We start from the raw sequence: 72,089 nt of genomic DNA on the forward strand, positions 1-72,089 counted from the left end.
TTTCGAATATCGTTTTTAAAGGTTTGTGATCAGTTCTCAGGGTGAATTATTGACCTAATAGAAAATGTTTCAGCTTCTCAATGCCCCAATGACAGGCTAAGGCCTCCTTCTCCAAAACCGAATAATTCAGTTCAGCACCCTTTAACATACGGGAAGCAAGCATCACCATCGCCTCGGTACAATCAGCTCCCACCTGGGACATCACAAACCCTATACTCATTTCGTTGGCATCCACGGAATGAACAGTCCTCTTTCTGGTGTCATACAGAGCTAATGGCTTTGCCATGTCAATTTTCATTTTAATTTCATCAAACTCTCGCTGACATTCTCTGTCCCATTCAAATTCCACTCCCTTCCTCAATAATGCCCTCAATTTAGTCAATCCATCTGCATAGTTTTCCACAAAGTGATGATAAAATTCTATCGTCCCTAAAAACGATCTCAATTCAGCCTTATTCTCAGTAGTTACATCCTTTTAATACCATCTACCAAATCTGGCCGTCCTCAGATATCTCATAACCCAAGTACTCTAACGCTCGGGTAGAAAAAACACACATCTCGCAGCATCATGCCATGCTCCTTGAAGATCCTCAACACCATCTCCAGCTTTTTCTCCAATTCCTCTTACGCCCTTTAGCAGCTTATCCATTACTTTTTGGAAAACCGATGAGGCTGATATCAGCACAAAGGGCATGCAGCGAAACGGATAACTCCCTTCATATGTGATGAAGGCTGTGAGTTTACGTGATTCAACATCCAAATTAAGCTGGTGATATGCGCTTGCCATATCTAACTTGGCAAAAAAACTTTGCATTCCCAATCCGACTCAATAATTCACCCATATTTGGGAGTGGATGGCGGTTGGCTATCGCACACTTATTCAGTTCCCTCAAGTCTACACAAACCCTTAAATCATCACTCGACTTTTTAACCACTACTACTGGGGAAATCCACTCTACAGCTTTAGCTGATTCGATAATGCCCGCCTTTTCTAGTTTCTTCTGCTCCTCCCTTACCGCATCGCGCATAGTTATTGGCAAGGGTCTGAGTTTAGCACACACAGGCGTGCTCCCATCTTTCAATACAATCTTGTGCACCATGCCCTTGAGACACCCCACACCATTGTTAAAGACTAAAGATTCTCCCCTTTCTTTGCAACATAAATCTTACCACGTGTCATCCTCCCTTTAAATCTGAAATGAGCCGTACAACATCCCAACAACTCTATTTTGCCCCCTTTATTGTAGCCTCCGGGATTCTTATCAGACGGGCCCACATCTTCAATTCGACCACCCAAAATGTTTTCATAAGTAGCTTGTGACATCAATGTGATCTTTGAACATGAATCCGCCAACATTCTCACATGCCGTCCATTCACCTCAACCCAAGCAGATGGGTGTTCACACTCGTCAACCTCGGCACACTTCACCAAATTCACTGTAACAATCTCATTCTCAGACTCTTCACCTTCATCTGACGACCCTATATCGCATTCCTCAACAAACATGGTCCACTTTCTCCCACCAATACGGTAGTTCTTGCAGCAGTTTTCAAAGTGCCCCCACCTTTTACATAAACTGCAGTTAGCTCGTCTCCCAGGGCATATGGGAGAGGTTGATAAATGACGTGCACTTCCACACCTGAAGCACAATCGTTCATCCCTCTTTGGACCTCTCTGCACACCATCTTTCTGGGTCACTTTACTACCCATCTGACCCCCCCTCCACCCTTACCCTGGATAACATCATTCCGCTTCACAGATTTACTTTTCTGTTTCTTTTTTTCCCTTACACCATCTTTCTTTTTGTCACCCACTCTCAGCACCTCAGTTACTTGGGAGGGCTCTGTTTCTTTATTAGTTAATTTCGCCACACATTGCAAAGTATGTTCTATCCTCTTAGCAATACCTATGACCTCCTCCAAACTGGAGTTGTCTTTCAACCACACCTCCTCACGGATCTTGTCATTGGAGCAGTGCAACATAAATTGTTCCCTTATATGCTCATCCAAGCCCCCACCAAATTTGCAATTTAAGGACAGGTTTCTCAGCGCTTAATTTATTCCCTTCATGTTGGAATCTCATTCCGAAGTGGTATCGCTCAAGCACAGTGCTTATCTTTGACTTAAAATGTTTGTCAAGTTTCGCTAGCACTCCGTCAAAATCATTTCCTCCAGCTTCCACATCTAGTTCTGCAGTGTCTGTCAGCGTCTCATAGATCCTCTGTCCTTCATAGCCTAGGAAATGCATAAACATTGATACTTGCCAGACATTGGGGTCGGGGGTCTCAAGGCTCGGGTGAGTACTCCTTACTAGTCACATCCCATCCTCGTCACCAGTGTTGGGACAGTGACCACGCCACATATGTTTGATTTGTAGTTTATTATGTATACTGAAGATAGATGCATGAGACCCCCAACCAACACTGCAGCTTACATCCAACTGTTGAATCTCAAGCAACAACATTCTCCTGGGGATTCCAAAATCTGGAACCTTGTGACATCACACCCTTGTACCTGATGGAAAGTCATATAGCAATACTGACCATCAGCATAGCAAATACAAATCCCCCACTCCGATCCACCTCACAAATGGAGGCCGCCATCCTCCCTCGCCTGGGAACAATGTAAGTGTGGTACTTGCCCTCACTCCTCACTCCTCCCCTCATCCACAGAATTTCTCCACCCCCCCACTTACCTTCTTTTCAGTCCATTTCAGGAGCGGACGCGCTGTAAACACTTCTGTCCCACGCACGTCCGCTCCCAATCTGTGACAGGCCGTCATGGCAAGGAAGAAGGGACTATGTGTAGTCCCTTCTGTCCTTTCAATGGCGGCCAATTTTTTGTATACTTTTATTAATGGGTGTTGTGGGAAGAGAGAAGGGACTACATGTAGTTCCTTCTCCCGTTTCCATGGTGGCCATTTTTTGTTTACTTTTTTCAATGGCTGCCAGGGAAAGCGAAAAGGGACTTAATTTTCCCTTCCGCGGCAGACTTTTTTTTTTACATTGTTTGGTTCTGTTCTGTTCCCAAACGCGGTGCATTTCAGAGCAGAAACAAAAATGCTTTTTGCACCCCGATCTTACAGGCCGGGGTACTAATAGCAATAAGCCCCTTGCAGGGGGAGGGCATTACCACTACAGGTAATGCCCCGGGGCCTTCATTAAAAATCTCGCTTCGCTCAGTCCTGTAACTATGAGCCCAGGGCATTACCTGAAGTCGTAATGCACTCCATGCGAGGGGCTATTGCTTAAGTAATCATTTATGCAATTTTAGAATATTGTAACATGCAACCAATGAGATGCTGGATAGTCTATTACAGGTGGGTTATAGTCTTAAATCCAGAAGTCCCATAATAAGCCAAGATCTTTTAATTATCTTATTATTTCTTCTCCTTTACAGATCCGAGGAGGCCCTACTAAATCCAGAGGTAAAGTAAACTAGGGAATATGCGGATGAAAAGTTGAGTAGTCGCTTTATACCAAGCTAATGCCAAGTGTGTGCTTTCGAAACATGTACACTTTTATAAGCCTAGCTTCTCAAAACTGTCCGCCAAATCTTGGTGTTCCCGCAAGATTTTAAAATCTCAGGGGAGCCATCTCCCTGAACTATGACATGACAGAAGATCACTTAAGAGTTGTAGTTTTGTTATTCAGTTGATTGATTGATTGATTAATTGATTCAATTTTTAATTTTTTTTCAAAGTTCTTAGACAAACAACTGGAAAGGAACAAATAATGACCAAACGACAAGTAGAGAAATGAAATCCGCAGAAGTCAAAAGGGCACGCAAATATCAGGCCATTAATAGCAGCTAATCAGGAGTTTTATTAAACAGAATGGTCCTAACTGTAATTGTTTATTGAGAATCCACCCTCAACATGGGAGTTCTTTGCCGCCCCACTTAAGTGGTTACTAAACAAAATGTTTAACAGATAGTTTTTTAGCCCTATCTCAGATACATATCATGCCCCTTGGATCCCTCGCCCCTGAGCTAACAATGAGCCAAGAATCAGGTGGACGGGAAATATATTAGTATTTATTTAAATTCAAAGTGATAGAAATTAGTATGAAAATGTCAAACACCACTTTATCCATGTCACAACACAATCAACTTCTCTCAGCATAAATAAATCACAAAAGTGAGTTAAAAAACACGATCACAATTCTTCACTTTCTGAAAAATTTCACTTCACAAAATAATTACACTGATCAATAACAAAGCCATGTATGTAATGTTATGTGATTTTGATTTTTCTGCCGGCTTAAAAGGCTAGCAGTACGATTTCAAGATTGGTAATCATGATTTCACCCACACTTTTGGTTTGAAATAAACACAAGGTGATTTATTGGTTTGTCTTTCAGACCACCCCTCCCTGCTTTGGTCTATGCTGGGAAGTCAGACAGAAAAACTTGAAAGCTTTGGGGAATTTTGGTTTCAGAAACCCCTCACTGAAAGGCCTGTGATGGTGGAGCTGGTTAAAAAGGTTGGGCTGATTTCAGAACATAGTCACCCCTCTTCCTTAAAGAAGTTGGGGTCAGCTGAACAACATGGATTACCCAATTAATATATAAGCTACAGCCTTCAGCACACACTGGGAAGTGAGCTTTGTTAATTTCGAATTTTAACAAAATGCACCCTGTAGTGTTCCGCAAAATGGGGAATTAATGAAATTAATATTTCTGGTTAATCAGGCTAAGAATCTACACCCCTGCCCTAGATAAAGGGAAACGATTCAAGGCAAGCAGATCCTCCACTTTTTGGTTTCCCAGGGCTCAGTTCTATTTACATAGTAAACCTCTGTTTAAGGTCCAGGAAAGCCAGCTGCATCTCAGGATACTCTGGAAAGATAAGGCAGGGGTCTGGTCACTCCACTCTCAAAGATGGCCTCCCGCTTTCCACCATAGGACCCAGTCAGCTTTGAGGCCTTCCTAGGAATAGACAGCTCCACCCAGATACACTCTCATCAATCACCTCTGGTGTCTTCTTACAGCTGTCACTTGGTATGTTTCAGCAGCTTTCCTGGTGGTTTGTCTCCTGTCTGTCTGTTCCTCTGCTTTTTCTCTGTGTGTCCCTGTCCTAGGGCAGTCCCCCTTATTTACGACACCACCAATTTTACAATCTTGGGAAAGTACCCTGCAATAATCCCTTCCACTAGGATTGGACATTTACCATTCTCTCTCCCTCAAAGCCAGCCTCCAACTCAGGATTGGTTTAGGGGTATGGAGTAACATATGGCAAATCCCATTAGTCATCGCCCCTTTGTTCTCCTTTCAACTTTTTGGCAAAAACTAGTTATGTATCACAACTTCATAATTTTACTAGCAACTGCTATGTTAAACACATTTTCTGTTTCAGCTAATCATGGGTAATTAAATAAGCCGACCACCAAATCCGTATCTGTAGCATGTCAATTTGGCATCTTTCTGCCATTTACATAAAAAGCACAGCAGTTATAAATATATAAGTTATTAAGCATATCCCTAATTTCATTTTCCACCCGTTTACCAAATTTCACATTTAGAACATGTTCAGATCAGCCAGAAACACATCTTAGATAGCCATTAGAGTTCCAGGAGTCGCACGTGGATGAATTTTATATTCCCAAAATCACCTGGAAATTACATAAAAAATGGTACATAGCTGGTACATAGCTGAAATCCATCCACCTTTTGATGGATAAGGAAAAGGCCTAAATGATAATAGTCCTTTTAAATTAATTGTGAATCTTCATGTGGTACAAATGGCCCTGACTCCTGTCTTCTGGCCATTTGTTTTCACTGGGTCTGCCTGTGCACACAGTTTTTTTTTTATCAATCTCCTTTGTGTTGGAAGCATGCTCTTTGAAGTGGGTGCCCCATTCTCACACATATTAGTCATGCTCCAGCCAATGGTGACTTTTTCTTGAAGTCAATGCTTACAGAGGCAGCAGGTCTGGAGAACATTGCATTTCGACACATTTAGCAGGACAATTTATTGTGGTTATATGGGATATGTGACATCCAGGATGAGAGTGGCAGTTTTCCTTGTGAAGTTTTGCCCACAGCCAGCAAAATGGTCTGCTTTGGACTGACAATTTTCATGAAGACAGGGTGGCTCTTCAAATGTCACTGAAGATTTGGTAGGTGAAACATAATATGCATTGCTTTTGGTCAACCCGCATATCATAACCTATATGTCATGTTTTGTTTTCCTGACATTTGTCTGTGAGCAATGATATTTTTTCACTTTTACATTTTAAAACTGTTTTTATTTGCACACACATGTGCACACCATTTTTGTTTTCAATGTTTAAACTATCCAGTTTTCCATGTGATAGGGATCTTTAATTCCTCCTTGTTTTTATATTAAAATGCTGCTTATCAATTGGTAATGACTGGTAGGCCCCTTTCCACATGTCTGTATAATTGTACTTGAAAAACAACTGAACTGGAGTCTTCCAGCCCTTTAAGATGAGGTAGCAATACCTTTGAGATGGCTGGGGATGCAGAAGGTATTCAAACATCAATAATCGAAACAACTCAGGTAGTTTGCAAAGGGATAACTGTTTTAATATCAATGATCTGAAACAGGGAATACAACAGACATCATGGGCGTCTCAGCGTAAGATCCCTCAATGCATCTTAAAAAAAGCATTATTTTATAGCAAAGAATTGTCATATGTGACGTGAACCTACGTATTACTAACGTCATCCTACGTGGCAAACTACAAAAACCTACTGAAGAAAGTGATTGGTTCTTAAGGAACCTCTAAGTATACAACCCATATTCGTCTACAGAAGTGAAGAATAGTGATAGGCTGCTTAACATCAGGTGGGAAAACTAAGCCCTCCCCTCAAACAGATCACTATGAACGTCACTAAATACATGACATCCCATTGGCTACACAAACTATAGGACCCTTAATCACATGGCCCCCTCCCATTGGTTGGCACTCTAACCTCCGTCACTACTTTTCCACCTACGTAGCAGCATGCAGAATATTTTTGGGTAACACACTCAGGAATTGGGGAACGCGATGAAAAAACAAGATATGCGAGTGAACCATCAGCATTGAAACAACCAATCCGTTAAAAAGGGTAAGTGCTGTACAACTTACACTCTAGGTACCCTAAACACAGTGATGTGAGAATATATGATGTAGGACAAAATCTGACCCTAGATCACTTGTTCAACAGATACTCAAGACTACCTCCAGAAAGAATAGAGATACCGGACCAATGCCCTATAGCAATAGGCAACGGAATTTGGTGAGATTGACCAGAAAGAAGATCATACGGATAATAGTAGTCATATGCTTTAGAGGTTCCTGATATATGTATTTTCCCTTGTAGGGAGTGGATGTACTGACGAGACGTCCCATCAATGTGGAATATGCCCTCTCCAGCCAAAGAAATTGAAAGACAGTTGAATGATGTGACTGTCCTTTTTGTGTTTATATAGAGTGTCCCATTAGGCACTATCTATAGTCCTGAAGAAAGCGGCAAATTGCTTTTCCCCGCAGAAACCGGTGGACATAGATTGGCTCAAGGTGATGACCTGATCCACCTGTCTCATAACAATGGTCAAATGAGCTTGGTTATAGGACATCCTTTCTTTTAGAAACATAGCGGAAACAAGACCACTGGCTCTTTTGGGTACAAGACCGCATATGCGATTTTATGATAAGTCACACTAAGTGGCAGCAACACAATTAAAGAGGATTGTTGACTCCCACATGGTGTGTACCATTTTAGAACACCAGGAAAGTAGTGAGTTAGGATAGGGCGAGCTCTCTGCTGTCTCCTCACCTAGATAGATGAAGCACCAGCGCCCAACTACCCAACTAGGGATATCCAATTCAAGGGACAGAGAGATTCTCTTTATAGGGACATGTAAGTAGTGCTAAGGACTAAAGCAGTAGGTATAATTTGTTTAAATGAAAGTGATTCTGCTCATGATGTGTAAACAGAATGCTATGTGTAAAAGACAATGTGCTTTCTGGATATCTATTTATCTTAGACTTCCCCATGCTATAGGGCATGAGTGAACATACAAAGCATTCCTCCTTTTAGGTTCTCGTTCCCACTTCTTTCATATGCTGATACCATATGTTATTCCCCAAATGTTTCCCAAAATAAGCCACAGTCCAATATTCTTTATCTTTACTCAACAGCTTCTGTGTCCTTCTTCCTTGTCATAGACCTGGTCTGCACGTGCTGTGGTTCTTCCCTGATGCTTACTTCCGGTGTGGGTGAAACGGGTTCTCTAGCATAGATCTTCAGTCCTCTGAGAAATATCCAAACGCGTATGCCTTGTAGCTTGACTTCAGACAGTAAAACGTTCTCCATTATGAAGGGGCCGTAAAAACAAGGCTCATGCCACCTTCTAGTGAAGTTGTGGATTAGGACTGCATCTGCGATGAAAAGTTTGGGAAGACATAGCTCTTTAACTCCGTTTGCTATAACATCTCCTTCTGTGTTCCGAGTTGCCTCATATACCTCCCACTTGAGCTGATCTGAATTGGCAGAGATATTTGATATCATGCATGTAAGATAATCACGTAGCTCCTTTCCTAAAAATTCTGCTGTTGCCTGGGCATCACTTCTAGTTTGAGACAGAGGTGTGAGAGGTGTCCCCATTTGCCTCCCTGTCACTATCAGCGTGGGGGGTAAGATGGTGGTCTAAATCTGGTTGATTTCTCAACGCATATAATGCCAGTTGTAGACAATGCAACCATCCCATCTTCAGGGTAAGCTTCAATTTGGCTATCCTCTCTTTAAACAAGCCATTGAGTCTCTTATAGACCCCATTTGCTTGCGTGTGAAACACCGATGAAAATGTGTGCTTTATATTAAATAACAAGCATATTTTCTCAAAGACTTGTTAACAAAATGAGGGCCATTTTCTGATCTCAGTAGCTCACATATTACCCATCTAGGAAACACTTCTCAACAAAAAATGTAGTTGAACAATTGGAGTCTGGGTGTCTACACGGTCCAGCTACAATCCACCTTCGAAAAAGGACATACCACTACAATCATATATCTGTATCCATTGCATACTTGCAGCATGTCGACATAGTCGATATGCAAATGCTGAAAGGGCCCACTAGGTCTTGGAATAACTCCTCTAATTGTGAGCAATGTGTGCCCAGCAGTAAACATTTGATATACGATACAATTTACTACATAAAATGCAACATGTTCTACTATATTTGGAATGAACCATTCCTCCGCTATTGTTGCAGTGAGGCTCTCTCTAGTGACGTGCGCAGGGTAGTGTAGCTGGTCCAACGCCCCCCTTAATAAGGCCACAGGCATCAATGGTTTACCAGTGCTGTTTTGTTGTCACAATGCTTCAGAGGGGTTCAAAGAACGCCCTCTCAGTGTCCACAAGTCGTTCTCATCTTGAGGTGCTTCCCCTTGGATCTCTGCTAGCTGAGTCTTAGACAGGTATTATATAACATTCAGACACAATCATCATCACCACCATACTTTCATTCACATCAGGGGTATCAAATGACATAATAGTTTCTGAACATGCAATTTGCTGGGCTCCCTTGTCTACTTTTTGATTTCCACTCGAGAAGAAATCTGCTCTCTTAGTGTGTGCTGCACACTTAACTACTGTGATGGCTACTGGGAGTTGTAGTGCTCTAATGAGTCTGTCCAATAAGGCTGTGTCTTGCACTGCAGTTCCGTCCGCTCGGAGGTAGCCCCTCCTTTTCCAACGTGTTAGGCCTGCATGCACGGTTGATGTCACATAGGCGGACTCACTGTGGACCAGAGGTCGCCAAACAGTCGATCGCGGGCGACTAGTAGCTCGCCTGAGCCTTTTCAGTCGCCCGCGCTGTAGATACCGAAAAATAAACATTTATCCTAAGTTATATTATTTAATGGTGCTTTTTGCACCCATGTTCCGTGTTCAGGATCCAAACTCTAGTCAGACCAATTGCAGGCAGAGAGCTTGGCTACTGTGCCACTTGGAAGTGCTTATGAATCCACTGACAAATGTCAGTATCACGTTATGCTTCTGCAGGCCGCCTGTAGTACCACAGTTGGCCTTGTGCACCCCCACGACAGTCTTTCTTAAGCAAGCTGCTCTTGTGTGCCAGAGATGTTGGAGGGGCTGGGGCAGGATCAGGATCATTGTGACCACGCAATGAAAATATCACAGTAGCACTGCCGCTCGCCTGGAAATGTTCAAAATAATATTTAAAAAATGGTGCAATTTCTTTCAGGTGTTTTCTTTCCAAATTCCACACCGTACATTTCCACTTTAAATCACTTCCATGACACAAGTACACCCACTTTCAGTACATTAATCAATCCATAGACACGCTGTACAGTAGAAGCCTACCAGGGTAGTTCAGCAGGTTGCAAGACCGATGCTGAGATGTTATATATTCAAAACTACAGGTTGTTAATCGTATGACTTTTTGCAATGCATTATAAAAAAAAGTGCTATGCAATGTGTTTGGCCAGGGTATGGGTTGGGCTGGTTGCTTGCTTATATTCAGGGCTGAGGTGGGGATATTTCTACCCCTGTGAAAATCAAAAGTTGGCCCCCATGAACCCACAGTTTAATTTCCTAAAAACTGCTGTCAGGATAACAGAAGCATTTATTTGTGATTAACCAGTTTGACAAGCATAGAACATCTTTATAAATATAACTTGTGCTAAAACACAGAGGGGCACACAAATAATGATAATGATGTGTTATTTATATAGCGCCTTAATCCAAAGCGCTTTACAGAGCACATATTTACATGCAATATCACCCAACTGAAATTGGTACTCATGTATCGACCTCAGAAGGATGAAAGGCTGAGTTGGCCTTGCTGGGATTTTAACCTGCGACCTGCAGATCACGCTCAGATCACAGCAGCGAGCGCTCAACCCGCTGAGCTATCTTACTGGCAAATAACAGAGTATGTGTGGTGTCTGACAAAAAAAAACATTTCAAAGAAAACTTGTGAACGCAAGCAACATTTTTCAATTTGGAAATTACTTTTGTTTTTTTTATGTAAGTGTGAAATGCACATTTGGAAAACAATAGTGTGCCTAGCATGTAGAAAGCCTGCATAAAACGCAAAGGAAGGGGCACACAAATGACAGGATATTTGTGTGCTAGTCCAACAAATATCTGTCTTTTTGAGACCGCTACTAATAAATAAATAATGCAACAAAGAGGTTTTTGAAGTTCTTAGTATATTCGTGAAGGCATATGTTATTCCATCTGTTTATAGAGAGGAAATAATCGAGCCAAAAAAATATTAGTAAAAATTCCAAGGTTTATAAATATCCCCACCCCGATATCGCCCGCTAGTAGCTCTCCACTGTTGGCCTCCACTACAAGTAGCTCTAGCTAACGTAAAGGTTGGAGACCCCTGCTGTAGACAGTTACTTCCTGGTCTGCGTCTCTCTCGACAGTCCCAAAAATCTTTGCATGTGCTTTATCATGAGTGGCTTTGCTGTTTTCAAAATAGCCTCAGCCCTTTCAGGAGTGACTTTCTTTCATTTACACAAAATGAACAGGCCTATGTACAGCACATCCTCTTGACAGTACTGCAATTTCCCCTTGTCTACTTTATATCCTTTTTCTGCAAGAATAATCATTAGCTGGATTGAGTCACGTCTGCACTCTTCCTCTGAGGTGCTACAGACCAATATATCATCCATGTACCGTAGCACAACACCTTCGAAATCAATATCTGCAGGACTCTATTGTAAATGGATGCATACTCACAGTACCCCTGGGGTAAACAAGTGCTTTGCAGGCAGGTTTGTCTAAACGTAAATGATGTCAAATCTTGCAAGTCTTTATGCAATGGGATTGAGAAAAATGCATTTTTCAAGTCAATCACAATAAAATATCGTGCCTTACATGAATATAACATAAGATTGTCACCGGATTGGAAATTAGAGGGAACTCGGTCTCTACAATCTGGTTAATCAGGTTTGAATCCTTTATTGAACGCCACGACCCACCTTTCCCTTTTTTAAAATGCGGTACTAAACGGTGACTCTGATGTCACTAGGTTGATCTGTTCCATCATAGCAGATATAATTTTAAAAATACTTTCATCTGCCTCCCGAGACATGGGATACTGTCGAGCTTGAGATAAAATTGCTCCTGGTTTCAATGTAATCTTCACTTCTCCAGTTCCCTTTAATTGGCCTACGTCATAGGGGCCTTTTGTCCATAACAAGACTGGCACTTTTGCCATGTCGTCACCAAATGTTTCAGGATGCTTTCATGCTAGCATCATTTTCTGAGGAACCTCGCATTTAATTGCTCTCACCCAATAAGTAATATTCATCTCAAATATTACTTTGTCATCTGCTGGATGATCTCCAAACATATCCTCATCAGTGACGTCAGTTAATCTGTAACCTTCCCCTATGGAAATCACTGTCCACCATCGTCTGCTGTCATGATCATTTTGATCAAGCAAAGTCATTTCTCCTTGCATTATGGCTGCTGTAATTCTAAAGGAAAGATTGTCCATTCCTCTTCATCCATAGGTATCTTTGGCCTACACAGAAATTCATCAGGTATTCTCATAGTCCTTGCCACTAAGCCTGGCAGCCATGTTAACAGAATCCGTACCCCATAATGAAAAATGTCTGGTTCTAACGCTACTCTTTGCATGACCACTTGTCCTGCAAATGCCATAATAAATTCACTCATGTTTAAATAATGCATTGCTGGTGTTGGGCACACTATGATTTCATCAGTGAACGAAATTGTCATGTTCAACTTGGTCATTAAATCTGGACCTAACACATTGACAGGTGTCTGCTTTGAATATAACAATGGCACAGACATGTCACACTCTCCTATAGATACTGGCAATGTGTCAGTAAAAGGAACTCTGCTTGTAGCTCCTGTGAAAACTTGAGTATTCATGGCATTTCCATACATCGAAAATGTCCCCTATCGTATACATGAGCGTGTTGCACCCGTGTCTACCAAAAAACAAAAAGGATTTGCCTCCTATATTGACTTCAACCCTGGTTCCTCTTGATGATTAGGCGTCACAGATAATATCGAACACATCAAGTCTCCCAGTGAGTTGTCCTATTGTGGTTACATTCTCATCCCCGTACCTGTGAAAGGATTCCCTCCATCAACAGTGACATCCTCTATTCTAGGAGTCATTAATTGACCCGTATGTGTGCTCTGCTGTATCTGCATTGGTGACTGCTGTGACTGCCGTTGTGGTTGATTCATTAGTGTCTGCTGTACACCCCAATTCAAGGGAAGTGTCAGCAAATATACCTGTGGTTGGAACACCCCTCTTTGGTTCCCTATTGTTGAATAGCCCTCTTATCCTTCCACAGTAGGGGCTATCCCTCCGGTTACCATGTATCAAGTTACAGTTAGTCTGTAGAAGGGATTTTTGATCTATCCGATGATTATTCTTGCATAAAGTGGACCATGGGCCACTGAATCCGAGACTAAATTGTTGAGTGAGATTTCACTTTTTTTGGAGCTGCGCACTGGCCTTACTGGGGGACCCACGAACACCGTTGCAGGGAACCCTAGTGTCCTTTCTTCTTCCTCTGTTGTACGCATTTTTCTTTTCTTTTAAGCACTTTATATAATTGTTTTTTCTGTCCTTTATTTATGTTGTTACAATGTCCTTTTACAAAAATAGTACAATATTGTGTATTGTTGCTAAACAAGTACAATTAATAAATTGAATTGCTTAATTACTTTTCTACAAATAAGGGATTTGTGCCTTATTTTTCCAAACAATGTGACAGTGTTCTTATTAAGATACTAGGCTTGCCAGAACCTGCAAATTATTTGAATTAAACTTATTAAACTTATTAGACACCCCAATTCAAGGGAAGTGTAAGCAAATATACCTGTGGTTGGAACACCCCTCTTTGGTTCCCTAGTGCATGGAAGTCTGGCTGCATTCTCGGCACTTGTGTGCTGCACTGTTTGATTTTTAGCAAACCCATATCCACTGTGCTGCAAATATGCAGGCAGGTTTATAGTCCCCCCTCTTGAGAACTGCCCATTCTGCACAAATCCTTGACTTCTACATATGCAAGAAAAGTGCCCTGACATACCACATAATACAAGAGGAAGTCTCCTAATTTGCCCCTCCTGCATGTTGTGACTATCGTCCTGCGTGTTTTGGAACCCACTTTGATTGTTCTGTAAGTTTCTCTGATTATTCTGGAAGCCTCCCTGATTGTTCTGGAAGCACCTACCTCGAAAGCCTCCCTTCCCCGTGATGCAAATCCACTATTATTTTGATCAAACTATCTTTGGTTATTCACCTGAGGCAATTTCTCTGCTTGCTGTGAACCCGACTCGTCTCCACTAGTTAACATTGCCCCTTAAATGGTGTACTTTGACAGTTTCTTCTGCACTAACTTTGCCTCTTCACCTTTCCTAACATCGTCTTTCTTTCGATTCTTCTCTTGCAACAGTCTGCAATAATGCACAATGGTCAACTGTATTTCTAACCATGGCTTCGCTTCCATGCCCACCAATTTCTTGAGCTGCTTCTGCACTGACTCTGGCAGCCCTTGGCACAATATATGATAAAATACAGGTATACTCCAAGGCCCACTACTCTTGGGAATTCTAAATATAAACAAGAGGATCCTCCCCTTCCTGCATCTTTTTTGCCCATGTCTGACGTGCCCAGATACAGTACTCTAAGTGCTTTCCAGACCGCTGCCCTACAGTTACTGAACTGTGCTCAATCGTGAGCAGTGTTTATCGTGGTAACACGAGAATACCCTGCTCTTGACCAAATGTCATCAGCCCTCTCCCAAAGGATAGCAATCAGGAGACCTTTAATGTCCCCTATAGCTAACGTGTTTCCTCCTGCCATTTTCTCTGACTCATGTATCCATTTCCCAGTGCCAGAAGTTAAACTCAGGAGTTTACACCTTAAATTATCCTTATCCATCTGCGGCAAGGTATATACTGTGGCCTAGCCCCTCCCTTTTCTAAAAAAGGAAACTGTGAAACCCAAAACTCATATTCATCACCCATCGTCTGTCTATCCATAACAGGGACAATGGTTCCACTCTGCATTCTACCTGGCAGCAACCTTAACCTGCTCACATACGTTGGCGAGTCCCCCTCTCATCATGTGGTCACTCTTTAGGTTGATCTAGCCTCATCACTGATTCTGACTCCAGAGATTTGAGTTGGTCTAGATCCAACCATCTTACTTCCTTGTCTATTGAAAAACACCCATCAGGGCCACATGCGCCACCTTCCTCTTCCCCACGGAAGGTTGTTCTATCTTCGTTTGACATATCCTGTCCCCAACTCATGTGACTTCTCTCTCCTTTGTCTCTATTCAGAGTCAGTCTATCTAAAGACTGCTCCTTTGGCTCAAAACTGCATGAGGCTCCCGCTGTATCGTACAGCTGCATACTCTCGAGCCGATCGTTTTTGCCCTTTCCTTGCTGCACTTTCTTAGTCCTCATATCATGATAGACTTTATCGATAGCATCCCCAATGCTTCTTGAGTCAAACTCATCCTCTAGATTTGCTCTAGATGTACCTGGTATTGGCTCATGTGCTGGGAAGAACTTTACTATGTCTTCCCATGACACTACTGGATTAGGATCTATTACTTCTTTTTCCATACGATCAATATTGCATGCTCTTTGCCTTCTTTTCCGTTCTAGCTCATCATCAAATTCTCTTTGCTTTCTTGCTTCCTCTTTTCTCTTCATGTCCCTTCTCTCATTTGTCCTTCGTATTTCTTCATCTCTACATCTTTGCATTCTTTTATACCTTAATTTCGGTTCCTTTTCCTCCATTCTTTTCCTTTCTACTCTTTCTCGTTCTTCGATTGCCCTCTGTCTGTTGTCATATTTACCTGCTCCTCTGCTCTATCTTGCTTTTGCAGTTGCTCCTTTTGATACAACTGTTCCCATGTTTATCTATCCTTTCTTTTCATCCTATCATCTTTCAATCTTTCCTCTCTTTTTTATCCTTTATATCTTGCTCATCTAGATCTTCCCTTTGCCTTATGTCCTCGATGATCTTACCATCAGGTTTGAGCAAAATCTAACTACCCATCCATTTGTTCTGTATAAGTGCTAATTCATCAGTCTTTTCTTTTTCTCCTATCCATCTCCTTATTTCCCCTCCTATACCTAAGGATGTGCTTGGTCGTTCACTTCTGTCTTTATCGTATCTGTTCTTGTCCCTCGGCACATTTTCCAGAGCTCTAAGCTCGCTAATCTAATTTTTCTAACTTTATTTCCCTTATATGCAGCATGGAAACATGTCGTCATATGCTGCAAAACTGCCTTCGATAGTGATCTCCCTTGTGGCCATGGCATCAATATTTTGTCTTCTGTGCCCTTCACCAACTCTGCACTGTAATGTCTAAGCTTGGGTGCATGCTTGGGTAACTGCTTGCAGAGGTGTATAAGCGGAGTAATATCCTCCATTTTGACACGTCACTCTTGACTGTCAACACTCACCTTTACACTTTGTAGATTTTTCAAAAGTGCGTTTCAGAAATACATAACAATATGAGCGTGCACCAATTGTTGCAGGCTCCAAACCCTTTATATCATGTTTTTTAATTTACTCTATATTTTCACTGAACACCATTAGTTTAGTTCCAACAAATAAATAATTAATTCTCAAATCACTTGTTCCCTTTTTTTTTCTTTTTTTCGCATCAGTCAATTCCTCTATTTTTTTTTCACCAATACATATAAAACGAACAGACAAATGGACATACTCAACCAGCCACATATATCTCACAGTCTTCTCTTTAAGACCTGTCTTGCCCAAAAAATATCCCGACATGGGATGTAAGTTGCCCTCTTTAAACTCGTCTTTAACTGAGTTCGTAGTCTACGTCACCCGTCCATAGGGTTCTAGGTGCGACTTGTTCTGTGTTGTTTAAAATGCAAAAACCCTGGGTGTATCCTTTATTTTGGCTTCTCCTCACGATACCTCTTAATTGCTTGGCCTCTCCTCAAGTCAATTACTTAATATTCAATATTCACCATTTCTCAAGTTACTTTACCCCAGCCTTCCTCCGTTATTCGTTTTCTCCTTATCTTTTTCTTCACCCACTACCCATTCACCCTTTTGCCACCTCACTCAGTTTTACTCACCATTCGTGTTTTCAGCTTCTGACTCTCGGGATCGTATGCTGCCTCAGTAGCCTCTTCAACCTTCCATCTATTCAGCTTCCTGAAGATGGCGGGAAGGGGATTCAGTGGAAACTGGGGGACTCATCTCACCCTTGCTTGCAAGTCTAAAGTTTAAAAACTGATACTGCTATCTACAGGAAGCTTCACGTCCTTTCAGCCAAATGGCAAAGGAAGTGCGATATTTCCGGGACCCGAAAGCCTACTCTCTCGATGGATATCTAACCATCCTCCCAGCTACCACGTGAACTGGAGTCTTCCAGCCCTTTAAGATGAGGTAGCAATACCCTTGAGATGGATGGGGATGCAGACGTTACTCAAACATCAATAATCGAAACGACTCATAGTTGGCAAAAGGATAACTGTTTTAATATCAATTATCTAAAACAGGGAGTACAACGGACTTCAATGGACGTTTCAGCATAAGATCTCTCAATGCATCTTAAAAAAAGCATTATTTTTTAGCAGAAAATCATCACAGGTGACGTCAACCTACGTATTACTAACGTCATGCTACGTGGCAAACTACAAAAACCTAGTGAAGAAAGTGATTAGTTCTCAAGGAACCTCTAAGTATACGATCAATACTCGTCTAGAGGAGTGAAGAAAAGTGATAGGCTACTTAACATCAGGTGGGACAACTAAGCCCTCCCCTTAAACAGATCACTATGAACATCACTAAATACACAACCTCCCATTGGCTACACAAACTATGGGACCCTTAATAACGTGGCCCCCTCCCATTGGTTGGCACACTAACTTCCATCAATACTTTTCCACCTATGTTAGCAGAACGCAGACTGGGCATCCAGGTGCTGGTGAGCTAGTCTCCAACCATAGCTTCCCACCAATTAGCATATGCATCCATCATCACCTCAGTGGTCTGCTGTCAATTAGGGCTTTGAACTTGTCCTTGGGAGTGTTCTTAGCTCTGGGGAATTCTGCGGACTGAAGGCACACCCTGCCCACATGCGTAGGTGTGACCATCATGTTCGTCCAACTTCATCCTTCAACATGACTGTAGACCACAAAATCGAGCCCTAGTGTATTTAGAATAGTATTTTCTAATAGACCTCTGACGTCTTTATTGTTTTTGTCCATGCATTCTGAACAGGAGCTCTGTTCTTTCTCACAATTGGTATCCAATATCTGCACACTCCAGCCTGATAAGACCTTGGCTTCTTGGCTCATACAGTCTCGCTTTTCTGAGATTCACATTGTAATTCACTTGTTTTATAACTGTGACACACTGGAAAAGAGTTCTGCTATAGTACATAGTGGAAACATCCATTATTTGCTCACTTTTCTATGTATGTGTATATTGGTGCATGCCACAATCTATTCACTACTTAGATTCCTCAAGAATACTTCATCGGCTTGCGTTTCTTTGCATCTGTACACGTGAACACTGACTTCACATCTTCATCAGTACTGTAGCATAAGTTTCTTCATCTTGATCCCAAGATGTCACTTATCTTCGATACTTTCTTGATGCCTAATAAAATATCTGCATTCTCTAGTCTCTGCATCTCTTCCATGTACATCAGCTCGGCTCTGCATGACGTCACTATTCCTCTTTGCTATTCATCGGTCCTGTTTTTTCTGGGATTTCATTCAAATGGACATCATTCTGTCTCGTATGCAGGTATGGTTTCCTCAATGAGAACCTTACCTCCATTATTTTCCTTGTTATCAGTATTTTCACTGGTAACACACGTGTCTCACACTCTGGTTCCCAACATATAGGAAATATAGGCAAAGTGGTTTAGGTGGAGGTTTTTAGCTCCTTCTCCACACAACAACAAAGTCCAGGCTGTTTTTGTTTCAGTGTTCAAAATGCCTGCCATTCATGTGAAAATGACTTCTGTTTGGGGCCTCTAAATGCACCCCACATAATGCCCCTTTTAAAATCCGTGAGGGAAGCTAATTGCCGAAGCTTAGGTGAGAGTTTTTTCCACAGACACCGCTCCTGACAGTCAAACATGGCACCACCAAAGGATTTAAGTTTCAATCTCGGCTGAGATAATTTTGATGAATCACAGGATCATAAAAAACAACCTGGGACGAAAGTGGCGAGATGATTTGTCAAATATTGTGCTGTGATCCGGTGTTTAACTGGGAGCCAATGTAAACCTCTTCTGGCCTCTGTGACATGTTCTTTTCCAGAAAGGCCACAGACGGCTCTCACTGCCACATTTTTAGTGACTTGAAAAACCTGAATATTAGTATTAGCTGTACCCAATAATAGACTATTACAGTAGTCTAGCCATGAGTTAATCAATGCTGAAGCCAAAAGAGAGGTTTTTTTTGAGAAATGTAAGGGTGAATATGATGAAGGAGTTGCGTACTGCCTTGGACAAGGAGCATGTCTCTAACAGAGCGAGGGATGTACGGTGGTGGCTGCGTGCCTAATGTGCCACTCCCGGGGAATCTGAAACTTCTGGACCCAAGCCCAATGTCTTTGGAAGGATATCTAGCATGCTGGAATTAAAACTTCTGTAGGGCACTGCGCAAGGGGAAGAAATAAACCATTAATGGGGCAGGAACTGGCATCTCATGGGGACTTTGACGCCCGTGACAGTGGCACTGATCTGTGAAAGAGCTGAAGAACCTAACGAAATACTCTGTTGGAGGGCTTGTGAACTTTAATGGGTCACTGCACTTGTAAAACAGCCTAACAACATTAGTGGGTGGCTGAGCCCTGTGAACAAACCTGAGGAACGTATGGGGTGTCTGCGCCCTGTGTATCCACCTGAGAAGCTTAGTCATGATTGATATGATATGATAGTTTATTTATTTAGCGCCTAGACACAATGTGTTTCAAAGCGATTGTGCCCTATCAAGCAAAATGAGAGCATTACTTTAAAGGGTGCCTATGCCCTATGAAAAAACATGAAAACCTTAATTGATGGATGCACCTTTGAAAAAACAGAGAGCATTTAATGATTGAATGCACCCTTTGGAAAAAAGTCATGGCACCAAAGAGGGCAGATGCACCATGTGTAAAAACCTGAAAACCTTAAGGGTAGCTGCACTCTGTTCCAAAACCCATAGTGGGCAGACACACCTCATGAGAAAAAGATGGAACCTTAAAGGGGTGGCTATGGAGGAACATGAAAACAGTTGACACGTGTGAGCAATCAAATGTGTAATACAGCAACTGGTCAGGGTATGTCAGTCACAGTCACTACTAAAGATATCTGTTTTCAAACTGCACTGGCCACTAAAAAACCCTGTTACACTTTTCAGTGTGTCTAGCATTTTCTAGAACAACACAAGGCCTAAAAAAAAATGAGAAAGATGTTTCTGGCAAGAGCAAGTGAGATAGATCTGCCGACTTTGGTACTTATGAGAGATGTTTGCCTCTAACGTGGTGTCACGTTTAAAAGGGATAACTGCCAAATTGTAAATCCTGCTCAATTGTTGGAAAATGACTGTCGTAGTAATTTAGTTAAGAGCTAGACTTCATAATACCAATGTACAGTGCCATATTTTCCTTCAACTATTGTGCAACCCTGAGAAAGTGTATCAAAAGGTGTTTCATCAATGCTCATCTTGAACATGTTTGTTGAGTACACAAGCCTTCTTATTTATTTATTTATAGCTGAGTTCAGTTTCTAGGCACGTATCAGGGATTTGAACCTCTATTGTTCTGCATGGTCTTGTTTCGAAGACCAGCACGTTGCCCCTGTGCTATCCTCCGTTGCCAATGCATATCAATGTCATGTGTGAAATCCTGAGCACAAAACATCAAGCACAGGATTTGTACATTCGGGATGCAAATTCCAGCTGATAAAAGTGCTATTTTGAACTGAGCTCCCTTTTCTTTCCACGAAAAAAACAAGATACATGTGGAGGGCAGACCCAGAATTAAAGAAGTAAGTTTGCAGGGATTACCGCTAGGCATTTAAGTAAGAACATATGATTGGATTTATTCATGTGTCCTTAAAATGCAAATGGCATATGTAAAGATGATGTTATTACAGCAAAGATGTATTCCAGTCAATGTGAAAATGAATAGGCCAGCTGCAGGCAAACACCATTGAGTAGGCTGCTGGTCACCATCAGTCCTCCTTAAGCATCCTCATTGCCTGCGTCCACAGTAAAGGATGGGCAAACACAAGGCACAGACCTATTTGTGCCTGTTCGGGCCTGATAGGGCCAGGGGCCTGACCTGCTACCCTGCATTTCACCAGCAAACTAATCGCTACTGCTGCTACTCACCAGAAGACATCACCATGTATTTCCTCCCTCCACACCCCATTCCCACTCTCACCAGGGGCCGAACGACAAGTTCCCTGGTCAGCCCCAGGAAGCTACCCTAGATAACCCTATAAATATCGGCCTTGCCCCATCCAACACCCACAGACCACATGCCTATGGCCTCTCAGGTAAATCAATGCTCGCTCTGCAGTCGCTCACGCACCAGAGATGGCTGACCTCATCTCATACAACAACCTTGATGACATGATCATCACTGGTACGCGGAGTTGCACAGTGACACAGGTTTAATACGGTAGAAGTTTCCCTATTGAAAGTTGAGACTGGACCTGGATGGTCTGATGTACCCTCATTTGTTGTTTTGGGCAGTGGTTGCAGACTTTGCTACACATTTATATGGGCATCGATGAGAATTACACACAGTAATGCAGCAACATGAGTTAATCTCGGAACACATATTCTAGACAGAGGAAGGATCAGATTGTGAATAAATAAAATATAGAATCTCAATTAAGATTCATACACTAAGCAGTGTACCATGACTAGATAAGGCAACAAGGACCCAAGAAGGTGTGCTGTGCTTTATATGGCTATTTAAATGAAGGGCTTTTCTCAATTTGGCCTATATTCTTCTGTCCTGATGAAGGTGGTTTAGATACTAAATCCACTGAAACTGGTTGACTTCTTTTGAGGAGTGTACTAAAATGAATATGTGCCCTATTTGATTCTAGTCATTAAACAGTTTTGCACAAATGTGCATTTTATTTTGTACGCCATAATCTATATTTCTTTGCTAATCGAAGTGGGCTCCAAGTGGCTGTTGGGCTGCCCAGACTCGCTGCTGGACTTGTTGCCTTCCACTGGACTTATGTTTCTTCTACACTGATTTCTTCACAAGCGCCGTGCGCAAGAGGAAGCTCTTGGACGGCGAAACGCAGCATTGGACATTCCATCAATCATTCCCTGAATGACCCCACCCAACTCCCTCCCCCTTTACAGCCAGAAATTCCTATGTAGCGCTCGCGCATGCGCATCGCGCGCGCACATCGAAGTGGACTCCAAGTGGGTGTTGGGCTGCCCGGACTCGCTGCTGGACTTGTTGCCTTCCACTGGACTTATGTTTCTTCTACACTGATTTCTTCACAAGCGCCGTGCGCAAGAGGAAGCTCTTAGACGGTGAAACGCCGCATTGGACATTCCATCAAGTAAATGGACTTTAATGTCTTTGAAAAGCCTTTCTTGTTTCACTTTGTATACTGTTGCCGCGGCTTTGCCGCGGCTCCCTTATTAGGTCTCATATACTTCTGTTGCTCTTGTGCTCAAAGAGGTAACTGCCTTCTCTCTTTTTCTTTTTTTTGTTTTGCAGTCACTCCCTGACTGGCCCCGCCCACCTCCCTCCCCCTTTACAGCCTGAACTTCCTATATAGCCCTCGCACACGCGCATCGCGTGCGCGCATCGAGGTGGGCTCCAAGTGGCTGTTGGGCTGTTAGGCAGTGAGGCTGGGAGGGAGCACGGGTCATGTAAGTTGCTATCACTCATTAAATTCAGTGTCTTAATTTGCACGTTTGGGTTCAATGGTTTCAAGTCTGCGCAGTGGGCGCCCCTTGAAATCGTCTCCCAGTAAAATTACCAAAAAAAGCCCAAAAAATAAAAAAATGTCACTGCCTAAAGACTTTGGGAAGAGCGACGCTCCGGGGTTGTGTGAAAGCACTGGTGTAGCGGCGCATTGGGGTCCAATTACTGATCAGGACTTAATAAAACATGTGGTGGCATTCTCCTACGCGCGTGCACAGGCACTCGCAGCGGTAGTAAATGGGTCTCCCCCCTCTGAGTCTAATTTTCCCTCTAGGAAGCCTACACCCAAACCAGCCCGAAAAAGCTTCCTGAGCATGCGGATGGATACCGTACCCACACAGTTAGAACTTCATACCGAAGATGCCCCTTCCTCCCCCTCTGATAATTCCATATTAGCCCCGGTGGTACTTGCTGCCCTTGAAAAACGGGTAAGGTTATCAGTGGGGCCCTCGACACCAGTTACCTTTCCGGGGTGCAAAAGAGCTGATGTGCATATTCACTGTAAAGATGCTCTACACATGGAGGACTTAAACATCTCTACAGCACCTCTATCCAATGTACCTGAGTCTACCAACTTTCCTGTCTCTAGTTCGTGGACATCGTCCCCTACCCGGCCCTCTTCCCCCATCCGGTTTCCATCTGGTACTAATAAATTGGCAACGGATCCTTTGAATTCGCCCACTAAAAAAGTTTCGAATCACCCACTGGTTTTTGATATTCTGGAACCCACAGGGGACATGCAATCTCTTGAAGCATCCTATCCAGTTCTAAAAAGAATACTTCACTTATTGGATCGTGGACATGAATTGAGAGATTGCAAAACAGCATTGACAGAAATCTTACTAAAAATTAACAAATTAGAGGGCTTCATATTTGCAGATAGCCTTAGACAGGTGTCAGACGCCCATAAACCGTCGAAAAGGGAAGTTTCGGCAAAAAGCTCTGTGACTACTCAAACAGATGACTTAGATGTCCCAGTGAATGAATCTAACATCACGAATGCTCCCACAGTTACTTATGCATTCCCTCAATCTTTTGGCAAACTCTGATTGCCCCCAGACCTGATACCACATGCCAAATTCTTACGCATGCTCAATTATGTAGGGAAGTTGCTTCACACGCTGAAAAGTTAGAACAGCTGCTATTCTTTCTCCAACCTAGTCAGGAGGTGGAAAAAGTGGGGCTTTCTTTAACCTGCATGGAAGGGGGTCAGGTTCGTTATCCAGATAGCCCCTCAGCACTAACTAAACTATTTGAGACCACCTCCCAACCTGACTCTGCGCTTGATAATATTCCATCTGCTCCTGAGAACAGGCAATTTGCTGATGATGAAACTCTCCCGCAACTTGCAGAGCGGTCCTTTATCTCTAGGAAGGAAAAAAGATTATTCTTCTGTGCCTTTAAAAGAAAAGCAGATCGAAAAAAGGTGTCCAAAGTTTCCCAAGAGGAACTGATCCCCCATGTAAAAGTAAATGGAAAAAATAAAATAAAAATTGGGAGCAATAGTGCTGCCAAGTCCCTGCCTAAATCTGCAGTACTGAAAATCCCTGCAAATGACTTGGACCCCGATGAAACAATTTCCAACAAAAACCTAAAGAAACGGCCCCTGCAAATGACGCACACTCTCGCATTGAGGAGCTAGGACCATCCTCATCCCAGACGCAACTACCTAACTTTTTTAAACCTATAGAAAACAAAATCACTCAAAGAGGTAGGATAGATGCGACTCCATCCTGCAATAGTGAGATGGAGATGGGCATGGAGACCGCTGCTGTCACGGTCGTAGGAAACGATGAACGCCGGCAGTCCTTTCACTACGGCAATGATCGGGAGACTGTTAAGAAGTCTTCACTTGGGCAGGACACAAAGGGAGGAGGTGAGAAGCAAAAGCAGCACGACTCATCTCCAGGTCGGCCTGGGGGAGATGCTGAAGTATTGGGGGAAGTAACGAAACAGTCCACCACCATCATAGGATGGGAGATTATATCATTTAAGAATGGCATAAAGCGACTTAATCATTCAGCTCTGATGCAAGCCTTCAACCGCATCCCCGGGCTGCGTATGTTGGATACGAATGATATTCAATGGACAACATTGCCTCCAATTCAAAACCATTGTATGGTGTGCAAGGTGCAATCGGCCAATATCACCAACCTCCTCCTGCAATACACGGAGGAGCTACGTTTTATTGGACAAATGCCGTATCCGTTCGATTCAATCGATGATGCTATCTCCTTCAACGAAACGCCTTTGGCGCCTCCCCCTGCACAACTGCCAAATTTGGCCCCTGGTGATTCTCAGAGTGGGGTGAATGCAGAGGTAATTGCACAACTAGTAAGCTATCTAACACCAGCAAGGACTGGTGATGGTTAGCCGCCTTGCAAAATACTCGAAACCCAGCTATGAATAATACTCCTCATTAAGTAGCCTTTCTATCTTGTCTTGGAATTCTTGTGGGTTTACCAATCTAAAGTCATGGTTTAGTAACCCTCATCTAGGAATGGAGTGTGATATCATGTTATGCCAGGAAAATATGTGTGCCCGTGAACTCTTGCACCCCGGTTACACTGTTCTCCAAACAAAGGCGAAACGAGGCATATGTGGTCGGCCGTACGGGGGTCTGGCGATATGCATAAACACCAATCTAAATGCATTGGTGCTAGATGTTTTTAATGCAATTGCAATGATGGCCGTACTAGTTATGCTTAAGGGTTCTCGGCCAACTCCTCTTCTCTTGGTATCCCTATATCACAATCCAGCAATGATCAACCAAGCAGGTGCATTCCAGGAGCTTGACACGCAATTTGACGAAATTCTAACTCTGCATCCCACATGTGACATTGTATTAGGAGGGGATTTCAACGCCTATTGTATGAAAACTAGAGTTAACCCTGTAGCTTGTGGGGGCACTCATCAAACATGGCATAGAGGTAAATTGTGGCTAGAGTATTTAGAATCTTGGGAACTTGACATCCTCCCGTTTTGCACCAGTGATGGGTGCCATACCTGGAGAAGAGGAGATAGATCGACTTGCATTGACTATTTTGCCATATCGCGAGGGTTACAGTCGCACTCCAAGAACATCGCAATATATGATCCTGGGTATAGTGACCATTACATGATCCACTTGAATCTCCAATTGGACGTTGTGCACTTACCCATGGACCATCAACAAGGGTTTCTGGAAGGGGATCGGCCTGGCCTGTCAATTCGATGGGCCACCAAACTTTGTGACAGGGTAAATGATATGATCTCTGCACGTCTGAATTTATATTACAATTCTGGTGTCCATCATAACTCGCCTAATCGAGAGATTAACGCTATAGCTAGAATAACAACTGAAGTATTACAATCCTTGCGGGCGTATGCTCCGCACTCAGAATAGAGATCTACCCCGCAAAATTCTAATTTCATTCTTGAAGCTAAAAGATCTAAGAGGGTGGCTTTGCGACATATTCTTAAAACCGCACCAACATGGGGGATTACTTGATAGAGAAAAAAAGTGTATTAAACAGATATCGGAATAGATGCAGAGATCATAGACATTTTATTCATAACCAGGACAACCAGAAAATGTTTAGCACACGTTGCCACAGGGATAGACGATCCACTTGGGCTTTGCTCAGGGCGGGAACATCGGTACTCACCTCAGACCAGTCCTCTTCGATTTCTGCACACGCCTGGAGGACCTATTTCAAAAAAAAATTCGCCCTCCAAACAGCCTTTGTAGAAATCGAATATAAATGGACCTGTTTATCCCCTGCTTCTTTTCCGCTATGGGATATCTGTACTATTGCAGCAACGATAACTTCCCTAAAATATTCAAAAGCAGCAGGTCCAGATGGGATCCCACCCTGTGTTCTTAAACGTCATCCAGATATGTGGGCTAGGATCCTTAAGTAACTTTTTGACAATATGCTGACAACTGCTGCCCTTCATGGCTAAATTCCATCATTGTACCAATATACAAAAAAGGAGTAAGATCTCAGCCATGCAATTTTCGTCCGATAGCGCTAATTGATACTGGTGCTAAAGTGTTTGCGACCTTACTCTTGGGGGAATTACAAGCGGTTATTGGAGAGCTTAAGATCTTGTCCAAGTACCAAATTGGATTCTGCGCAAGTATGGGTACTCCGTTAAATGCTACAATTATGGCGCATCTCCTAGCCAAGCATAAAAATAGGGACTCTGGCCCACTATACATGGTTTCGATAGACCTTACCTCCGCCTTTGATTCTGTCATACGCTCACTTTTGTGGAAAAAATGGCTGCCATGAACATACCTGAGTATATTATACAATTGATATCCAAGCTCCACATGAACACCACCTATTTGGTAAGGGTGAATAACGAAGGTGCAACAACACATCCAATAAAGATCGGCCTGGGTGTTAAGCAAGGATGCAACTTAGCAGCCAAGCTTTTCAATCTCTATTTATGTGGCATTAACGACATTTGGAATAACCTGATTTCTTATCCAGCAAGGCTTGGCCATCTCAAAATACAATGGCTAGCCTTTGCGGACGATATTGTATTATTTGATCGTACACCCAAAGGTATGCAAACTAAATTAGATCTATTCGCATCTTACTGCTCTACCCATAACCTAAAGTGTAACGTGGAAGAATCTAATATAGTAGTATTCAGGAATCGCAAGAGGAAGAACATCACACGCAATTGGAGGATTGAAAACTTTCCTATAACCACAGTGCCTGAAATTCGATATCTTGGTTATACTATAACTGACTCCCACTCCTTGGCAATGTGGAGAGATGTACTACATAAGAAAGCGGCTCCCCTCTCCACTCAAATGCGGATAGTATATCTAAAGTTTTGTAAATTCTCATTGCTGCCACTACTGCAATTTTATATCTTAAAAGTGGAGTCTGTCATCCTTTTTGCTTTAGATATGTGCCTAGCGAATATCAATAGCTATCTTGATCAATTACAAGGTTGTATGTGGAAGGGAGCTTTGAGGTTGGCCAAATCCACACCAAATATTGTAATAAGGCAGGAACTTGGTATCACTGCTCTATCTGCACGCCGTAACTGGCGTTTGTTGGCTAACTTCGCCAGAATGTTATATCCACCTGCTAATTGTTTATATGAAGATCTGGGCCAACTAATGATCGTGTCTGAACGATCTTCTATCACAAATTACTAAGCACAAATGGTTCATTTATTGGACGGAATTGCACTTGTACCAGCAGACTTAGAATTTAGACCGGCTTATGTGAAACATTGTATTATAGAGAATGACTGGTGTAAAACGGTAACTGGAAAGGAGGTACTAAACGGCTACAAGGAAGCAGCTCGTTTTTCTCCTCTAGACGTCCGCACAAACCTTATATAATTCAGTTTCCCTGTAATAAAGCTAGGGAAACATATTTCCTTTTTAGATTGAACCAATCACTTACCTTAGAACGAATTAGTGGCTGGAGCACGCATTGGAAGGTTGAAGCGGAGTCAGGATGCAGGCTCTGTAATGATCGTTCTATTAAAGAAACCCTGAAACACCTAGTTATATTATGTCCATATTTTGAGTCAACACGAGCATTAACAATTGCAACTGATTGTGTATTAACTGAGGCAACCAGGGAATGGCTTTGGTTAGCCTGTATGTGGGGGACGCGAACGAGCTTTATATTAGCTCTGTGTAGACTTTTAATGACCATAAATAATGAACTTGAGAAGAGGTTTCAAATGAACAAGGGGCAGGCTAGCTGCTGATGTTAGGAACACTGCATTTCTATCACTTCTGTTTTTGTAAAGCCTACTGATCTCTTGTTATAATCTGGCATGACAGTTGTAAGTGTTTCGGCTTTTCTCATACACAAGCTTATTTAGAAGCTAGAATCGCATTATAATATCTGGAACCTGCATGGTAGTTGCAAATTTATCCTTAAGTGTTGCAATGAAGCCTGAGTACTAGTGTTTTCTTACCACTTGGACTTTCTTAACATTATGTAAATAAGAAGAATTGCGTCCACATGATGGATAGTAAATGAATTTCCTTGATTGTTACTTACATGTATATACATTGTTCTTAGAATGCAAAGGCAACTGTACACAGGAAAGGAAATTATTTAGATGGAAACTGCTTAATTGATATTAAAAAAAATGTGTTTTAACTGTATAACATGAAGAAAATATATTTTATAAAAGTTGTAAAAGTTTGTTGATCGAACTAATAAAACAACGGTTTGAAATAAAAAAAATTAAAAAAATGTCTTTGTTCTTTGAATTTGTGACAAGAATTTGTAGTAGATACTGAAAAATTGTTGGATCCATAACCGTATGCACTGCTTTGACATACAATAAAGGCTTTTAATGAATGGCATATGAACCATTTTTAAATGTTCCCTATTACAAGTGACATTTAGTAGGAATGTATTGAATTATGTCAATAAATATACAAGAATAGGGCCCATTTTTTCCTATCTTTCCTTATATAGACGGCTCACTATCGCATTTAACTCTCTCCTTCTGTTACTACTGTTCATCACTGAAAATTGGTTTACCCCAACCTCCCCTGAAGTTTCTGATGTCCTACTACACCAAGGCCACTGAATCTAACATGCCGACTTACCAGGAAGGCTGGAGGCGGATTGGCAATCATCCACATGAGCGATTGGCAATGCTGCATCATCCCCTCTCTTGAAACAAGCTTGTTTGAATCACTTGCCTGCCAGTTTCCTCTATCACACAAGGAATCCATCAAGTTCTACTTCATCAACAGACCTCCTCACAGGAGTGACTCTTTCATTGCAGACATCTCCAATTTATTCTCCTCTGCCAAATTCACACATTCTAATAATATCGTTCTTGGTAATTTTAACGTCCTTGTGTCCCAGGCTGACAACCACAATCGAAGCACGCTTAGCACACTTTTCGCACTGACTGCTTCCATAGACCTTCAACAAATTGTGCTCTCCCCCATGCACAAGAAAGGCAACGCCCTAGACTTAGTCTTCACATCATTCCTCTACATCACCTGTCCAGACCCTTTCCCACTTGACTGGTCAGACCATGCCAACATCACATTATCAGTCACCCACTCGACTATGGCCCACAAAGGATAGGCTAAACGGCCCTTAACTCAACTCTGCTCATCCGAAATCTTACCGGTCAATGCGCTAGAAGATGAATTTGCGAATTTCCCCACCACTGGAAATTCATCTGACCTCCTGAATTTATTCAGCAACTCTGCTAAGAAACTGGCAGTCACTCTAGCCTCCAACAAATGGTTAATCACTGCCTTAGAGTAACGGTTGCTCAAAAACCATAACCCTGGGGACCTCACCAAATTCAAATCTTTCTGCGCAAACTGTAGAATTCTGATTACCGAGGCCAAAGCTGCTTACTACTCCACCACCATTGCAGCAGTCTCTAACAGGAGCAAAGCCCTCTTTTAAGTAGTAACGCATTGTGCAAACCCCTGAACCCGAACTGAGGTCCCAGCAACTCAGGAAAAATTTAACTGAATCAACAAATCTTTTATTGAAAGAATTGGCAAAATCAGAGACACCATCAAATCAACCTCTCACAGCATTTGCATCCCCTGAACCCCGGCACACACACTGCCCCTCTGGACAGAATTCTATTTCTCTTCCTGTAACTTCTAAAAATGATTTCCTCCCTCAAACATACTTCTTGATCTGATGATATAATCCCGGCCTCCGTCATTAAACAATTGTCAGGCCCGGCAATCAATCTGCTCCTCAGAATTATCAATGCCTCCCTCACAGAAGGGTAATTTCCTGACACCATCAAGACTGGTCTCATACAACCTCTTTTTAAAAAAAACAACCCTAGACCCAGATGACTTGGCCAACTACAAGCCCATAGTGAAGCTGCCATTTATTGAGAAAAATCTTGGAACAATTACTCGCCAGAACAGATCAAGTCCACCTCCTATATCACTATCAGTCAGGGTTTTGCCCCAAGTGTAGCATCGAGACAGCAACCATCAAGGTGGTGGATGATGGCCTACAAATCAAGGATGAAGGAGACTCATGCCTCCTCAACCTCCTTGACCTCTCAGCTCGATTTACCACCCGTTAACCACTGCATCCTCCTCTCACTCCTTGTTGACAGGATCGGATTCTCTGCCACTGTCCTGAATTGGTTTAACTGCTACCGCTCAGGCAGACACCAGGCTGTCCAGATGAACTTGCTGGGTTCTAACATGTAGAGTCCCCCAACGCTCCATCCTCTCTCCAATCCTATTTAAGCTTTGCATAGAAACTCTGGGCACTCTCCTCAAAGATCCCAATATAGCCATCCCCCAATACGCAGACAATTTTAATTAATTTGTCTCTGCCATCACCTAACCATCATACAGACCTGGATGTCGACCGCATACCTCAAACTAAACCCATCCAAGACTAAATTCATCCTTATCAGTCCGCTCAAAAAAAACAAATTGGCCAACAATGGCTCTATGAAATGCACCTTGAAGGAATTGATCCACAACTCTCAGACTCAGCAAAATCCTAAGGTTTCACCATTAACAGCAGCCTGTCCTTCCAGAAACACATAGCCAAAAAGGCTCAAAAAGCCTAGCTCAGTATCAGTACCATTCTAAAAAATCAAACCCTTTGTCCTACCGGAAGACTTCTGGACAGTAGTGCAGGCCCTGGTGGTCTCGCACATCGATGGGGAAACGCTCTGCTTAAAGGCCTCCGAGCTGTTCAATTGGCTCCCCTAAAAGCAGTCCACCATGCAGCACAATGTCATGTTACAGAAGAATTGAAATCTGACCGAATCAGCCCCATCCTACACTAGCTTCCACTACAAGCCAGGATAATGTTCAAAACTGCATGTATCATCTAGAAATCAGTCACAGGTAGCACACAGTCGTACCTGGTGGCTAAGTTCCACATATCTGGTGACACACTTGCCTCACATAGCAAATCAAACAGCCGGGTTCAATCAAAAATCATCCGCAAAGAGAGGACGCACAAACAATCCTTCTCTTGTTGTTCACCCACCCTCTGGAACTTGATCCCGGTTGTGGGCTAATTCCAATGGGCACAGAGATGGACAGACAGACTTCACATTACTGCACTACTTTTAAAAGATGCCAGTCCAAATACCTGCTACCCACACTCTGTACAGTGCTCTGCTTCTCTCGAGCTAGGTCTGTGATTTCAACAATAAAAAAAGTTTTAAAAAAATTAAGAATATAATGTGTTCCTTTATTATGCAATGTTAGCAGTCAATTTTAAACTATATTGTTTTAAACTCAAGAATAGGAATGGAAAAGCTAGGTAATTTTATGTTGCTGTGTGTTGAACATTGAAAAGACAGGTCTGCATTAATAAATGAAGAAATCAAACCCAAGTGAGATGGCATAAAAGGAAAAGAATTGAATAACATTTTAAATTCTGTTCCCACTAGTAGCACACTGAAGAAAACAAAGGTCTCCAGTCTAGCGGCAACTGCATAGAAAATAATTACAGGGTATGGTCAGGTGAGATGGCTTTTAGGATCACCCACGAAGATGGGATTTAACATAGGCTTCCAAAGAATGTAAACACTATGGGCCGCATTGTAAGCATGGTGGTGTATTTGAGGTTTGGTGGTGATGTGGAGGAAATACCTCCAGCAAAATCCTGGAGGTAATTCCACTGCTTTACCGCAAACAAATTTACAAATCTGCAGATTTACTGCCTTTGGAATTAACCCTGGCAGACATCTGGCAAAATCCCACTGGATTCCTGTGGACTCCATATATGGGGACTAACACCATTATCCTACTACTTGTAACCGGCTGTAATTCTTCTGGACCAAGTGGTGACAACGATAAATCTTTTTGTTGGTATCCCAGTAGATTTACCACCGAAATAAAGCCAAACTTGCAATGCTGCCTTATACATTTTCATAAGGCATTCACTCATGACTCCAGGCCTTGCCTTCAAAGAATCTATTTCCCATCAACTCATCAAGTGAATCAATTTGCCTCTGAAAGGTTAGCAGAACAGTTCACTGACACTTAGATGCCTGGCACAAGCCTTCTGCCTTGGATTAGTCAAGGTTAAAAACCATTGCAGGTATGCACAGCTAAAATAAATTGTTTTGAATAGGATAACATGGAGAGGGAATATGTAGGCGACGTATCACCTCTGCCCTCTTGTGAGGAACTGCAAAAATTGCACAACTAAGAAATCCCAATGTGTTTACATTAAAAAAAAATCTCACAATGTGTAATAATAAATTAAAACTTGCTGTGCCATACAAGCTCTGTTTGATCTGATAGTTTGATATGCTGTAGATAATAGTAAGCTCTATGAGACACTTGAAACCAAATTAAATGTGATTTTGGAAATGACTTAAAAATGACAAAAATGTGTACAATCAGAAAAATGATCAGAATTTCATTATTTAGCATATCAAAATGTTTGCATGTATGTCAAAAAACTAAAAATATACATTTTATCAAGGTAACATATACAAATTAGAAATTAGAGATAAAAAACAGAATGTACTTCTTTTCAGAAAGATTAAGCATTCTTCCACCTTTCTCATCACATGGGAAACAAACCACTCCTCTGTAACAAACCACAGGTGGGATTAGAGGGGAATATAATGGGATACCCATAGGGACAGAAGGGTGGATTATGGAATATTGGGTGAGGAAGAGACAGGAGGGGAAAAAGCTGAGGATTGCAGAATGGGAAGACTGACACTTAGCAGATGTTAGACTAGTCAATGAGATCTGTACAATGAGAGAAGGAAGGCAGAGCAGCCCATAGAGGGATTACCAGCGGACACTTAGTGATTGATTCTAAAAGGCCCCATTGAATTGAGGGTTTGCTGACAGGATAATGTCTGGCTGATTGGATCCCTATATGATTTTCCCAAAACCAGAACTTACATCTAAAAAGATCAATCAACCCCAAACCCCACATTGCCCAATTTGAACACTGGGTAAATCTGGAGAGATAAAAGGACTAGGAATGCCAAGGGGGTTCAATTTAAAAGAAGTATTACAGGTATTGATAAATGTATCATCCGTGTTCTTCTATATGTTTTTGTTTATATATATACCCACAGGGGTAGGTCCAACACTGTTACCTTTGGTTACCTGTGATTTTAATTGAAATAAGCTTCACTTAAATTGGGCCGCCGTCTGAAGGATTGTTCTTAAAGCACTTTGGCTAGCTGAACATTTTTGCAAAGGAAGTGAGAATCTTTTCTCTGGTGAGATAGCAAGCCATTGTCAGCCATCATAAAACGTAGTATGTCTACGCAGAAGGACAGGGAGAACGCACATAAAGAGCAAGCAGTGTTTTTATTTTGTGAGACACAAGCATGTGTTGCTGCAGGCAAGCCGAACAATAAACCGCCAGACACCCTGTGTAATGAGGAAGTGAGACTTCTCAGAGAGCTGGAAAAGCTCCAGAAAAAGGAGATCAGTAAATGGTGGGAAGAATATTCGTTACAAAATTATATTGATGTGGGGCGCATTCCAAGAGGCTTAAGAATACCAACTACACCAACTTTTGAGGAGCAGGACGCGGCCATGCTGGAGGAGTGGGGTGAATGAAGTAACAGATGTTCTGTCACATTCCTTAACATTTTGATTAAATATGCAAACATTGATCGACTAAAAGCACTGACTAAAATAAATGAGATTGAAGAACAACTCAACAAGTCCAATCCAAGTGAAGAAGGCAAAACCATTCGAGCAAATATAGAAAAGGGACTGAAAACATCTGAGGAAGAGATAAAACAGCGTAAACAACGTAAATTTCTCCGTGACAAAGAGGACTATGAAAAGGGCAGAGTCCTCACATTTGCCAAAAGATTTGATACTTTACAGAGAACATTTTCAACAACAACATCTCAGGTTGAAAACGCAGATGTAGATGTAGATGTAGATTCCACAGAAAGTGAAAATGAACAAACCCAAAGAAAATTAATTTTTTTAGAAGAAATGAGACTCTTAGGGATGGATGGCACGGGCGGAACCAACAAAAAGACAAGAGGACAAGGACGAGGAAAGTCAACAAAGTCGCGAGGCACAAGAAAACGAGGAGGAGCAACCGCTTCAGATACCGGAGCAGTGGACAAAATAGACAGACAGACACGCTCTGGGACAAAGAATTGATGATGACACAAAATACATCAACAGATATGTCAATTGTAAATTTAACATCACATACTTTCTCGTTAGAAGAACAACAGGTGCTTGGACTTGGATTGAACTTTTGCCCTTCAACGTCATATAATTACGCTGAAACAAGAATAGATTTTGACAAATACATGCGTAAGATCCGCCTGAAAAAATTCTTCGCTGTCAATCCACCCAAAACCAAAGAGGAGGAGCCCCGATCGGGATATACTCCCCTGATAATAGAAGACACAAATGTTTTACAAGATCTCGTTCATCTAGAAACCGAGTGGCAAGACGATGAAGAAATAAGCGACCCCCAGTGGGAACTTATGAACATTAGCACTGACTGGCCTAGTAAGAGCAATTTGAGACTTAAATCACAATTTAATCCCATGATCAATCCTGGTGGAAACATAGAGGCTTTTCAACATCTGGTGATAACTGACCTCAAAAAGATAAGGAAAACCAAAACCAACATTTCTAAAAATAACTTAATTCGACGAGAGCTAGAGATCCTTTCAAGCATGAAAAAACTGGATGATTATATCATCAAACCCTCTGACAAAAGTACCAACATTGTCATTATGAACAGGTCGGATTACATTACTGAGGTCAATAGACAACTGAGGGATCAGAAATGTTATAAACTGCTGGACAAGGATCCATCATTAGAAATTAATAGTCAACTTTTTGAGTTGCTGATGAAATGGAAGGAAAAAGGTCTTTTGGAAGAAGACATGTGTAAATATTTGCATCCAAGATTTCCAATGATGCATTGATAAAATTTGTCACAAGCTTGCCGTCATATTTACAAGACACAAAGGATTTCCTAAATAAAATTGACGGCATACCTTGGGAAAAGTCATATCTACTAGCCACATTAGATGTTGTCTCCCTGTACACTTCGATCAGACATACAGATGGATTAAAGTCCTGTGAGCATTTTTCAAACACCAGATCATTGAATTATCTCGAACATGGAAAGATGATTTTAGAAATGATCAATCTCTGCTTAACAAATAGCAGCTTCTTATTTGACAATAAGTTCTACACCCAATTGCAAGGTACAGCCATGGGGACCACATTTGCTCCCTCATATGCAAATCTAATGATGGGATGGTGGGAAAAATCTGCAGTGTGGGTCCCCTCCAACAGTCACCTACCAGATAAGGTGGTCTTGTGGCTGCGTTATATAGATGACTTATTTGTAATATGGGACGGACCCGAAGACGAATGGTTGGAGTTTGTGAAGTTACTTAATATAAATGAATACAATCTCCAGTTCACCGGGAGCCACAGTAAGACCACCATTGTCTATCTGGACATACTTGTCAATGTGGACAACGACAGTTTGGTGACTGAATTGTATAGAAAACCAACTAGCTCCAACACACCACTGCATGCTAAGAGCAACCACCCCACGTCATTAAAATTGAGCATTCCTTATGGTGAATTTATCCGCATTAGACGGAATTGCTCGCAATTGGAAACTTATGATAAGGAGTGTAGACTAATGGCACAAAGATTCCAACAAAGAGGTTACCCAAAAAAAGTGTTGGAGAGAGCCTTTCATAAATTACGGCAAAAGGATTGCAAGATTTTGCTAATGCCCAAGGTTCATATTGAAAATGAAACAGAAGAACAAGAGACACGTCTCATTTTGACATACAGCAAAGCCTCCAAGAACATTCGCCAAATAATTCACAAACACTGGCATGTACTTAGGCAGGACTAGCATCTGGGACGTACCTTGGGGCCTAACATCAATATTACTGATAGGCGTTCAGCCTCTTTGGAAGATAATTTGGTATCGAGCTATATGAGCCCTACAACAGCACCTGTGACTCTAAGCTGGTTAAGTACCAACCCAAAGGGTTTTCAAAGATGCACTAAATGTAAGGCTTGCAAATTTGCAAAAATATCAAACAATACCAACATCCTGTTCTGAACAATAATGTGATCATAAAATCTAGAATCACTTGCGAAACAGAGTACGTTGTGCATGTCCTTACCTGCCCGTGCAATAAGTGGTATGTAGGGAGTACGATCGGCAAGTTAAAACTTAGAATTTTGCAACATATCAGAGCAATCAAAAATGTTGATCCAACATACCCAATGGCCCTACATTTCCAAGAAAAGCACGGAGGAAAATTCGACGGTTTTGGACTATTGGAATACATGCTATCCAAAAAACAGCAAGGGGGGAAACCGAGAACTCCTCTTGCGACAAATGGAAACCAGATACATCTTGGACTATGAGACAAATAAACCCGAGGGCCACAACCTAGATGAAGAATTATATACATTTCTAGGAACTTAATAGGGCTCAAGAGTAATCTAAGCAAAACATTGATCTGCCAAAGACGATCCCAGACTGTGGCATGCTGAGTTGGGTTCCTGTTACCTCAAATATTATGCGTATTCAAGACTTTCCTCTTTGTTTAAAATATATTGCTTTTTTATAATGTATTGCATTTGCAGGATTGCGCAAACCCACATGTAAAATGTATTTGATTGTTTTCGGTTTTTGGACTGTTTCAAACATGGGTGTTATGTTTTCTCACAATCACAATGATTAGAGGGTCTATTTACTTTTTTACCATTCTGAGATTCACAAGAATTCCAGACCTCTCTCTAGTCTTTTAGTTTTTATTCTTTCACTTCTTTTTCTTGTAAGGGCAACCAACGGATATTCTTTGTTGAAGTATCAATGCAACACAATGGAACAACAGTTATATGCACATTTTTCTATATTTTCAACCTGTCTCTTACTCCTTTTGGTCCATATTATTGATTTTAGGGTTATTTATATCATATGGGGCTTTTTTGTAAGTGAGGTTTTAGTATGTGTAGGCAATTGCCCTAATAATGATTTGGTAAAATTGTTCTTAATTCATGCTAGTAACAAATGATTCAAGTGTAAAATACATCTGTTTTTAAGGATGCACTAAGCACTTTATCATGTTCCGACATAGAATTTTGTCGTGAGGCTGCTAAATGCACTAGGCACTTTATAAACTGTAAATTGAATTTTCAGGTTATCAAATGCACATAGCACTTTAACAACATCTGTTGTATTTTGCAAATTTTGCACAGCTCGTGAATACTGGTAAAGGTATTTGCACGGGTTAAATTAAGTGCACTTGAATCGAAAAATTTAAAAGAATGTGTGCAATACGCATTTTATTTTAGATACTGCATGACATTATTTATTTATTTTTACTAGAACTTACCTCACATAAAGCGGTTTTTGATAACTATAACCGTTTGCCCTGGGTCAGCCAAGCATGTCCGAATAAGCATGTTTTGTTTTTCTTTGCTATTTAGCTTAATGAGTTCTAACACGCTCTAACCCATTCCAAGATGGCGAACTTTTATAAGAGACAAAAAAGAAAGTGTGCACGACTCTCTACACAGAAGTCATAGAGTTGATGACTGTATAAATAGTCCTTCTATTGTGTCTGTTGCCCTAAACGTGAACAAGCGGTCTGTTACCGCGAAACGCGTCGTTTTTCGTGTTTGTTTCTCCCGTCCTGGACATTTTATGAATTAAAGTATTGATTTTTGGCTGACATTACCTAGTTTCTTGCCTCAGTGTTTTGCTGTGACTATTGCAAGCAAGACTGTTTCCTGGAGTGCCTTCCGCCTTTCCTGGACCTTGGTGCAGGGTTTTCAATATATATATATATATATATATATATATATATTACACAGCCACGGTAGTGGCTGCGTAGTTATGGTTAAGTTGTTAATCCCATAGGAAGAGCACTTTTTGGGGGTTTATAATGTTGCTTTCCCTGGACGAATCCTCACCAAAGTTTGCTGCAAATAAAGTATATGGCCCATTCTGCAAAGTTTGGTGAGGTTTGGTCCAGGGGGGGATAAAGTTATAGGGGGTTACCAAAATGTCTTTTTTTCCCATAGACTGAATGGGGAAAAAACTTTGCTCATGCCTACAGCCCAAACCGCTGGACGGATTTTCATCAAATTTGCTGCAGGAGTAGCGGTTTGGTCCTGAAAGCATGCTTTTGCAAATTTACTGAAAATCTGCCCAGTAGTTTTTTTTAAAACGACCAAAAAGTAGGTCACAAAAAATTAGTGATATCTATGTCCGCTCCGGGAACACACTTCCCTGTTCGCTCCGTGGACAGGACATCCATTGGCTAAATGGCTTGCGTCATATCCGTTCGCTGATTGGGTGGAATGAAGCGTGAGGTGTGTCTCATTTTGTTGATGCACCCGCCATCTTGGATCCGCGGACAGCGCAGCGACGAATGGGGAAGAAATACAAATTTGGCAAGTGTGTTGGTGTGTAAGAGTGCTTGGGGAGCGTGGGGGAGTAAGAGATGGGTCAAATACTATATTTAGGCACTCCTGAGGTGTTCGTCATGTCCACGGTCACCACTGCTGTCTGTGGCCATAATAAATGTAATGTGGCAGCCTATACAACCAATTTAAATGTTTCATTCTATGGGTGTGAGTTTAGGAGTAAGAAATCCAAGTTTCCCAAACCCTTTTACTGTGTATTTCAAATGTTTGCAAACTCAAAAATTAATTATTTCCCTTTTTTGTTTCCTGAGATTTGGTTGTGTGTTTGTTCTATTAGGCTTTGTGTAACTTCGTCCATGTGCTTCCCTTACTTTTTCTTTGTATTCCCAATTTTCAAAATGTGAAGCACAAAAAAGGATTTCCACTCTTCTCTTTCTTTTTGAGTCTGTTGTGTTTGTGGAGGTAGGTCATAGTACCATGTGACCACACCCATAGCTGGTGTCAAGTGAGGTGTATGATTGTTGGAAGGAAGTGGATAGAAGATCAGAATAACGTAAGAGGGTTCACATATCATCAGGGGAGAAATAGAGATATGATGTAGAGGATGAAGTGGAGGAGGCTAGGCTATGTGGGGGATTGCCAGGGCATGGAGTATTTGTTCCAAAGCAAGTGGAAACTTATGTCAAATTTACAAGGAGGCCATTGGCATAATGTCATCAGGGGAGAAGGTTGTGGAAGCAGGATGCACTACAGGGTTTCCTGGATGATTTCTGAATAGAACAGACTCAAATTTGGAAAGAGTTAGAAGCAAATTCTAAGGAAAAGGGGTGACAGATAAGTATAATCAATGGGGCACCCAGGGTGAAGATAAGTAGGGCATGAATGTGGTAGACCTACAGGAGACTGAAGAGAAACAGGTGAATAAGGCAGTTATGGTACCTCAGCAGATGTCTAAGAAGAATGAGATTGACCTTCTGATACAGCCCATGTACCTCTGCTCTTTGTGCATAGCAATGCTCATTTTGCACTAGTGGACCATCCACCAGCAGTATTACCATCACCATCTGCACATCAGCTTTTTAGTTATGGTGAGAATAGCTGTTTTTTCAGTCACAGAGGGGCTGACTGATGGGACATGCAGGTGCATACATTCTGTGTTGCCAAAAGACAATAAATCTGCAGGAGCTAAACTCACAGCATTGAATGATGCAGAGAAGTGATGCATGATCCAGCACCATCTGACATTCTTGTAGGCTGTCCGCGGACATAATAAATGCAATGCAGTAGCCCAAATAACCAGTTAAAATGTTTGATTCTATGGGTGTGATTTATGGGTGTGATATGCTGCGGTGGTGCACCGAAGACTCTAGGCCCTGGCCACAACCACCGCAGCATATCACACCCACAGATCACATCCATAGAATCAAATATCTATCACATATTTACAAATCTACAGTTTGTATGCTGTTTGATTTGTATAGTTTGTATGTTAAGTTTTGGCTACATCATGTCATTAAGATTGTAGAGTTTGGGAACAAGCACTGCAGTATAACATATCCATTGAAGTAAACATTTTGTATTGTGGTGTATGGTTAGATGTTTGCTCCAATGGCTGTGTTATGGAGCAGTATTTATGAGTTCTATTATAATATACTTACTGTTTGATTTTTTGTGATTGGATATATTTTTTCATGACTTGGGTAACTGGAGCAGATATTCTTTTTCAATTTCTGTGATAAAAGAAAAGATCATGTTATTGTAGGTAGTTTATAAAGACTAATTACATTGCATAATAGACATTTCTGCTTTATTTTGACCCTCATATTTAGTAGTTTACAAACCAGTGTACTGTGCAATTTGCTCAGTTTCTGTGTTTGTTACTTAAATCATTGGGTCTGTGGGGAAAAAAATTCATGTTGGATTTAAAAAACCTTTTTTTGTTATGATACAGTACATGTCTTTCTTTGTTTTCAGTGTTTACTTGTTGTTTTTGGCTAGTGTTCTATCTGTTGGCTTGCTGCAGATTGTTAGATACCTGTTTTCAAATTGTAACTAGTAATAGTGTTTTATTTATATTCTCAAGTTGCTAATCTATCTGTTGGGTTGTTACAGGTTCTTTGGGCAGTTAGATATATGTTGGCATATTCTAACTGTTTATTTCTTGTTATATTTTAGTGGTATTGATTTATCTGTTTGGTTGTTGCCGAATTTTGGGGCAGTTAGATACCTGTTGGCGTATTTTAACTGTTTATAGTTTTCTAATTGAAGTTTTATTAATGTTTATGCACAGATTAGTTATTAGTGGTAGTGATTTATTTGTTTGGTTGTTGCAAAATCTTGGGGCAGTTAGATACCTGTTGGCATATTCTAACTGTTTATTTCTTCCTATAATTTAGTGATATTGATTTATTTGTTTGGTTTTTGCAGAATCTTGGGGCAGTTAGATACCTGTTGGCGTATTCTGTTTATAGTTTTCTAATTGAAGTTTTGTTAATGTTTATGTACAGATTAGTTATTAAATTATGGTTTTTAGAAGATTAAATAAGTGTTTATAAGAATTTCTGGTAATCTCTGCTTTAGAGTAATGGTACGATTGTTATATTCGAACCATCCAGAATTCTTTTTTAATATATGCAGTGTAGTGACCTGCATTGGTTGTGGTTCCTGTGTGGTAGATTATACCTACTTTTGTGAAGGTTTTCTTACCAAGTGATACTTGACCATGTGTGAATCCAGTCAGCTTGCAGTTGTTTTTGGTACCATCTGCATTGTAATGTAGAAGCATTAATATTATGTATTTACTATGTGTTTGTATTTGTAAGGTGGAGAGATTATCCGAATTGCAGATAGTACATAATCTGCCATGGTTTGCATTTTGTACAAGTTGTTGAAATGGAATGGATTCACAGTTAGGTATGGATACATACACAAATTGTTCATTAGGGATTTGTTCCTGTGAAATATTGTTGCACAGAGTGCATGTATGTTTCCACATGTATGAAATCTAGAAGATTTCATTTATAGGTATGTTTTTGTTTTCCAGTACGTAGTAAGTAGATTAGAAATTCTTGTGGATCTTCCTGTGAGTTTATAGTGAATTTCACTATTCCAGCACAGTAGTCCAATTCTTGTCTTATTCCATGAACACTGTATGTGTTGTCAGGATTGTTGCTTGCATTTCTATGAAGGACTAACATTTGCAAACACAATTGGTCTGTATTGTGTAAGAAAATGTTGTCAACAATTGGTGGCAATTGAAATCGAATATTTATTGCTACATTTGCATAGCAATTTACACCAGTTATATTAGGGAATTTGAATGGACCAGATAGTTCTGTGTGCAAGTCACTTCTTCGGAGTGTGTGTTGCTTCTTTGAAGAAGTACCTGAGTTACTTTGAGTAGTAGATTCTTCTTTGGTTGTAGTAATTGATGAAGTATTAGCTTCTTTGACTCTCTTTGGAGGATTTGCAGTGAGATCCTGTTGCATTTCTGTTTGAAGTAGTTTTCTTTTACAACGTTTTGCTTTTTGTGGGACAGGATAGGTTTTTAGATGGGGGGTGCATAGTGAACGTAGTCTATTGTATTCTAAAATGCAAGGAATATCAGAGTTTACTTTACTTGCATCAAAGTAGATTAGAAATAGACCGTCAAGTGTACGTAAGCGTGATAGTGCTATGTAGCTCATGCCTTCTTTAAAGACTGTGCTCCAAATATCTATTAATGTTTTATCTAGGGGAAGACCTTGTGATTTGTGAATGGTGACTCTGTATGCTAGAGTTAGAGAAAATTGTTCTCGACGTACATACATGAACTTGAAAAGAAGGAATCAAGCTGTTGAGCGTCCTATCCTTTTAACTTCTGATAATTTGTCAAAAAGAATATTGACAAACTGAATGTTGTCACGTGGGTATATTTGAAAGCCAACAACCGTACCAAGTGCTCCATTAACTAGTCCTTGCTCCACGTCAAGGTTACGCTTAAGCATTACTCTACAGTTTAAAGTGAATTTTAATATTTTCTCCAAACCAGCTGTGTTGGAGATAGAGTTTTCTAAGTTATTTAGTCTTGTTGTGGCTTGTTCACACATGGGTAGTGTCATACCATGTACGTCCAGTTTGTCTGTGGAGCAAATTTCAATTATTGGTTGCATTTCGTTTTTCAGAATTGTTTCATTAAATTTTGAACAGCTTGCAAGAGTTGGTATAAAGGACATACAATTGACATTTTTGTGTGCTAATTGTTGCATGACATCAGTAGCACATGCCTTATGGCCATAGAGTGTATGGATGTGTCTGGATTTTAATGTTTATTGTGCTTCTTGAGAGTACACCAACTCTAATACTTTTAAAATGTTGGCGTAGGTGAGGTCTGCAGACTGGCGCATGTTTTCTGTTAATTCTCTGTATTGGAAATGTTGCCAAACGTTAACATTTCCTATGCTGCCAACAGTTTTACAGCAGAATTTGTGTCCTAATGTTTTAAAAATAGGTTCACCTTTCACTGGTGTCAATTGAAGAAGATCTCCGAAAACAATAAGGTGTCTTCTTGTAATTTGAGGTGAATCAAAGCAAACATTAGATTGGAGACCATGCTCACTTCATCTATTAGTAGCATTTTATTTGTTTTAATGCGCAGTTCCATTGCAGCTTCTGTAGAAAGTTTGTAATATTCTAATTTGTTTTGGTGTTCTACTGGAAGGAGTAGTAATCAGTGTAAAGTAACACTGCCTATGTTGTAGGCAGCTAAATCTGTGGGGGCAGTTACAACAGCTGACAGTTTGTTGTTTGACACTTGTTGAAGGAACTTGCTGATGATTTTGATTAAGAATATTTTGCCTGAACCAGCTTGACCACTGACGTATAGTAGTATAGGTTTGTAATTTTGGCAGGTGGAATCTTTATTTTCACGTTGTACACCATGTGCAATTTCGTTTGTTACTTCTTGAAAAATGCTATGATGCTCATTGTTCAGTTTTGATTGCAGTACAGTTAAGTCTTCTGTATCTTCTTCATAATAACACATGGGGCCTCCACAGTGTGCGCGTGCGACTTTCTGCGCCATCCGTGTGCGCTAAAATCCATTTCCACGCACAGCGTATTCATGGATTTTAGCATCCAAAACCAGCTGTGGCGCAGAGTGGCGCAGCGACCCTGCAGCAGCGCCAGTTACGCCCCCAACCCCTCCCCGTGCACCATGCACAGAGCACAAATCCCGTACATGGGGCACAGGCCCCGAACCATGAAAACGCCAGTAAAACTCCCTGCGCACCCCTCCGAATACATGTACACCCCGGCGCGGGAACTTTCACACGCGATTGGCCCTGTGCGAGTGGGGTATGCGTGTTACTGGGGTGCGCATGAACTATCACATGCAGTTGGCCCTGTGCGAGCGGGGTACGTGTATTACTGGGGTGCGCAGGAACTTTCACACGTGATTGGCCCTGTGCGAGTGGGGTACGTGTGTTACTGGCATGCGCGGGAGGTTTCACACGTGATTCTCCCTGTGCGAGCGGGGTACATGTATTACTGGGGTGCGCAGGAAGGTTTGACACTCGATTGACCCTGTGCGAGCGGGGTACGTGTGTTACTGGGGTGCGCGGGAGGTTTCACACGCGATTGGCCCTGTGCGAGCGGGGTACGTGTATTACTGGGGTGCGCAGGAACTTTCACACGTGATTGGCCCTGTGCGAGCAGGGTACATGTGTTACTGGGGTGCGCGGGAACTTTCACACGCGATCGGCCATGTGCGAGCGGGGTACGTGTGTTACTGGGGTGTGTGGGAACTATCACATGCAAGCGGGGTACGTGTATTACTGGGGTGCGTGGGAGGTTTCACACGTGATTGGCCCTGTGCGAGCGGGGTAGGTGTATTACAGGGGTGCGCGGGAGGTTTCACACGTGATTGGCCCTGTGCGAGCGGGATACGTGTACTACTGTGGTGCGCGGGAGGTTTCAGACGTTATTGGCCCTGTGCAAGCAGGGTATGTGTATTACTGGGGTGCGCGGGAGGTTTCACACATAATTTTGCTGTCAGAGCGGGTTACGTGTATCCAGTGTGGTGCGCGGGGAGTCCTACACGTGAATTGGCAGCGTGGGTCCTCCCAGGTGTCCCCTGTACCTGCTCCACGGCCCCTGCAGGCAGCCCACACCACAGCAGACTACCCTGCACCCCTGGATATGTCCCGCAGGCAGCCCGTCCACCATGGCCATGCCCCCCAGCCAGGCCACGTGTCACGTTGCACTAGTGATCACCAACTCATGTCCCCCTGCACCCCCAATCCCCATCAGTGAGGGGCACCTGTCAGCAGGCCCCCACTCATGTCCCACTCATGTCCCCCAGCACCCCCACCCCCCATCAGTGAGGGGCACCTGCCAGCAGGCCCCCACTCATGTCCCACTCATGTCACCCAGCACCCCCAACCCCCATCAGTGAGGGGCCCCTGCCAGCAGGCCCCCACTCATGTCCCCCACCACAACCCCACACCCCCATCAGTGAGGGGCATTTGCCAGCAGGCCCCCACTCATGTCCCACTCATGTCCCCCAGCACACCCACACCCATCAATGCGGGGCACCTGCCTGCAGGCCCCCACTCATGTCCCACTCATGTCCCCCAGCACCCCCACGCCACATCAGTGAGGGGCACCTGTCAGCAGACCCCCACTCATGTCCCCCAGCACCCCCACCTCCCATCAGTGAGGGGCACCTGCCAGCAGGCCGCCACTCATGTCCCACTCATGTCCCCCAGCACCCCCAACCCCAACAGTGAGGGGCACCTGCCTGCAGGTCCCCACTCATGTCCCACTCATGTCCCCCAGCACCCCCACCCCCCATCAGTGAGGGGCACCTGCCAGCAGGCCCCCACTCATGTCCCACTCATGTCCCCAGCACCCCCACCCCCCAGCATTGAGGGGCACCTGCCAGCAGGCCCCCACTCATTTCCCCCCCAACATGTCAACATGACCCACAATCATGGCCCTCATAGTCACCAAAATCCCACGGCACACCACCCCTGCCCAAATACTAAATGTATTGAACAAAAAATGTGGTGAAAGAAAATCAAACCAAACAATGGACATAAAGAAAACAATGCAGAATGTCACATAATGATAAAAAAGGAAATCAGAATCCAAAATATATGAAATCAAAAATGTCTCCAAAGTCTCCTTCCAACAAAGCAAATCCAAACAGAAATGAAAAAGTAAAATCCATTGCTCCATGGAAAAATCAAAAAAGAAAATGCCGACAAATCCACACTCCAACTATTTACAAGGATTATATCCTGGGTCCATGAGCCCAACTGTCCAAATGAAACCTACAAAAATACTCTAACTAATGAAGAATTAGATACACAAATGTGGGGTATTGTCCAAGCGCCCCAAAAAAAAATGAAAACCAAAATGAAACCTAACACAAACTAACTAACTATTTACAATGGCAGCGGGCTAGTCCGACGGCTCACTTTTGGATGTCCCAGGCCAGGGCATCATCGAACTCCCGCTCAATGTCCTGGAGGCGGTCCTCTTCCATGGCCCCGAGGGTTTGCAGGGACGATGACATGTTGGCCTCCAACTCCCTGCGAATTGCCTCGAGGCACTCGGCCCGCCTCAGTGCCCTCCGCATGGAGTCTTCCGCCCTGACCATTGTGAGCATGCCTCTTCCGCCCGCTGCCGCTCTGCATCTAAGGCGTGGCCCAACCGCTGCCACATGGAATACACATCCAATCCTGGGCCCTCCTGCCCTCTGGCCGATGCCTGCCCCTCCGATGTTGAAGGCCCCGAGCCATCATTGCTCCCACCATGTTGCTACTGCTGCTGTGCCTGCGCCCTGGCCCTTGCTGCCTGCACATCCTTCTCCGGCTGGGGTGCAGTTGTCGTGGTGGCCACCCCTGCTGGACGTCTGACTCCCGACTGTGGCAGGGATGTGTCCTCCACCAGCCTGGCCGCTGGGTCAGAGGCAGCTTCACAGGGTACCCAGGTGATACATGGGTGGGAAGATGGCATGGAGGACGACTGGCATGTAGGGGGTTCAGGTGAGGAGGGGGTCCCAAGAAGGTCCAGCACACAGATAAATGCAGCACTGGTGACCCGTCCCAGTAGGTCAATGCGGTCAAAGAGACATCCGAGATGACGTGCAGTGTCTTCACGAAAACACCACAGGTCAACTCGCATGCCCCGTTGACGCAACGCTATCCCAGCCAGGACAGGCTCAACATGGTCCCGGATAGCCAGGTCCGCAGGAAGAGGAAGGCCAGTTGTTGTGCGCCCATCCCCTCCCTGAAAATGGGCCTGGACGTAGGCATCCCTGCTGGTGCCGGATGATGCAGTCACAGGATCAGGGACAGGATTACACACAGGCACCTCCGCGGCGGCCTGTGCTGCCTCCTGTCTCTGCACTGCACCACTGGCACCATTGGAATCCCCACCTCCAAACCCCGTGTGTGTCCCTTCCACGGCCTCCTCCTCCTCCAAAACCCCACCAACCTGGATGACTCCATGCCATCTTCCTCCGTCGGACCCTGTGGGGTCTCAGCTGCCCCTTCTGCTGCCGAGGAATCCATCTCCAACCTCCACCTTTTGGACCTACCCTTGGCAGCTGCGGCCTGGGACGTGGCACCAGACTCCTCACTCCCCGAAGAGATGACAATCTGGGAGGAGAGCCGGGCCTTGTGTCTCCGGCTGGTGGTGCGATCCCTGCCGCTTTGCTCCACAGCACCCTCACCGCCCTCTTCATCAGTTGACGCTGCAGACAGGGAGAGATAGAACATAGGCATCAGGGCACTGTACAATGGACTGATACACACATGACAGTTGTACATGAGTGGCAGTGTCAGACTTCAGACATGGCATCACACTGCCCAACACACATGTCATTTCAACTCACACACATGAGCAGTTCAACAGCAATATTGCACCAGGCAGCACCATCCATACACAAACAACAGCACCAGCAGCCGAAGGTGAGCCTGACGTCACATGAAACACAAGGAGTGCACAACACATGCACACACAGCACCAGACTTACATACATGTGTACATCTCCACCAACTGTCGCTGTGATGATATCATCATCCATGTCACATCTGGCATTCAGCCTTCTACATGTCAGTGTCACATGCATCCATGTTGCATCACAGATGCACACTTGTCAAATACACACATATGCACATGTACACAGTACAGATACATGCAGATGGAACCACCATCCATATCTGACACCACTACCATGCCAACGTACATACACAGAAATTCAAACATGTGTGCTCCCACACCTGCATTTGCCCAGCATGCTTACCAACACATACACCATCGATGTGTCTCACACCTGAGAGGACTCATATGTGGCAGCCACGCCCCTGTTCATACACATCCCTACATGGCCCTACAAAAACACATGTGCAACCTGCACACTACTGGCACACCACGACACGCACAGCGTCCAATCAGTATGCATGTACACTTACTGCTCGACTCCAGACGGGTCTGCCTCTCAAGGACCTGGACGTGGAGCGCTGGGCATATGCGTTCAGGACCCTCATTTGTTGGTCGGGCAGGTAGCCTTCAAGAGGCGCCGGGCCTTGTTGAGGGTCCTGGACCTGAAGTCCTCCCAGCGCTTCTTGACATGTTGTAAGTCGCAGACTGCCACCCCCTCCGCGTTGATGGCAGTCACGATTTCCATCCAGATCCTGGTCCGTCCTTCATAATCGGCACGTGAACTTCAAAAGAGGGCATCATACTGCCCCAGGACTTGCTCCACCAGGACACCAACATCTCTGGCAGTGAAGCTGGTGGCCCTCTGCCTCTCTGGCTGGGGGTTGCCAGTGGTGCCAGATGGTGTTGTGCTGACATGGCAACCCCAGAGGCAGGAGTGGGTGGGCAACTGGGTCCTGGGGCTGGGCTGTCGAGCGATGGTATCGAAGTCGGGAGTCTTCGGTTCCAGCAGGGGTGGTCACAGCAACTGCACCCCTGGCTGATGTGCAGGCAGCAAATAGCAGGGCACGTGGGTAGCAGGCAGTCAGGCAGCAGCAGATGGCAGGTGGGAGCGTGCTCGGGGCTCTGGGGGGCAGTAATTCGGCCTTCTGGGCAGGAGCGTGGTCTTCCGTGTGTTGTTGCGTGGCCAGCTTGATATGGAGTGATTTGGCACATGAAAAATTGCACGTCAGCGTGTAATTGGAGGAAAGGCCCTTAACGCGTAAGTGTGTCAGCACACGTACGCGATTTCATTGGACCAAAGGCCCTTAGCGCTTCTGTGACGTTACGCGCGCAGGCATTTCCCTCGTGGGCATAGTGGTTCCGCGCACGTGAAAAAACTGCACGTCCGCGTGTGAATGTGTGTAATCCGAGGAAAGGGCCTAAGCGCGTAAGTGATGTGACGCACGCGGGCGTTTCCCTCATCATGGGTTAAAGGTGAGCGGGGCCAGCAGTTCGCTGTATGTGCCTTTCGTGGAGACCGACGTGTGTTGCTGCTTCGGGTTGTTTCGCGCGCCATCACAACTTCACAGCTATCAAGGACGTATCTCTTCTTTTGGCGGGGGTATTTGCTATGTGTGTTTTTCTGCATCGTGCTAGTCAGACGGTGAGTCGCGCACGCTATTTTTTCCACTGCGGGTGCCCCTGTGTATCGCACCCGTTTTTGAGGTCATATTAGCCTGCGTGTCCGACGCGTACACGTTTTTCGTGTTACTGGGTGCGTACTGCGAGAGGTTGATTCCACGCACGTAGGCTGCAGGGTTGCGTGCACGGTTTTACTGCAGTTTTGGTGTGCCTAAGCGTTGCGTGACCCGTCACTACATCACTGGGGTCACATACAGCCTTGCAGGTGCAGGGGGGCTGTTAACATCTTGCATCCCATACCCTTCACCCCAATTGCCCAGGTCAATTGTGGTGTACACCTCCCATTGGCACTACTCCATCTGTGCTGGCACTACTACATCTGTGCCATGGTTGGGAGGCCACCAAAGGTGAGGGGCGCCTCAGCTGGGCATCCTCCTTGTGGTGGTGTGGTCAGGGACGTGGCCGGGGTGACCAGGGAGTAGGGGGACTCCAAGATGTCCAGGGTGGCCGCAGAGGGGGAAGAGGCAGGGGTGCGCCACTTGAGCATGATGTTGTGCAATGTGTCGGTGCAGTCATGCCACCATCCCCTGTGGTTCCGGGAGATGCAGCTTCTCCATCTGGCACTGGCGCCCGTGTGACCCGGCAGTCCGTTTCATCGACTGCCACGGGCCCAAGGGTAGTGGTAGCTGCAGGTGCAGCTGTGGACACCACCACCCAAGCTCAGGGTCTGCCAGCGCAGGCTGTGTTGGCACTTGAAGAGTCCTTGGAAGATTTCCAACAGGCCAGGAGGGAAACCGTAGGGGCACACAGGGCTGCCCTGACCAAGACACATGCCCCTGGGGCAGTTATGTCATCTGCTGCCCCGAACAGCCGAGTGTTGGCAAGTGCAGGGGCAGATGCACCCACCAACACCCCGGTTGCGAGTCTGCCAACCAGGAAAGTTGTGGTCAATGACCCTCCCACAGCGGATGTTGCTGCGCAGGGTCCATTAGAGGGCACCCAGCTGCCACTGACGCAAGTCAGGCCTTTGGTCGTCCCTCCACCTGCCACTTCCTTGGCTCAATCCACCGAACCCACTGGCCATACTGATCAGGGCAGCATTAGCCAGCCAGGGTCTGCGCCACAATCCAAGAGGAGGAAGGTTGCACCTGCAGCACAGGCTGGGACCCAACACACAGCCACAACCTCCTGCACGTCAAGGAAGCATGACAGGAGCCTTTCTGCAACCAGGAACTGGACTTCCTCGTGGACTACGTGCGGGACCACAGCCGTGACATGCTAGTGGGTGCTAATTGTCAGACTATGGCTGCCCACCGTGATACCCACTGGAAGCAAGTTGCAGAACATGTGAGTGCCTTTGGTTATGAGGTGCGCACGGCGCAAGAGTGCAAAAAGCGTTGGAATGACCTCAAACGCAGCACTAAGGCTAAGCGTGCCTCAAATTACAACTTAACTCTGGTGAATGGCAATGGGCCTGCACCAGAAGAGGAAGACCTCACTCCGCATGAGTCACTTGTTGCGGAGTTCATACCATCTGAATCGGTCGAAGGAGTAGGAGAGATGCCGGACTTTGATGCCCAGTCCAGTGAGTGTTGATGCGTGTTTGTTGAGGACGTGTGTGTTTTGCTTGTGTGATGTGTTGTGCATGACTGCCACTACATGTCACGTGTACATGGTTCTGATGTGCAAGTAATGCAATGCTTCCCTGATGCATGTCTGCTCTGCTGGATGGTGGACATGTGGAGCGGACAGGGACTGTCCGCCTCACCACTATTGCACCCTACTCACATGCTGGTTACCAGTATGCCCCTCCGGTCCATGTTCCAGCTCACTGGCCCTTCTGCATGTAGCGTGGGGTGACCTTCCTTTCAGCCCAGGGACAATGTCATAGCGTGACTGATGTGAATGTGTCCTCTGCCTGCATGTGGGTACTCCATGTAGGCATGCTGCCTTGCCCCTCCACCCCCTGCTCTGCACCCCGATTCCACCTTTGCACTGATCTGCTTCAATATTGCCATTTGGTACTTCCCTGTTCATGCATCCTGTGTACATGCTAACTTCCAGTGGCCAATCTGCCAGACATATGCTGTGTGGTACATCCTTAGTACTTGATGCAGGGTAGCTCACTTGTACTGTGCAGAGGTCAGATGCCCTGCAGGGACATGAGTGCCCATTCATGCTCCATGTGCATTCCACGCATGCCCCTATGTGTCCTTGACTGGATGATCACTGTAATACAAGTCCTGGGTGACATATATTGCATGGCATTTCATCAGCCTTCCCATGTCCACTGTGGCTCAGTACTGCGTTGCACACATGTTTAGGGCCTGACAGTCTGTGTGGGTCACAGGCTTCAGCCTGTTTAATGGCCTATGACTCTGTCCAACTGGTGTAGTGGCTTCTTCACACGTGGGTGTACTCCAGAGGTTTCATCATGTGTCCTGCTTACTGTCCCATCATCATTTGCTGTGTTGTCACTTGATTCACATGATGCTGTTGATGCTAGTCAACACTGTCTGTCAATACACAGTTCTATGTTCAGCCTTTTGATACCATGCTAGGCATCCCTGCATTTGCACTTGGGGGGAGGGGTGGTTTGCTTCTATACATGCTACCCATTGAATGCACATTGCACGGTACACAGTGATGCCTGAAGTTGACCTTGCACTGCCTTCACATTTTATGACACACATCATTAAGTTCTTGTACATGTAGATAGTGAGTAACGTACGTATGTGTGGCACTGCATTAACCCACTTCAGTGCAAACTGACACCTTTTGACATGCCTAATCACAGAAGCAATTTCAAGTTGACCCAGCATGCATGGCAGGTTCTATTTTGTTTGTGACATGTCTGCTTGACGTGTTTGGTGTCTGTGTGTGTGTGTTGTGTGCTTCTAACATGTGTAGTGACCTTATTTCTCTCTACTTTTCAGATAATGACGCAATGGAGCCAGAGGATGGTGTTGTCATGCCAGGCACAGGGTTGTTATCACTACAGCATCCCGGCACAAGGGGGGGTCGTGGGGTGGTAGGCCACAAAAACCCACATGTGCTACAGTCCATCTAGTCTCTGGCTGGCAATGAGTCCAGCTCTGATGACCACTCTGACGTCCATGTCGAGTTGGACGAGCATCAGGTCCATATGTCAGGGGTGAGTGATTCTGATGTGGGCACTCCTCTGTCCGCGACACCTGCACTGAGGGGTCAGACAGTCCTGGAACCTCCGCCTGTGGTGGATCGGGACGCAGGGTCACCCTCCACACCAGTCACGGATGTGCATGGGCCATCACGTCGACGGGGGCATGTAGTCGTGCAGCCGTGGGCGGTACCAACACAATGAGGACACCCAGTCCTTGGGTCCCGCAGGGGTCAAGCCCAGCAACGCAGTCGCTGCACGCAACCGCAGTATACTGAGTGTGAGCAAGACATGACTGCCAATTCTGAATTGTTTGTCTATTGTGCTTTCATGTGACCGTGTGGTGCTTTTTGGCTTTTGAGAGTATCCACTGTCTGTTCCAGCTGGGACCTTCAAGCTTGTCTTGTGTATGTGTTTGCAGCTTGGGGTCCTTGACTCACATATGCCACTCCTGCTTCCCTTATCCATGGGCTCGCAAGGATGGTTCGGAGTAACAGCCTATTACACAAGGGTTCTGTACTGTCATATCTGTGGCATGTCTGCTGCTGTGAAACTTGTGTTAACACCCCAAGTGGGGAAGATAGGGGTGTTATTAACCACTGTTCTTCATTCGCTAGATGGGGGTTTCATGATTGATGTGTACATTCATTGCTATTCATTGTGTAGTATGTTTATTATCTATACTGTACATGTGCTTGTTGCAATTCATGGCGTAGATGGTGTGTTCAACAGTTTGCCTGTGAAAGACGGACTGATGGTGGGATTTGTGATGTACATTTTTGACATGGTCCAGTCATGTAATGCCTGAAGAGACACACACAGATGGTTTTAAAGCATTAATCATGTGTTTCATGCACTTTCTGCAGGGGGATGAGCCTCCAGACCACCTTTGCCAGCAGACATGGGCCATTGGACGTCTGGAAGCTGGACACGTTTGGTGGTGCCGACATGCGTATGTGTGCGGAAGCAGAGGCACAGGGATTGCGCTCATGCATCCGAAAACAGCTGACGTGTTTCGAGGGACTCCAGGCAAGGTGAGCAGCACAGGGGGCCACAACGCAGCAGACCTTCCACCTGGCCAGTTGCACATGCATGCTTAGTAGCAGCACTGACGGTGGGCTTGGACAAATATTGGTGTTGCAGCGCACAATACAGCTGAGATGCGTTGGTGGACTAATGGCTAGTTGATGGGTAAGTTGTCTGGGGCACCTGCAGGGCCAGTGGCACATACCCTCCAATCCACCATGGTCCATTGAGGCACTTGTATTAGCCATGTAGCATTGCAAGACATGGAAACAAGCAGCTCAGAGGGACAGACAGCAAGGGACAGACTCATGTGCAGTGCATTTCATTACCATGTAGAATTTGGCACATGCACTACCTACTTTCTTTGGGTCATGGTTGAACACGACTTGTTCTGAAGTCATACCTTGCTATTTGCGTTTCGCTGCTTACCCAGGGAACATTGCATGTTGTGTGATTCGTGACACATTGGTCTTCCATTTGCAACGCACTCAGCGGTGCATGACTTACTGCATTGACTGTGTATGATCCATCACAGGGGTGGGGATGTTACGTATGGGTACGAAGCATCCACACCAGATTGTTTAGTTGTAGAGTATTTTGTTACTTTGGGGCATATATGGTGGTGTGTTTGTGTGTTATGGGCACGCACAGATTAGTAACTATGGCTCTCTTTGCAGCATTAGACTGCTCCTGTTACCGGACCTGAGAGTGCGCAGGCAGGAGGCCAGCACTCACCCCAGAGATAAGTTTCTCTTTGTCTTCCATTTGAGTAATTTGTTACTATGTGCATGATGATCATGATGATCAGGTTTGGTGTACTTGTGTATGTGTAAATGTGAGGAGTACAGTTTTGTGCATTTCCTACTTTCCCGAGTGAATCCTACTCCCCTCTCCTGCCCCTCATTCCGGTTATCCAGTATAGCAATGCCTGTCCCGACTGCATATCTCTGACCCTCCTTCCCCACCAGGGTCTCAGAGGCCTGTGTGAGTTTGACCTTGCAGGCACCCCGACCACGGTGGGGTGGTTGGTTCGTGCCACTCCTGCACATGTACACAGGAGCTGTGACAGTACACATCAGTTTGTGGTGCATTATTCTGTGTTATGTACCACACATGGGACACATCCTGTTGTGACATTGTTTTACTGTGCTACCTTGGTTGTTACATCAGTGTGGTAGTACTTGGGCTTTTTGACGTACTGCTACTTCAAGCCATCTACTGGAGGCTCTTCTGGTTTGTTTTGCTGCCTGCAGGCTTTTTGCTTGGCTTCTGTGTTGGCCTGCTTTCAGTTCTCTTTGATTTGGTGTTTTTGCAAGTCAAGGTGGCCTCTGAGGGTGCTGGACACTTTTTGCACACAAGGTGGGAGATGTTGACAAAGGGGAAGGGTGATCCTGTAGCCAGGTGAACTTCAAGGATGAAGACTACATAACCCAGGTGCTGTTGTTCAGTGGGTCATGGTGATTTGTGAGGGAGGGGGGGTGTTTTGTTGTTGACAGTTGCCTTGCCCTACAGTGTGATGCGCACCCTGACATTGTAATTGCGGTATCCTATGTACATGATGCATTCTGCTGATCAATGCCTGTTCATGTGTTGTGTTTAGCTTTCAGGTGTGAGGGAATAGTTGTGGCTTGACATGCTGGGGTGTACACATGGTGAATGTTCACATGTGATGTGTAGAGGACACTGATGGTCACTTGATTGCACATGCATATATTGAGTGCATGTCCCTACTGACCCACACACTCGCACTATGATCCACTACATGTACAACCACCCTTCCATGTCCACATGTACACTCTGTTTGCCTTCTGGTGCCCACTGTGTCCCTGCAGCACATGATCTATGACCAATTGTGGATCCTGTACATGCGTATTTTGCTTTTTGATGTAGTTTGTTGCTTAGATGTGAGGCTTAGGGTGTGCGTCACACATAATGTCTGTTCACTATGCTGTGCGCTGAGCAGTGTGTTGCATGAGGTGGACACGGCACACAGTGTTGATTTTGCTATGCACAATGTGCATGTAGGCAGTCATTCATTGTTATGTTACAACTACAACTGTTGGAATGCATTTGGGTATGAGTTATTTTGTGTGGGAGGTTGTTGGTCCATCATTTCATCTGATTCCTTGTCAGGCATCATTGTCTGAAGCCACTTTAAATTTTTCACATGTCAATGTGTACCTTATTGGTACTGTATTGGTATATAGCTATTGCTTGCCATGTCCTGTTGTGGTTTGGGAGGGCTTGGGTGACATAACAGTGATAGTCATGGCCTGTTTTCCAGGTCTGTGTGATTCACAACTTGCATGTGTGCCTTGTGGTCACACAGGATTGCTTATGTTTAAGTAGCTATGGATGCACACAATGTGGCACTTCCATGGCAACATTCTCAGGGTGGTAAGGTTGTGACAGTTGCTTGTCTCTTTGTCATCATCAATTGTCACCTGGTATGTGCCAGGCCTGTGTGCACTAGGCAGGGGTGGGAGTTTAGGTGAAAAATGTGGCCACAAGCTGGGTCCGGGCTTCCTCGCCACGTGCCCTATCCCCTCCCATGGGCAGCGCCTGTGCCTGTGGTTGGGGATATGGGGCACCACCATGTCCACCGGTACATCCTGCCGTGTTGCAACATTGTGCAGGACACATGCTGCCACAATGATCCTGCACACTACTGGGGGTGCATGAGTAGCTGCCCGCCAGAGCGGTCAAGGGAGCGGAAGCATGACTTGACTACTCCGAATGTGCGCTCCACTATGGCCCTGGTTGCAATATGGGCTGCGTTGTATCTTACCTGGGGTGGTGTGGTTCCAGATTGGCGTCATCATGTGGTTGCTCAAAGGGTAGGCACTGTCCCCTGGAGAGGTGATGATGGTTGTGATTATTGGGGTTTGTGTATTTGTGTGTGTGTGACATGCATGCATGTGCACAGGTATTTGTACTCACCTAGGAGCCATGTGTCACCATGCTTCCCAGCTTCCAGGGCCTGGCTCAGGGCGGACATTCTGTATATGAAACTGTCATGGGTGGAGCCAGAGTAGTTTGCATACACAGAGGGGAGGATTCCCTTTGCATCGCATACCACCTGCATGTTGATGGAATGCCAGTGCCTGTGGTTTCGGTAGATGTGCTCAGTGGCCCGAGGTGGACGTAGAGCCACATGGGTGCAATCTATGGCACCGAGCACTTTGTGGAAGTGTGCCACCCTGTAAAAGTCCTGGACAACGGCCTGCCTTTCTGCGGGTGTTCTGGGCATGTATATGTGCCTGCGGACTGAGGGCCGTTCAGTGATGATTGCCAACACCTGGTGTAGGCAGCGTGACTGCGTGGCCCGTGAGAACCCCCCACTATGGCAGTAGTCCGCTGAAATGACCCAGTTGGCAAAAAATGCAGGACATTGAGCACCTTCTCCAAGGGGCTCAATGCTTGGGAGCAGAGGGTGGGGGATGTAAGGTCATCTTCCCACTCCCTGACCAGGTCTAGGATGATACGAGGTGGAAACCTATACCTGCCGTAGACCTGGTCGTCAGGCATCCCAAAAAGGCTTGTCCGGGGTGAAAAAATGCGAGCTCTGGCTATTCTCCTCCTCCTGCAGTGTCCCACGATCAGTGCTGCGACAAATGGGACATTCATCGTAGCTGTATATACGTGTTTGTTGTTTGCACGCACTTTTATACTGTGTGCGGGAGGCTTCCGCCTGCCTTCGTGTGGCGGACGCGTTGACGCCTGTGCGCATCTTTTGACGTGCACGGGTTTCCTGTATTCGAATCCATGAATACGGGTTGTTCGCATGCGTGTGGGCGTTCCGTGTAGTTCCCTGCAGTACTTCCCCAGTTACGCCTTCTTTTTCATGCGTTATTCCTCATTCCGTGTGTTCCGCCCACTGTTCCGCCCACTTTTGTTGTGTGCGCCGTGCTACATGTGCTTTCCTTGTGTGCGTAGCACACGCGTTTGATGACGTATGTGCCCGCGTGCGCCATGCACGTATTTGGCGCACAACCAGTGGAAAACACGTGCAGCGCCTTCCTTGAATTGCACGCGTGCGCGTGCGCTTGCTTTCTCACGCTTGCGCCAGCTTGCGCTGGGATTTTCGGCGCACATTTGTTCCATGAATCGGCCCCTTAATGTAACAAACCAAGTGGGCGGGCCAAGGTTTCTTATCATACAACGTACATCTCTGTGACATCAGAACCAGTACTCTTTAGTACCACGCATATTTGCTAACAGATTTATAATGCTTGATTGTAGAACCTCATCTTTTTCTTGCACTTTCTGAAGTAATTGTGTTGCTGACATATTTTGAAAGTGGGTACCTGATTTCAATGTGTGTGCAACTCCGTAGCATAGAGTTGCTAGTTCAGGTTTAAAGAGTAGGTGAAATATGTATTCCACATTTTGTCTAAATCTGGGATCTTCAGAATACATTCATAATGAGTGGTATTCTGATGCTGCTATCTGAATGGGTCTATTATTGTACCTTCCTCCTTTCCCAGTAGGAAAGAGTAGAGGAAATGTATGTGCTTCTATGCTTTTTTCCCATATGCTGATTGGTGATCCTTTGGTTTGTTGCATTTGGTACGTTTCTAGTGCATCATCTATGGTGTGATTAGAGTGTAATGGATGAATTGTATAATGGTCTAAAATATTGGATACTGTAGCAGGATCTAGAAGTTCAAATTGACCACTTTCTGGTGACTCTTGAATTATTTTACTGGTTTCCCTCAAGTTTTCTTCAATATTCATTTCTTTGTAGTATTCATTATTGTCTTTTAGATATTGCAAGGCTTGTCTAACTTTATGTAAGTCTACAAGTTGTTGCCAATTTTGTTTGTCTTTTATAGGTACACCATTTACTAAAACAATTAAAGATTGCTCTATTGGATGTTGCACTCCCAGAGTGTGCACATTTTCTTTTAGATCTAATGGTAAATAAACTACTTTGCCACGAATGCCTTTCACTAATTCAGAGGGAGGTAATTTTGCTGTTTTTGGTTGAAGGCGTATTATTGCTTGAAATGGGTGCACTGTTTCAATTATGATGCTCTCATATACATTGAGTTGTTACAGGGATTTTGGTAGTGGAAATAATTCCAAGTTATTTGTGATAGCACGTGAAGGAGTTTGGTTATTGTCAAGTTGTGTAGTGCAGTAAGTGCAAAGTATTAAGGGCTCAGTTATTTCATATTTGGTTTCTGTTATAAGGTAGAGTGCTAATTCAAACCATTTGAAATCCTCATTGTCTTCTATTTTGTATGTTACGTCTACAGTTTTTGTGTTACTTTTATAAAAGGTTCTGCAGCAACACACACACACATGGTTTGGTACTTCAGCGGATGTACTTTTAAATTTTAGTATTTCTTTTTTGTATGTGTTCAGTAGAAGGTTGCCATCTGTACATTTGTTGCTAGTCTGTTGTAAAGCTATTGCATTTTGTAAGTGGCTTTCACTTCCAAAATATTTTCTCTGGATATGCTCTATTTCTTCGAGTAGGTCTTTGGCTGTACCATGTAGAAGATTTTTAATTAAATTCGCTAGTGCTAAAGGAGGACTTTTAGCATAGTACAGTTTATAGACTAGATTTCTTATAGTTGAATGATGTGTTCATATTTTGATATGATGGAAGGTGCTTTTGCAAATAGGTCCCAAAATGAAGGCCAATGAATGTCCTTGTAGTCCTGTGTGTTTGCGTACTGGACAGGTATCCATATTGTGTAGTAGTTTCATTTTGATTTTGTTTTTGCCTTTCACATACTGATTGAGGAATTGGCGTAAAGATTTGAAAGTTTTTTGGCAATGTTACACATTTACGTGCACAGCCATTTGTCTACTGACGTTCTGATTCAGTCGAATTGAGAGGTGATACTGAGTTTTCTGGGGACATTTTTGTAAGCAGCATTTTTTGTTGCATTATGGTATTATTAAGTTTTTCATACCCTCGTCCACTGCTATGTATGGCAATTGGGTCTGTTTGCTTTTGTTTGTATGCTTCTTCATTGAAATATGGTTCTGTGCTCGTGGTGTGGCTCCATTCACCTCCACAGATATTTAAGAAGTTATTTTTGTTGACATTCCGTTTATTGAGAAGTCTTTTTTGTAATTTAGTAGTTAGTTTTGTTAGTGGTTTCATTCTGTTTAGCACTAAAATAAATAACTTTCTGTTGAGAAGGAGTGCACTTTCTATCAAAGCTTCTAAGATTAATTTTCTACGGTAGGTTTTAAGGGTTGTGCATGATTTCTCTCCTGTTTTTATAAGATTCTGAAGGACTTTGTGGCAGAACATTTTTTCTAAAATCCTTTTTTTTGGTATGGTTACTTGCCACTACATCAAGATTTATAGGAGTAGTGTTATTTGAAGCTTGTTTTATTTTGCTTAATGACTCTATTAGATCTTTTGTTTGAACTTTTTGTACAAATTCTGCTAGAGATGGATGCTTATTTTGGACATTTTTATTTTCACTTGCTCTTCTTCTGCGTTGATTTCTACAGACTTGATTCTTGCTAGGCATTCTTTGGGGTCTTTGGAAAAAAAAGAAGGTATGGGTTGGGCTGTTCTGCAATGTATGTGTGCTGTGTGCATGAGTGTCTGAGTATGATGGTAAGGATGTACGTGGTGGAGTGTGATTGTGCATTGGGCAGCTACAACTAGTTGGGAAGGTTATTCTTGTATTTGTGTGTTACTATACTGGGGTTCAGATAACAGTACAAAGTAAACTAGTGGTGAGGAGAAGCACTAATACTAAATCTAATGGTATAGAATTAAAACAGTTCTTTGTTCTGTAAAACTAACAATCTGGGGCTGAGTTATGTCATTTGTGAGCTGAAAAACAGGGATTTGTGCGCCATTCTGCCTGCTAATCCCTGTTTAGCAAATGGGGTTTTGTGGGCAGAATGGTGCACAATCTCTGTTTCTCGGCGCACAAATTCCATGAATCAACCCCACAGTGTGTTTGAGTAACAGTAAGAATATTATAGTAGTATTGTACTACTTTTTTTGTTTGGAATGAGCAGGTTTCTTCTGAGTTGTTTGTACTTCAGATGTTGCTGCTTTTCAGGAGAGTGGTCTTCACTGCAATTGTAAAAGAAAGAAGTTAGTAATTTTGTGTGTTTATAGCACTGATGTTAATTTAAACGTTGATTTCTATGTTTTTGTAGTAATATTCTTGTTTGATAATTGAACATAGTGTGTGAATGCAATTTACTTAGACTATGTGCAGGCTTCATATTTTACTTACAATATGTTAGTTCAACATGCTTGCAAATGAGTAGAATACTAAGTGTATGAAACTCACTTGGTTTCTTAAGGCTGTGTTATTGAATGTTAGGAGATAGAAGAAATAATGATATACTTATTTTGCAATTTTTATAAGGTAAATGGCAGAAACTGTATAGAAAAGCATGGAATGTATGCATTTTGTGAAGGTATGGGTAATAAAGCAGAATAATGTGATTTACAGGCAGTGGTGTTATTTCAGCTGGGAGCTTTTCATTGATAGTGTCTATCTGTGTGAGTGTATAAAGATGCATGAATTTATCCTGGCTGTGTGTAATTTTATAATACACTATTAAGTGTTTTCCTACAATTATACTGTTATTTCTCCCATCTTTTAATATTATAATGTTTTAGATAGCTCTGTGTGTAGAACAAAATTTAGATAGCAGACAGGTTTGGAAGTGACAGTTGATTATAGCAGATGGGAAAAATGACAGTATATACAGGTTAACTGGCAGTTACTCTGTTTATATGCATTCATTAGAGTTGAACATGTACTGTGCAGAAAATATGCATGCCTGTAGTTTGTATTCATGCATGTGGATATTCATGCAGCTGCAAGTAGAAATCTTGGAGACTTGTACAGTAGTTTTTGTAGTAGGTGCTTCCCAATGATATGAGACTTGTACTCACAGTGATCAACAGTACATTTGAAGTGCTGAACTCTGATGATGGAGTTAGATGTAGAGGTCTTGGATGTGATTGGTGGATGGCTGTGTGACTGCTTAGCTGTATCCAATGAGAGAATGGCACTGAAAGTAAAGTGGAAAGGGTAGAAGGGCTGTCCAAGAGTTGCACAGTCCGCAGAACCCGCGACTGTCCACGGACAGAGTGTGCCAAATCAGGGGTTTTCCAGAAAATCCTGCATGGAAAGGGGACTGTAGAGATTACCCAATCATATGTGGAGGTTGTGGATTTGTCTTGAAAGAGACTGTTTGTAGTGAAGATGGCAGAGGTGGAGAAAGTCAGGGTGTTGGTGCTTGGAGACATGTTTGTGCATGGTTTACAGCAGTATGCTCATTGCAGGCATGTGGCAAACAATTTTGATGTTAAAGGAGTGGAGGTGGTGTAAAGCATGGAAAGGGGACTGTAGGGATTACCCAATCAGATGTTGAGGTTGTGGATTTGTGTTGAAAGAGACTGTGTGTAGTGAAGATGGCAGAGGTGGAGAAAGTCAGGGTGTTGGTGCTTGGAGACATGTTTGTGCATGGTTTACAGAAGTATGCTCATTGCAGGCATATGGCAAACAATTCTGATGTTAAAGGAGTGGAGGTGGTGTGGAGCACTGTGCCTGATTGCAATGTCCAGGGAATTGTACAGGTTTGTGAAGATATGGGCAGGATGAACAGTCCTCATGTGGTAGTTTTGCATTATGGTGCTTTCCATTTGGGCTACGTCAGTTCCCCTACTTTGTTGACAGATTTGGAATACTTGGTTGTAGCAGTAATGAACATCTTTCCAAATGACAAAGTAATTTTTTCTGGATTAGTACCTAGGGCAATATGGGACAATAGTTCTGTTTTTTGTCCTCAGCAAAACATTTCTAGGTGTGCAATCAACCGAGGCATGTGTGCTTTCATGCTTAGAGCTGTTATTTTCTTCTGTAATAATGAGAATATTGATTCCAGTAATGTGTTTATTTTAAAGAAGATGGCATTTCTTTATCTTTTATGGGAAATGCCATTCTGTTTTGGAATGTAAAGGTTTCTTTGGAGAAGGTTATGTGAAGATTTTTGGAGTAAAGTAAGAAAAAAAAGAAAAACAAAATACAAAACAACAGGTGTCTCTCAAGCATCTGCATAAAAACGCAAAAGAAACAGCTCTTTTCAGAACCAACCTCAAAGGGGAAATGAGGCACACTATTTAAATTTACATTCACCACGCTCAGATTTTCGATATGTTCGTGGACATGGCGGTAGTGCACGGACATCGCGTATTACATACGGGGATTTTGGGGTGGAGAGGCATGCAAATGAGAATGATCAGAGCAAGGGATTGGTCAGTAAAGTTTACTGGGTGTGTTCTGTAAGGAGAGAGTTTGTCAGAAAGTATTTTTCTTGAGAGAAGAACAGATAGTTATGGATGTGTGTTTCAGAAAACAGATTATATGGATTTTGGGAGACTCATGGATACATTAGTTGGAGGTGCATGTAGAACGTAGTGGAGTAGCTGCAGATCTTGTATTCTCTCATGTAGAAGTGCACTGGCAAGGAGTACGTGGAATAAAGTGGCTGGACTTGGTACCTCTCTGTGCTACTTTGAAGACAGAGCATCATCCAGACATAATTATAATTCATTGTGGAGGGATCAGTTTAGAACATGTGTCTGGAATTTCATTGCAATTTGCAATAAAAGAAGGACTTGGGAAGGTTATGGACATGTTTCCAAATTCCCAAGTAATTTTTTCTCGTATTGCACAGAGACAAATGTGGCTGCGTTGTTCTTCATTTGGTCCACAAATGGAGAAAGCGAAGGGCAATGACAATAAGGCTGTTTGTGCCTTTCTAAGAGATGTTGGCATGTTCTCTTTTCACAATGAAAATATTATGTTTTCGTAGCACTTTCATTTTTCACAAAGATGGAGTCCGCCTTTTTTGGAATTACAGCCATCCATTTTGCAGTAGGTGTTGACCATTTGACGCTTTTCAAACACAAACAAACACCACCAAAAGGCACTTTTCAGAGCCACCACTTCCTCCCTGAGAAAAGTGCAATGGCTTTGATAGGGCAGCACCCCAAAATTTAAGATGTCCGCGAACTGTATGCGGACTTCTCAATTTGCACAGGGCCCTGCTCCATTTATTTGCCTCTCCTATTTTTAAACTGTCAAAGGCGGCTCTGAAAAGAGCCTTTTTTGGGGGGGGTTTGCTGTTTTATATATATATTTTTTTTTTACACACAACATGCTATGAGAGGAGGGGAAAGGAGGGTAAGGAAGGGACACCAACAACGGGGATAAGAAAGGGCAGGTGGAGAGAGGAAGATGTAGGGTGGGCCTTATTTAGGTAGGTAGCAGACCTTCTGGTGCTCCTTGACCGCAGTCTCGAAAGCACTTCAAAGATTCTCCCCCCTGCAGAGTACTGCATCACAGTACGTACACAATATTGTGACCCTCGAAAGGTAAGGGTCAACAGCATTGTGAATGGCCTGTGAGGCAGCTGGAGGGATGAGCTGTCCCACAGGAGTGTCTCTTGTGGTGACAGGAGCAGAAACAGAGGATGTGGCAGAGGAACTCAACCTACTACGTTGATCACAAGGTACAACCTTGCGAATGGCCCCACCGTGGAACAACCTTAGGTGTCGCTTCATGGATGTTGTTCCAAAGCTGTATGAACCAGGCTTCCCACGACTCAGCACCATTTTGCACTGGTTGCAGGTGACTTTGTTTGCACATTGCTTTTGATACGTCACCATGAATGGTAAACAACCGCCACACCCAAGACTCATGGCGAGTGCTGGTAGTAGGGACTTTCACTACCTCATCCTCTTCATCCTCCTCCTCTACATCCTCATGCCTGTTCCCCTCTGCAAGGCCTTGGGGAGGTGGTGGTGGTGGAGGGGTTGGGGGTGGTGCTGAGGCAGATCTTGCACCAGCTGGAGCAGCAGCAGCTATGGATGCCCTCAGGGTTGGTGAGCTAATCTCAGCAAGTGCAGCAAAAGCAGCAAAAGTCAATCTGCAATAGCCAGAAGCACCATGAAGATGAGCTCTGGGGCGTGGCCTTTTATAGGGGTGCAGGCGCGACAGATCGAACATCCCAAAAAGGCTGGAAAAGTTCCAAAAAGTATGTAGAAAGCGAGGGTCATTGTCTGGGACATGTGAAATGGTGAATGTTTACTGTAAAATACTTTGGATTGTCTGAAAAAGTACTTTTAAAATGCTCGGGGACCCGGACAGTGTCCCCTAATAAGGACACACACTCAGCGTGGGTGCGGTCACATGATGACATCGCGAACATGTCCGTGAAGGGAACGGGTGTCCGCAGGACACCAAATTCACAGGAACGGTCGTGCGCATGCACGCAAGTGTTCTACGGACAGTGTTCGGGTCCTCAAACTAATTAAAAGTGTGACACAACTGAGACGGACAGTTACGGACAGGCAAAATGTTCGCAGGATTTATGGGTGTGGTGCGCATGTGCGTAGATCTACAGACAGTACGGACAGGTATAATGTCATTAGAGTACTTCCATTTAGGTTAATTGCGAATATTCCGGACACCAGGTGTGTTCTAAGAACAGTTCCATGTTGCTTGCGGACAGTATGGACAGATAAAGTGTCCTTAGGACACTTCCATTTGGGTTAATTGCAAATATTCCGGACATCCGGTGTGTTGTACTGACAGTTCCATCTTGCTTGCGAACAGTACGGACGGATATAGTGTCCTTAGGACACCTCCATTTTGGTTAATTGCGAACATTCCGGACATCCGGTGTGTTCTAAGAACAGTTCCATCTTGCTTGCGAACAGTACAGATGGATATAGTGTCCTTAGTACACCTCCATTTTGGTTAATTACGGACATCCCAGACACCGCGCGTGTTCTAAAAACAGTTCCATTTTGCTTGTGGACAGTACGGACAGGTAATGTGTCCTTAGGACACCTCCATTTTGGTTAATTACGGACATCCCAGACACCATGCGTGTTCTAAGAACAGTTCAATTTCGCTTGCAGACAGTACGTACAGTATAGTGTCCTCAGGACACCTCCATTTTGGTTAATTACGGACATCCCGAACACTGCACGTGTTCTAAGAACAGTCCATCTTGCTTGTGGACCATACGGACAGGTATAGTGTCCTTAGGACACCCCCATATTGCTAATTATGGACATCCCGGGCAGGCACGCTGCCACGGACACCTTTACGCCTTTTAAAAAAAATGAATACACAAAGTACCGAATTAAAACACACATAATATTTTGTTTTATTATATAGAGATATAAAATGTCATTGATGATGTCATCAATGACATGTGTGATGTCATCTTTGAGGTCCTGAGTGTTAGTCTTAGCAATGCACGGTGGTGGCGTGAGTTATGGTTGCTTAGCTTACCATAACTGGTGAATTTCAGGGGTTTTTCGGTTTTACTTGGAACCATAACGTCCCTTTAACAAAGTTTTTTTTACTGAATATATATATATATATATATATATATATATATATATATATATATATATATATATATATATATATATATATATATATTACAAAGCGTGTCCTTTAAAGGACTGACTGACTTTGTATTGAACAACTGAATTCAAAACTGAACATATGTTGGCTGCCTGTGTAAAGTTAAGTCTTATTTGCAAATATAGCTAATGGTTGAAACTGTCATTGAGTCAGAGTGGGTCATAGTGCAATTGCAATTATTATTAACTTGGATAATATGACACAGTTAGTGGTGAACATAGTATTGTTTGCATGTTTACATGATGAAATGTATGTGGCAAGAATTAATTTGAATAATTAGGAACTGTGTAAAGTTCCAATCCTCTGAATTTTCCTGTCTTTCAATGCCTAGGCAAAGTCAAGTGTAGTGGGGAGGGAAGGGAATTTCCAACGAAATAACTGTTACTGGAGATTCGTACATCTCCATCTCAGAAATATAAAGAGACTGAAAGTCTTACATGCTGGCCTTTTTGAAACTGTGCAAATTTCTAGATAGAAAAGAGCACATTCATGTGCAAGAAGAGCCATACACACGTCTACACGTACACACCTACACATACCGATAAATGTAAGAACATATCCTGGTTTAATGAAAGGCACATATACAGGTCTATAGAAAACTGAACCTACACCTGCAAGAAACATAGTGCACAAGTGATCAAAATCAAAAATATATTTCCCTTGAACAGTATTTGTACATGCAAACTTACATGAGCCAATGTAAATAAGTTGTGTTTTGCATGTAAATGGCTTAACACATAACCCTTATGTTAGCCAGTCCTTGCCTATATGTCAATTAGACTCTACATAGATAAAACATTCACTACCTTCCACCTGAACAGGGGAATTGGTACATAGATACATTTGAATTTAAGTGATGGCAATGTCTCCAGTACCATACCTGTCTTGATGCTTGTATTATGTGACATGTTACATTGAAATGTTAGTAATCTTCATAGAGAAACCAATTTTAAGTTTGAATGTCGGTATGTTTAGTGTTACTTAGAGCAAAGCATATTTATATGGAGATTGTGATTGAAAGTGGATACCTTTGTGGATTGATGATAGTTAGGTTCATATAGGCAGGTCAGCATTTGTTTTGTATAACTTTATATACACAATATTGTAGTAGGCTCCAGTGTAAAGCTGGAAACCAGCTTGGCTTAAATTGTTCCAAATTACATCATCATCCAAACTTGTTTGTTAGCTATTCTTACAAACGATGCTGTTAGCTATGCTTAGATGCTGTTCCCTAGTCATCCACAATGATATGCCTTTTGCATTTTAATACATTTCAATTATTCAACATGTGGCATTGCAAGGCTTCTCCTGTGGTTATAGACGATAGACCACACCACACTAAGAACTCTCTCAAGCTGCAAACTTGCAGGGGGGTAGCGTAGTGATTCAACAGCAAGTAAAAGTGTCATTGTCCAGTGGGAGTGTTTGTTGTACCACTACGGTAATGGGTAATCTTTACTTTCAGTGTGTGAAGTGTCCAATGGATCTGTCAGCTGATGGTCTACTGTATTGTAGTGGTGAAATGTATATATCCAAAACGCCCAGTCACTGAGAAGGGTGTTTCTTGAATTCTCCTTCCCATAAGATTTTCCTAGACTGCTCAACAAGAGTTCAACAAGTGTCATTGATGTTTTACCCATTGATGTCCCCATTTTCCATGCCCTTGACATGTCCAGTGTAGTTGGCCTTTTCTCTTCATTCTTTCTCCAACAGATGTTATAGGTGCTGCAGCAAAGGATCTTTACTCATGTGCAGAGTCCCACCTCCTTGCAATGCTTTCTGTGAATCTTCCTCCCCGAATAATGTGGATGGAAAGTGTTCACTTTTACTTCGAAACATGGGTACACAACAGAAACCAGCAGGTAGCCAATGTTAACTTTAAATCTAACTAACTGTGGACTGCCCTGCAAGGTTCAAAGCAGGTTCCTCACATGCTGTGTCACATATGCATTGAGAGGGATGAGAGACATAAGAATAGGGATATACAGTTGGAGTTTGCCATGCTGCAGGCCCAACAGGATCGTCCAAGGCATCTGGACATGGTGCTGGGTCCTCTTCATATCCGAGGTTCTCCAAAGGTCGGCTTAGTCAGAATGATGACATGAATCATATTATAGATTGGCTTGTAACCTTTGAGTATGCATAGTGTTAAAGTAGCAAGTGTAAGTGCCTCTACTGTTAGGAAAACTAGGCCCAGTCCTACTGGAGTAGTCTCCCTTGCGGAAAACCCACAGGTTCATTCCAGAGATCCTGTGGGGAATACTCAGTTGGCTGTGAGGCCCTCTCTCAATGTTCCAATAACACCTGTCATCAGAGCTGTGAGTAGTGAGATGGTCAGGGCATCTTTCAATGTTAGGAGATCTGTTCCTACATAGGTTCTGGGAGAGATCAGACTTCAAGACATAGGTCCTGATAGACACTCCTCAGACTTTCAGAGCACTAGGTCACAGACCAGGCTGTCTTAGTCAAACTTAAGGGAAAGCCTCGGCCTAAGGGGAAAGCAGTGACCAGAGGAGTCAGAAAAAAAGAGGCAGAGGGAAAGAAAATGTTTCCCCTGCCCTACCTCCGAATTCTGTGTTCAGCGAGTTGGCCAATTCCCTGAACCAGGTTTAGATGAGAGACTGACAGGAAATCATGGTGCCTATGGGTGTCCTTAGCTACTAAGCTTGCTTATAGTGGAGGATGTTCCCAGGGGAGGGATGAGTATGGGCCAACAAAAAAGCAAACCATCTTGTTATGGCCTTTGGAGAATGGCCTGCTTCCAGTGGGAGGGTGAACCTCCAGAGAAGCAAAGGATCCAAAAATAAGGTGGGTTAGTGAAAATCTAAGCCACCAGAACCAATCAGAGTAAACCATGAGAGTTTGGTGGTATATTGGGATCTAGGGCCCTTCCTCTTACAGTTGGTGCCGGACGTTTCCCCTCTGGTTCATCCTAGTCTCAGGATACCACAATAGTGGTCTAACTTGCACTCTTGCTGGCACATGATGGGTGTCCCAGATGAAAACCACTGTAAGGTTTTCACTGTCTGTCAGTAGCCTGACAGAAGTTAGACATGAAATAAAAATCTCCAGGAATCACTTTTAGGAGTATATCCATCACTGACAGACTTAGGGTCCGACTTAGTTAATTTCTTAAGCTGGTGTACAGCCTTAGGTGACAGTGACACATTGGTGGTTGCTGATCAGAACACCATGGGTCCTGATGCCAACTCACAGAAAATGACTGCCAAGTCTGTCATTGACAATTATTTTGTTCCGGTACAAGAGGTAGTTCCTCCACTGTACTTAGTAGTGGTCAGACCCAGGGGAAGGAAGGCAAGGTGACCTGTCAGGGGTCACTGAACTGTCCTCCACAGGAAGAAGGTCTGAGATGGAGTCTTTTTTATATCTCTCATAAGTTTGATTGGAAGCTCCAAAGCATTAGGACTTTCTTATGTCAAACTTCTTTGCTAAACCCTAGATCATAGGTGAATGGTCTCGGCCATGTCAGGTTTTTGACCTTGACAAGGTAAACTATTCAGAAGGCCTTGACAGATCTAACAAGACTGCCATAGATTTACCACTGAATAGTGTGGAGGATTGTGTCCCTAGCGATACAATTGGAGCCCTGTTCTTGAGTACAGAAAGGGGGCCAACGAAATCTGTGTCTCTCCCTGCCCTGTTTCAGAATAGTCCTCCCCATGGCTTCATTGAGGGTGGCCTAGTGCCTCCTCACCTGACCCCACAACAAGGTGATGTGTGAATTTTTCTGTGGCAGTCCTCAACTTTGCTTCCCATAATTCCAGGCCCAACAGATTTGTTTGATTCTGACTGTACCATTGGAATTGGAGGACCAATAAAGAATTGGTGTTGTGTTGTGTCAGACCAACAACAAAATTGGACTACCACTTTGTGTGAGATCAGCACAGTGTTAGAGGCAAGGGTGATTGAGCCCTCTAGCTGTCATGGTTTCAGTTCTAAGGTATTGGAACAACCTGCGGCTACATTTAGTTTGGGATTCTGCAGGGACACAAGAGCTCTGGAGGCTATCCACAGGACAGCTACTCACCCTCCACCAAACATAACCAAATTGCTAAGTACTTCATAGGATCTTAGAGGTTATGATCTTTCTGCAGAGTATGGCAACATATCTCAGTCAGTTTATGTCAAGGAGTTGACAGCAGTTTCGACGACTTTACCGAAATGTAGTGATGTCTGAATTGGTGCCTGCAACCGACATCCATCAAAAGAGACTTCACTTTGTTCTGAATGGGAGAGAGGATCTCTGCAGTAAATATCTGGAAGATATAGCAGAACCTGACCCGACTTGGAAAGTACTTGGGAAATCTCACGATGTGGTGTTTCAGGACCTTCAGAAGGCCTACCTTTCTATGAAGGCAACCAATTGCTAGACAAGCTTGGACTCAGTGGCTGACCTTAACCATAATAGAATTGGTGGTGTAGAGGGCAAGACTCAAACTCTTGCTAGTGGAATATCAGAGGTACAGAACTGGGTAACCCCCACTACCAAAACCCAAGTGATGATGTTTCTGTACCTCATTGGGAAGAACAGGAATTGTGTAGCAAGCTGTTCCCATAAAGCTGCTCCTCTGACTGCCCTCACTACTTCTAAGGGAACTAAAGAACTTGTCTGGTCCATATAGTGTGAAATGGCCCTCACAAGCCTGAAAGAATCCTTCGGTCAAGCCCCTGTTCTCAGGGAACCTGATTGAAAGAGACCATTCCCAGTGCGGACAGACACCTATGACAATGGGCTAGTAGTAAAAATATACTAGGAAGATGACGAAAGTTTGGAACAACTGTATGTTTTAACAGCTATCAGTATAAGGTTGGGTGGGCCAAGGTGGAAAATAAATGTTTTTGGTGCCTTATGAGAATGAGGCCCTACCTCCATAGGGCTCACTTCACTGTGTAGGCTCACCCTAAACACTTGAAGTGACTGATAGACGTTAAAGGGGAGAATCCAAGGTGGCCCAGGTGGACCATGAGTCTTCAGGATTTCACTATTGAGCACAAACCAGAACCCAACAATAGCATTGTTGATGGGCTGTCCAACATGCTTAACTGACTGGAACAGAGTACCCATCCAGAGGTGGATTAGCTCCTCCCTGTCCCTAGTCTGGGGGGAGTAGGAGTGGTAGGAAAGATTTCTCTTTTAGGCAACTTTCCCTCCATTTCTATGGACCCCAAATCATTATGCATTTATTTTTTAATCTGACCTGACGTTTTTCCAGTGAAGTGAAGCCATCAGCTTCACTCCACTGATATTTTGCTCATTTGTTATGGTAATGGTAATGGTCATGTTTATTTATGAAGTACCTATACACAGGCAAGTGTTTCAAAGCCCTCAAGGAGGGTGGGAACACGGGGAAAAAACAATAGTCGCTCAGAGCCCTTGAATTTCTGAGACGATAACAGTCTGCACAGGCAGAGTAAGTGAACATGATACATTTAACGGTTTAGATACAGTAACTGTCAATAAGGCTGTCAGTACTGGGAAACTGTGTTTCCCTTTTCATGTTACATGTTATCTATTTGTGGGTAACATTGTATCATTGCACATGTGTCTTACAATGCAGTGCAATGGGGT

This window comes from Ambystoma mexicanum, chromosome 2q (assembly GCF_040938575.1).
Source record: "Ambystoma mexicanum isolate Mex_15411 chromosome 2q, UKY_AmexF1_1, whole genome shotgun sequence".
NCBI lineage: Eukaryota > Metazoa > Chordata > Amphibia > Caudata > Ambystomatidae > Ambystoma > Ambystoma mexicanum.